The sequence below is a fragment of the Oncorhynchus clarkii genome, chromosome 3 (genome assembly GCF_045791955.1).
Source record: "Oncorhynchus clarkii lewisi isolate Uvic-CL-2024 chromosome 3, UVic_Ocla_1.0, whole genome shotgun sequence".
NCBI classification, from domain to species: domain Eukaryota; kingdom Metazoa; phylum Chordata; class Actinopteri; order Salmoniformes; family Salmonidae; genus Oncorhynchus; species Oncorhynchus clarkii.
In genome coordinates, this window is record NC_092149.1 from 7,269,470 (window position 1) to 7,341,558 (window position 72,089).

General features: G+C 42.6%; 1 protein-coding gene across 2 annotated transcripts; it reads left to right on the plus strand.

The window, feature by feature from the left end:
* Positions 1-5,142: 5,142 nt before the first annotated feature.
* LOC139387196 (aryl hydrocarbon receptor-like) lies at positions 5,143-42,658 on the plus strand. Of its 2 annotated transcripts, XM_071133267.1 has the most exons (12): positions 5,143-5,645; positions 6,061-6,245; positions 13,078-13,169; positions 18,086-18,175; positions 26,173-26,287; positions 29,793-29,920; positions 30,934-31,136; positions 31,998-32,107; positions 37,634-37,775; positions 37,983-38,453; positions 38,579-39,674; positions 40,164-42,658. In XM_071133267.1, the coding sequence occupies exons 1-12, from the start codon at positions 5,608-5,610 to the stop codon at positions 40,338-40,340; spliced, it is 2,847 nt and encodes a 948-aa protein (XP_070989368.1). In that variant the 5' UTR covers positions 5,143-5,607; the 3' UTR covers positions 40,341-42,658. The 2 variants fall into 2 exon arrangements, with proteins under 2 accessions (XP_070989368.1, XP_070989377.1); XM_071133276.1 differs by lacking the exons at positions 5,143-5,645; positions 6,061-6,245; positions 13,078-13,169; positions 18,086-18,175 and adding an exon at positions 22,268-22,326.
* Positions 42,659-72,089: the final 29,431 nt, after the last annotated feature.

A 72,089-nucleotide genomic window follows, 5' to 3' on the forward strand; every position in this document is an offset into this window, starting at 1 on the left:
GCCCCCAAAAGTTTGAGAAACCCTGGTGTAAAGTACTGTAAAGTGGTCCCCCCTTCTCTCCTACTCAGCTCAACTTGTTTGGAAGTGCAAGGTACAGTATGTCAGTGAAAGGTACAGTATGTCAGTGAAAGGTACAGTATGTCAGTGCAAGGTACAGTATGTCAGTGCAAGGTACAGTATGTAAGTGAAGGGTACAGTATGTCAGTGCAAGGTACAGTATGTCAGTGAAAGGTACAGTATGTCAGTGAAAGGTACAGTATGTCAGTGCAAGGTACAGTATGTAAGTGAAGGGTACAGTATGTCAGTGCAAGGTACAGTATGTCAGTGAAAGGTACAGTATGTCAGTGAAAGGTACAGTATGTCAGTGAAAGGTACAGTATGTCAGTGAAAGGTACAGTATGTCAGTGAAAGCCATACTGAAAATGTAAGAATTTTCTTTCACCTAAATGTAGCTTTTTAATCACCTGAAAAACACGTTGTCACTGTTTGAAAGGCAGAAGTAATAAACAGTGAGTGTCTCATATCCAGTGTTCAATTATTTACATTTAGATATCCAGCCCCATCCATGCTAATTATCTACACCACACAAAAATAGAAATGCAACATGCAAACAATTTCAAACATTTTACTGAATTACAGTTCATAGAACTGTTTTTACCAACACCCACAATAACATCTGCTAAACACGTGTTTCTGACCAATACAATTTGAATTGATTATAATGAAATCTGCCAATTGAAATACATTTATTAGGCCATAATCTATGGATTTCACATAACTGGAAATAGAGGTATGCATCTGTTGGTCACAGATACCAGATAAAAAGGTAGGGGTGTGGATCAGAGAACCAGTCAGTATCTGATGCGACCACCATTTGCCTCATGCAGCGCGACACAACTCCTTTGCATAGAGTTAATCAAGCTGTTGATAGTGGCCTGTGGAATGTTGTCCCACTCCTCTTCAATGGCTGTGCGAAGTTGTTGGATATATGAGGTGATGGCGGCGGAAGAATGGCACGACAATGGGCCTCAGGATCTTGTCACGGTATCTCTGTGCATTCAAATTTTCATAGATAAAATACAATTGTGTTTATTGTCCATAGCTTATGCCTGTCCATACCAGGCAACATGTCTGAGTGTCCTCGGTAAATGTGGTTTGATAATGTTTGCTCTAAAAGTGTCCTCAGGGATGTTGTTTGTTAATGTTTACTCTGAGAGTGTCCTCAGTGATGGTTTGTTAATGTTTACTCTGAGAGTGTCCTCAGTGATGTTGTTTAATAATGTTTACTCTGAGAGTGTCCTCAGTGATGCTGTTTGTTAATGTTTGCTCTGAGAGTGTCCTCAGTGATGGTGTTTGTTATTGTTTACTCTGAGAGTGTCCTCAGTGATGGTTTGTTCATGTTTACTCTGAGAGTGTCCTCAGTGATGGTGTTTGTTAATGTTTACTCTGAGAGTGTCCTCAGTGATGGTTTGTTAATGTTTGCTCTGAGAGTGTCCTCAGTGATGGTGTTTGTTAATGTTTACTCTGAGAGTGTCCTCAGTGATGGTTTGTTAATGTTTGCTCTGAGAGTGTCCTCAGTGATGGTTTGTTAATGTTTGCTCTGAGAGTGTCCTCAGTGATGGTGTTTGTTAATGTTTACTCTGAGAGTGTCCTCAGTGATGGTTTGTTCATGTTTACTCTGAGAGTGTCCTCAGTGATGGTGTTTGTTAATGTTTACTCTGAGAGTGTCCTCAGTGATGGTTTGTTAATGTTTGCTCTGAGAGTGTCCTCAGTGATGGTGTTTGTTAATGTTTACTCTGAGAGTGTCCTCAGTGATGGTTTGTTAATGTTTGCTCTGAGAGTGTCCTCAGTGATGGTTTGTTAATGTTTGCTCTGAGAGTGTCCTCAGTGATGGTTTGTTAATGTTTGCTCTGAGAGTGTCCTCAGTGATGGTTTGTTAATGTTTGCTCTGAGAGTGTCCTCAGTGATGGTTTGTTAATGTTTGCTCTGAGAGTGTCCTCAGTGATGGTGTTTGTTAATGTTTACTCTGAGAGTGTCCTCAGTGATGGTTTGTTAATGTTTGCTCTGAGAGTGTCCTCAGTGATGGTTTGTTAATGTTTGCTCTGAGAGTGTCCTCAGTGATGGTTTGTTAATGTTTGCTCTGAGAGTGTCCTCAGTGATGGTTTGTTAATGTTTGCTCTGAGAGTGTCCTCAGTGATGGTTTGTTAATGTTTGCTCTGAGAGTGTCCTCAGTGATGGTTTGTTAATGTTTGCTCTGAGAGTGTCCTCAGTGATGGTGTTTGTTAATGTTTACTCTAAGAGTGTCCTCAGTGATGGTTTGTTAATGTTTGCTCTGAGAGTGTCCTCAGTGATGGTGTTTGTTAATGTTTACTCTGAGAGTGTCCTCAGTGATGGTTTGTTCATGTTTACTCTGAGAGTGTCCTCAGTGATGGCGTTTGTTAATGTTTACTCTGAGAGTGTCCTCAGTGATGGTTTGTTCATGTTTACTCTGAGAGTGTCCTCAGTGATGGTTTGTTCATGTTTGCTCTGAGAGTGTCCTCAGTGATGTTGTTTAATAATGTTTACTCTGAGAGCACATATCCCATCAGTCATCATGCACCTCTTGCTTCAAGACATTGAATTACATTTTCATTCAGAGAAAGAGAGGGAGAGAGAAGAGAGAGGGAGAGAGACAGAGAGAGAGAAAGAGACACTAACACACCATAGAATCTCACATACACTCACACACACAGAGCGAGAGAAAGAGAGAGAGAGAGAGAGAAAGAAAGAACGAGAGCTTTCTCTCATACATGATGCTATTTCCTTGTTTTTATCAATAGTACATTTGCTGTAATTTCTTGTTCATTTCCCACGCTAGACTCAGGGGGAAACAGTAGATCTGTTTAAACACGCCCCCATCACCCATCAGTAACACAACTGTTCGCTTGCTCACTGTCACATCTAAGTGAACAATTGGCTGTCCCGTCCAACCCTGAGACTTATCCCAGCACAGCAGGGCTGCATAACAAGCTTATAGACAAGTTCCCTTCTCACTGATAACATAGCAAGTGTAGACCTACAATATGTTGAAATAAATATCATCTACCGTCTACCATCTAACATAATAAGCTCTGTTGTAGATGAAATAACCACTTTTATTAAGCTCCATCTCAAAGACAATATTGTTTGGTATGTCAGTGTCATACCCAACAACGGTCCAACATACACAACCGTAAACATATAGTAGTACTGTAATGCTTAGCTCGGGGTCAAGAAGGAAGTTGACTTACTTCAGAGAGAGGTCATGACATCAAAACTGATGTCAATGTCTCGTTTACTCTGTCAATTTAAAGCATGTCCACAGCTATTTGTATATTCAAGGATATAGCCCACATGTGTTTCTTTTTATGTGGCTTGACCCACTTGCTTTTAGCCTCCCAAATCCTATTGTAAACATAAGGGGATTTAGGTTTTAGCAATAGTGAGTGTAGCCCCCTAAAATCCCCTCAAAATCCCCATAAAACCCCCTCACTCACTCAATGAATACAAATACATTCACTGAATGATCTGCTGTATAGTCTTGATTCATTACATTTCTCCACTGGAAAGGAATGCCACTTGATTAAATATGTTTTGCATGTTGATCAATGTAATAGACAAGCAGAATATTTTTTGTTTGTAAATTTGTGCATTTAAAAACATTAGTAATTTTCAAAGGCCAAAATAATAGCCAATTCAAAACATGACTATAGGGACAGACAAGCCTAGGATGAGTACAGTACAGTGTCTTTGCCACAGGAGTAGATCATATAATGAATTCATTGCAGATACCATGAAACCCTATGTTTGTAAACGAATGGAGATTTGCCTAGTAGTAAACCTATTACATATCTAAATATTTTGATGTTTATTCGCTCTGACAAACACATTCAGTATGTCAACTGTCAGATTATCAAATTCCCCCAAAGCAGTCTAAAAGCCTGAAATAAACAGCATTTTACGGATTATCCTCCCAAGCTTTGACTCGGATATTCATGGGATCTGAATGTGGTGTACTGTATTTACCATGCTTTCCCAATATGGAATGGGGTGTCCACATACTGACATTGACATAGAATACTGAATACAAATTGACTTGGGGGTTGGGTCAATTCCTCCAAAAATGACTTCACAATTGTGTTAGGTAGTTGGATAAATGTATAATGTAGTTGGGTCAAAGTCATGGGATCTTGGTGCACACATACAATATTCTGTCGATTCTCGAATCTGTAGTCTGATCTAATCCTGTCAAATATGACATTTCAGCGCGTTGTGGAGTCCAACGTAGATTTCTCGGTGTCAGAAAGAGTTCATGGCTGTCCATCCTGTCAGGCTTGGATGCCATTTACATTCCAAATGTTGACATTTCGGGAGGCACACATCACTTTATGATGAATCTGAGATGGAAAAATCCCTCATCCCTTTGATTCAAAGCAAATGTAAAATGTAAACGGCATTCCAAGTAGAGTGTCAGATTAGGAGATAAAGAGCTTTGCCATCAGAGCCTGAAATAACAAGTCACTTGAATACAGTAATTCCCAAGTAATTTACCCTGAATTAGAGATCACCATCCTCCACCAAGACTGCTTCTGTATACACACTTCTTCCTAATAATGCTCTTCATTTAACTGGTGAGGTGTCCGTCTGCAGTACGTTCACAAACTAGGACCTATTTTGATTTGCTGACCCAAAAATACAGAAGGCTGTTTTAAAAATCTAAGAGTTGCTATAAGGATAAATACATTTACATAATTTAGCCGTAGCTCTTATGCAAAGAAATTTACAGTAGTGAGTGCATGGGACTCAAACCCACAACCCTGGTGTTGCAAACACCATGCTCTACCAATTGACCCACACGGGACCTCATACAATGCATTATATTAAATCTACTTGAATTATTCAACCCTGCCTCTCCCATGTGTTCTACAATTGCAGTAGCTACAGTAATGAACTTTCAATTGGTTTTTAAGACGTCCCATCCATCTCGTCTAGACCCAGACCTTTGAAGGGTGTAAACAACCCAATGGTAGTCACTTTGCGATTGGCTGGGATAAGCGTGTGCGTACCCGGTGGGTGGAGCTAAAGGGGGTGTGAAAGAAATGACCACAAATGTCCAATTTCTGCAGTTTGCGTGATATTTGTTGTAGCTATGAAATTCTCGCGTGGCTAATGTTCGGTGAATATATTCCGATTTGATTTATAGTCCATCCGCGTTTGGCAAGGAAGCTCGCACGGCACGATCCATTGACGGCTCAGTGTTGGCAATTTATCATCTTTCTCTTCTTTGAACTTTTCCACTTTCTCTAGCTAAATTAGGTTGTTAATATATATAGCAAACATCTCTTTCTTTTCGCGTAATAATGCAGGTATGCATTTAACTGGCTATATCGTTTTGTAGTATGCATGTAATGCATCTTACTGAGTAATCGACCATGTTTTGGTTTGATTGTCAGCTAGCTAACATGATACGTGTTATTTAGCTAGCCTAGCAGAAGCAGGGATTTGACTACCCTGTCCTGTCAGCTTGCTAGTTGTCTTTCTAGTGCGCTTGGCATTCCATAGTACACATTGGGAATAAATAGCACCAACATGTATGCAAGTCGCAAGAGGAAAAAGCCCCAGAGAAGGTACAGTCACGTTAGCTAACTGATCGCCGCTACAACAGCATAGCCAGCTAGTTAGGGGTTGTAGACAAAGTTATGTCACTACTAGTCTAGTGCATGTTAAGTATACCACATCAGTGTACAGAATTAGGATGCCTTGTGAGTGACAGTTCAATTGTAGTACTGTTATTATGTTCATGGAATAGGGTTGACTGACACTCCCTAGTCTGATTTGTATGAGGTCTGAATGAGGTACAGAAAGAAGCATGTTTCAACCTTGGACAATGATACTTCTTTATGATATTTCTTTCTGCGGACTCCATGAGTTGCATTCATTCACACTTTCGTAAACATACAGTATCTACCATTTAGGCTACATAACAAGACCGAGGAATATCATCATATGAGACATTGATGGCAGACATTCTCCTCCTCGTAGTGTGAAGCCACCTCCAGAAGGAGCTAAATCAAACCCTTCCAAGAGGCACCGGGAACGCCTGAATGGGGAGTTGGACAGGCTGGCCAGTCTGCTTCCTTACCCCCAGGATGTCATCTCCAAGCTGGACAAACTGACCATCCTCAGGCTTTGTGTCAGCTACCTGCGTGCCAAGAGCTTCTTCAATGGTAAGGCATGATCATAACACACCCTATTGTCCATATTTAGGGTTGGATTATGTAAAGATATTATCGCTATGGATCTGACTGTCTGATTTATTTTAATTTTTAAAACTTATTTAACTAGGCAAGTCAGTTAAGAACAAATTCTTATTTATGATGACGGCCTAGGAACAATGGGTTAACTGCCTTTTTCAGGGGCAGAACCACATATTTTTACCTTGTCAGCTCAGGGATTCGATCTAGCAGCTGGCCCAACGCTCTAACCACTAGGCTACCTGCTGCCCTGATCAACTATATCAGTCACTATCAACTACTGAGGTGTCTGGAAGGCAGTGGCTAGATCTCTCGCTCTCTCTCGCTTGTCGCTCTCTCTCTCAAGAAAGGGAGGACTCTCTGAAATAACAGGATGCCATCAGGGTGTGTGAAATCCTGTGGAAAGTAACATAGAAATGTGTAATCTTGTGATCTGTCTTAGCGGAAGTGCTGCAACAATAGATCGTTTTCTAGCATTAACCACATACATTATTAAAGGGTTCTGAGGGATCTGCCAAGGGAAACCTATGACCACATCCTCCCCCTTGCAAGACATTATGTTTGCATCTCAAATGGCACCCTATTCGGGTAAAAAGTAGTGAACTATATAGGGTAAAAGGTGCTGTTTGGGATGCAGACTAGGCTGTTTGGACTCTAAGAAAGTAGGGCTGTGACGATACCCGTATTGCAGTATTTTTTCCATGGCAAAAATGAAAACTCGAAGTAAACTCTTTGGTCCTTTTAAAACCTGCTGTATGTAAAGTATTGTGGCTATAGCTTGGAAAATAGATACATGTCACTCTGGATGACAACATAATGATGTTTGTTTCCAACATTAAGGCTTTGTTTTGTTTCCTTGCCATGATACTAACGAATATTGCGATACTGGTATCGTCCCGGTTCGAGTATCCATCCTCGGGACCCGCACTCGGCTGTTTGGACCCCCACTTGGCTGTTTGGACCCCCACTCAGCTGTTTGGACCCCCACTCGGCTGTTTGGACCTCCACTCGGCTGTTTGGACCTCCACTCGGCTGTTAAAAACAAACTGAAATATCACATTTACATAATTATTCAGACCTTTGTACTTTGTTGAAGCAACTTTGGCAGCCTCTAGTCTTCTTGACACTACAAGATTGGCACACCGATATTTGGGGAGTTTCACCCATTCTTCTCTATAGATTCTCTCAAGCTCTGTCAGGTTGGATGGGTAGCGTCGCTGCACAGCTATTTTCAAGTCTTTCCAGAGATGTTTGATCGTGTTCAAGTCCGGACTCTGGCTGTGCCACTCAAGGACATTCAGAGACGTGTCCCAAAGCCACTCCTGCGTTGTCTTGACTGTGTGCTTAGGGTCATTGTCCTGTTGGAAGGTACAGCTTCGCCCCAGTCTGTGGTCCTGAGTGCTCTGGAGCAGGTTTTCATCAAGGATCTCTCTATACTTTGCTCCGTTCATCTTTCCCTCGATCCTGACTAGTCTGCCACTGAAAAACATCCCCACAGCATGATGCTGCCACCACCATGTTTCACCGTAGGGATGGTGCCAGGTTTCCTCCAGACGTGACGCTTGGCATTCAGGCCAGAGATTTCAATCTTGGTTTCATCAGACCAGAGAATCTTGTTTCCCATGGTCTGAGAGTCTTTAGGTGCTGTATACGGGGTATTTGGAAATAGCCACGGGATTCTTTTTGTATATCGCCAATACAGATTAAACTATTTATTTGAAGTGTTTCAATACATTTTAATATTTGTAGCAAATGTTTTTTATTAAATGCCTGCAGTCAACGTGTGCAATACCTTAGGAGATGAAGCAGATTGTGTTCTTCATTTCACCTGTCACATTATTGTACATTATGACGCTTACCATAGTTCCCCAGAACAGTTGAGACTGTCACATTATGAAGCTCACCGTAGTTCCCCAGAACAGTTGAGCCTGTCACATTATGAAGCTCACCGTAGTTCCCCAGAACAGTTGAGCCTGTCACATTATGAAGCTCACCGTAGTTCCCCAGAACAGTTGAGACAGTCACATTATGAAGCTCACCGTAGTTCCCCAGAACAGTTGAGCCTGTCACATTATTGTACATTATGAAGCTCACTGTAGTTCCCCAGAACAGTTGAGTCAGTCACATTATGAAGCTCACCGTAGTTCCCCAGAACAGTTGAGCCTGTCACATTATGAAGCTCACCGTAGTTCCCCAGAACAGTGGAGCCTGTCACATTATGAAGCTCACCGTAGTTCCCCAGAACAGTTGAGACAGTCACATTATGAAGCTCACCGTAGTTCCCCAGAACAGTTGAGACAGTCACATTATTGTACATTATGAAGCTCACTGTAGTTCCCCAGAACAGTTGAGCCAGTCACATTATTGTACATTATGAAGCTCACCGTAGTTCCCCAGAACAGTTGAGACAGTCACATTATGAAGCTCACCGTAGTTCCCCAGAACAGTTGAGCCTGTCACATTATTGTACATTATGAAGCTCACCGTAGTTCCCCAGAACAGTTGAGACAGTCACATTATGAAGCTCACCGTAGTTCCCCAGAACAGTTGAGACAGTCACATTATGAAGCTCACCGTAGTTCCCCAGAACAGTTGAGCCAGTCACATTATGAAGCTCATCGTAGTTCCCCAGAACAGTTGAGACAGTCACATTATGAAGCTCACTGTAGTTCCCCAGAACAGTTGAGACAGTCACATTATGAAGCTCACCGTAGTTCCCCAGAACAGTTGAGACAGTCACATTATGAAGCTCACTGTAGTTCCCCAGAACAGTTGAGACAGTCACATTATGAAGCTTACCGTAGTTCCCCAGAACAGTTGAGACAGTCACATTATGAAGCTCACTGTAGTTCCCCAGAACAGTTGAGACAGTCACATTATGAAGCTTACCGTAGTTCCCCAGAACAGTTGAGACAGTCACGTGTTTGTTTGGAAATAGCACAACAGGAGAAAACGGGAGCAGGTGAGTCCAGCTGTGTGTTGACATGAACCTGTTTTATATTGAAAGTCAATAGTGATCAGGGACGTACAAGCTTTCCTTCACAGGAAAAACATTAGTGCAACACATTCATTTTCATCAGATGGCAGCAGAAATGCAACCAAGTACATGAGCTTACAATGAAAAAGCAAGGTGTTTTTTGCGAAAACTATGCATAGCCTATGCATATTTCTAATATTTCACATAAAGCAAGCTAAATTTCCTCATGTTTGGCATTTTAAAAGTGGAAAAAAAGTAGCTACACATCAGTCAGAGTGTCTGCTGATAGAATGATGGAGAACAGTAGCTACACATCAGTCAGAGTGCTGTCTGCTGATAGAATGATGGAGAACAGTAGCTACACATCAGTCAGAGTGCTGTCTGCTGATAGAATGATGGAGAACAGTAGCTACACATCAGTCAGAGTGCTGTCTGCTGATAGAATGATGGAGAACAGTAGCTACACATCAGTCAGAGTGCTGTCTGCTGATAGAATGATGGAGAACAGTAGCTACACATCAGTCAGAGTGCTGTCTGCTGATAGAATGATGGAGAACAGTAGCTACACATCAGTCAGAGTGCTGTCTGCTGATATAATTTTTACCTTTATTTAACTAGGCAAGTCAGTTAAGAACAAATTCTTATTTTCAATGACGGCCTCAGTCAGAGTGCTGTCTGCAGTCAGAGTGCTGTCTGCTGATAGAATGATGGAGAACAGTAGCTACACATCAGTCAGAGTGCTGTCTGCTGATAGAATTTTTACCTTTATTTAACTAGGCAAGTCAGTTAAGAACAAATTCTTATTTTCAATGACAGCCAGTGGGTTAACTGTGGTTAACAGTGGGTTAACTGCCTGTTCAGGGGAAGAACGACAGATTTGTACCTTGTCAGCTCGGGGGTTTGAACTTGCAACCTTCCGGTTACTAGTCCAACGCTCTTAACCACTAGGCTACCCTGCCGCCCCAGAATGATGGAGAACAGTAGCTACACATCAGTCAGAGCGCTGTCTGCTGATAGAATGATGGAGAACAGTAGCTACACATCAGTCAGAGCGCTGTCTGCTGATAGAATGCCCATTCCTGAATTCTCATCTGAGTGGAGAAGTGCAACTGAAGCACGAAATGAGTCTAATGCAGAGCAGAAATTACAATAAGATCCATTTTACGTCTGCATTTACAGAACGCGGGAAGATCTTTCTAAAGAGTTTTCAAAATTCTGTGTAAACGTGACCCCGAAGTTTAACTTGCTACTTAATCGAAGTGGCTGAATTAATAAGGTGAATTTTTCATCATATTGTTTTAGCTTTCTGCCATGTTTGAGAAGTCAAAGTCTGTGTCTGCTCAAACGGTCAGAAACAGACTCCATGAGGGTGGTATGAGGGCCCAACGTCCACAGGTGGGGGTTGTGCTTACAGCCCAACACCGTGCAGGACGTTTTCATTTGCCAGAGAACACCAAGATTGGCAAATTCGCCACTGGCGCCCTGTGCCCTTCAAAGATGAAAGCAGGTTCACACTGAGCAGATGTGACAGTCTGGAGACGCCGTGGAGAACGTTCTGCTGCCTGCAACATCCTCCAGCATGACCGGTTTGGCGGTGGGTCAGTCATGGTGTGGGGTGGCATTTCTGTGGGGGGCCGCACAGCCCTCCATGTGCTCGCCAGAGGTAGCCTGACTGCCGTTAGGTACCGAGATGAGATCCTCAGATCCCCCTTGTGAGACCATATGCTGGTGCGGTTGGCCCTGGGTTCCTCCTAATACAAGACAATGCTAGACCTCATGTGGCTGGAGTGTGTCAGCAGTTCCTGCAAGAGGAAGGCATTGATGCTATGGACTGGCCCACCCGTTCCCCAGACCTGAATCCAATTGAGCACATCTGGGACATCATGTCTCGCTCCATCCACCAACGCCACGTTGCACCACAGACTGTCCAGGAGTTGGCGGATGCTTTAGTCCAGGTCTGGGAGGAGATCCCTCAGGAGACCATCCGCCACCTCATCAGGAGCATGCCCAGGCGTTGTAGGGAGGTCATACAGGCACGTGGAGGCCACACACACTACTGAGTCTCATTTTGACTTGTTTTAAGGACATTACATCAAAGTTGGACCAGCCTGTAGTGTGGTTTTCCACTTTAATTTTGAGTGTGACTCCAAATCCAGACCTCCATGGGTTGATAAATCTCATTTCCATTGATCATTTTTGTGTGATTTTGTTGTCAGCACATTCAACTTTGTAAAGAAAAAAGTATTTAAGAATATTTCATTCATTTAGATCTAGGATGTGTTATTTAAGTGTTCCCTTTATTTTTTTGAGCAGTGTATAAGTATAATACAAGAAGGCACAATTTATGGGGGGGGGGGGGGGGGTGTAAGTGTTTTAAATTGTGCATTCAATCCAACATTTGCAGGACCACAAAAAAAGCAAGGAAGCTGAAAAATGTAGACTGATCTTAATGTTTTGCTTAGATCTTGTAGGCTGTCTGAGATGTAACATTTAGCCTTCATTTTTACAAGATCTTCCCTTGGGGAGCCCTTTATATTTAGAGTGACTCAACAATTCAATTAGCTCGACTTGCATGAGGAAAAAGCCAGCAGAATAAAATGTTCTACTCTTATTTTAGTTTCCTCCGAGACCTGCTAGCAGCCAGGATTCCTGGCCTTTGTGTTGCTGCCTGCTGCTGTGGTGCTTTGTGTAATCGGCAGAGTTCCTAGACTCCCAAGGGGAGGGGAGAGGGGGGTGTTTGCTTGAGTAATCTATATTAGAACAGACTTGTTCAACTCTTGACTCCACAGACTCCTGAGGAGGGTTATAAAACAGTGGTCTCCTGCATCCCAAATGGCACTCTATTCCCTGTTCAGTGCACTACGTTTGCCAAGGGCATGGGCTCTGGTCAAAAGTATTTCACTATAGGGAATAGGATGCCATTTGGGGTGCAGAGTGTTTGATAGTCTGTAGTATGAGCCAACAACTAAACTTATACTTGTTTAGATGAGTGAGAAGTGTTGACTCGGCTCTGAGAAGGGGATGGGTGTAGGTTGATGTGAACCAGAGGTGGAGGGGGATTATTTTGGCCATCGTATGAGAACACAGTCAAGATTGTGGACAGGTCGTCATTGTAAATAAGAAAACATTCTTAAATGACTTACCTGTATGAATAAAAGGGGGAAAATAATTGTGGTTGCAGACTTCCTGAGTTATTCTACTGCGGGGATGGGACTGCCTGAGATAGGACGTCATTCTACTGCGGGGATGGGCAAGTCCCCGGGGGCCTGATTGGTGTCACACGTTTACTCCAGCCTTAGCTAACACACCTGACTCCAATAATCAACTAATCATGATCATCAGTTTAAAATGTAATTAGTTTAATCAGCTGTGTTTGCTAGACGGGGAGAAAGTGTGACACCATTCTGGCCCCTGAGGACTTTGAGTTCCCTATCCACGTTCTACTGGCACAACTCTCCTACTGTAGCTAGGCTATAGGGCCCGACCAGCACAGTTAGGGTCTGTTCTCCTAATCACACTGAAACATAAGGCATCACACTGCACCATCTATCTGAAGATGATTTGTCGTTGCCTAGCCTATATGGCTACCACAGTACACACAAATAGAATAACATTTTTGGTTGATTTAAAATGCCCATCAAATTCTCTTCCACAGGAACAACTAGTACCATTAGCGGTGTGCACATTAGGTCTATCTCACATTATTGTGAATGGGTCTCTGTCTGTAGTGATGCGCTGTAACTGGTTCCTCTGCATTCCTTCAGTGTGTGATGGAAATCCTCTATGGGACAACAACCTTAATCTTGATTTTATTGTATTGTGTTGCAGTGACCCTACAATCCACAGCCTCCCAGCGCCCAGAGAGTAATGTTCTGAAGAAGAAAGAACTTCACGTTCCAGAGGGAGAGCTCTTACTACAGGTTAGTGGGGTCTATTCAGTAGCCACCCTGTCTGTTACTACAGGTTAGTGGGGGTCTATTCAGTAGCCACCCTGTCTGTTACTACAGGTTAGTGGGGGTCTATTCAGTAGCCACCCTGTCTGTTACTACAGGTTAGTGGGGGTCTATTCAGTAGCCACCCTGTCTGTTACTACAGGTTAGTGGGGTCTATTCAGTAGCCACCCTGTCTGTTACTACAGGTTAGTGGGGTCTATTCAGTAGCCACCCTGTCTGTTACTACAGGTTAGTGGGGTCTATTCAGTAGCCACCCTGTCTGTTACTACAGGTTAGTGGGGTCTATTCAGTAGCCACCCTGTCTGTTACTACAGGTTAGTGGGGGTCTATTCAGTAGCCACCCTGGCTGTTACTACAGGTTAGTGGGGTCTATTCAGTAGCCTCCCTGTCTGTTACTACAGGTTAGTGGGGGTCTATTCAGTAGCCACCCTGTCTGTTACTACAGGTTAGTGGGGGTCTATTCAGTAGCCACCCTGTCTGTTACTACAGGTTAGTGGGGGTCTATTCAGTAGCCACCCTGTCTGTTACTACAGGTTAGTGGGGGTCTATTCAGTAGCCACCCTGTCTGTTACTACAGGTTAGTGGGGTCTATTCAGTAGCCACCCTGTCTGTTACTACAGGTTAGTGGGGTCTATTCAGTAGCCACCCTGTCTGTTACTACAGGTTAGTGGGGGTCTATTCAGTAGCCACCCTGTCTGTTACTACAGGTTAGTGGGGTCTATTCAGTAGCCACCCTGTCTGTTACTACAGGTTAGTGGGGTCTATTCAGTAGCCACCCTGTCTGTTACTACAGGTTAGTTGGGGTCTATTCAGTAGCCACCCTGTCTGTTACTACAGGTTAGTGGGGGTCTATTCAGTAGCTACCCTGTCTGTTACTACAGGTTAGTGGGGGTCTATTCAGTAGCTACCCTGTCTGTTACTACAGGTTAGTGGGGTCTATTCAGTAGCCACCCTGTCTGTTACTACAGGTTAGTGGGGTCTATTCAGTAGCCACCCTGTCTGTTACTACAGGTTAGTGGGGGTCTATTCAGTAGCCACCCTGTCTGTTACTACAGGTTAGTGGGGGTCTATTCAGTAGCCACCCTGTCTGTTACTACAGGTTAGTGGGGGTCTATTCAGTAGCCACCCTGTCTGTTACTACAGGTTAGTGGGGGTCTATTCAGTAGCCACCCTGTCTGTTACTACAGGTTAGTGGGGGTCTATTCAGTAGCCACCCTGTCTGTTACTACAGGTTAGTGGGGGTCTATTCAGTAGCCACCCTGTATGTTACTACAGGTTCGTGGGGTCTATTCAGTAGCCACCCTGTCTGTTACTACAGGTTAGTGGGGTCTATTCAGTAGCCACCCTGTCTGTTACTACAGGTTAGTGGGGGTCTATTCAGTAGCCACCCTGTCTGTTACTACAGGTTAGTGGGGGTCTATTCAGTAGCCACCCTGTCTGTTACTACAGGTTAGTGGGGGTCTATTCAGTAGCCACCCTGTCTGTTACTACAGGTTAGTGGGGGTCTATTCAGTAGCCACCCTGTCTGTTACTACAGGTTAGTGGGGGTCTATTCAGTAGCCACCCTGTATGTTACTACAGGTTAGTGGGGTCTATTCAGTAGCCACCCTGTCTGTTACTACAGGTTAGTGGGGTCTATTCAGTAGCCACCCTGTCTGTTACTACAGGTTAGTGGGGTCTATTCAGTAGCCACCCTGTCTGTTACTACAGGTTAGTGGGGGTCTATTCAGTAGCCACCCTGTCTGTTACTACAGGTTAGTGGGGGTCTATTCAGTAGCCACCCTGTCTGTTACTACAGGTTAGTGGGGGTCTATTCAGTAGCCACCCTGTCTGTTACTACAGGTTAGTGGGGGTCTATTCAGTAGCCACCCTGTCTGTTACTACAGGTTAGTGGGGGTCTATTCAGTAGCCACCCTGTCTGTTACTACAGGTTAGTGGGGGTCTATTCAGTAGCCACCCTGTATGTTACTACAGGTTCGTGGGGTCTATTCAGTAGCCACCCTGTCTGTTACTACAGGTTAGTGGGGTCTATTCAGTAGCCACCCTGTCTGTTACTACAGGTTAGTGGGGGTCTATTCAGTAGCCACCCTGTCTGTTACTACAGGTTAGTGGGGGTCTATTCAGTAGCCACCCTGTCTGTTACTACAGGTTAGTGGGGGTCTATTCAGTAGCCACCCTGTCTGTTACTACAGGTTAGTGGGGGTCTATTCAGTAGCCACCCTGTCTGTTACTACAGGTTAGTGGGGGTCTATTCAGTAGCCACCCTGTATGTTACTACAGGTTAGTGGGGTCTATTCAGTAGCCACCCTGTCTGTTACTACAGGTTAGTGGGGTCTATTCAGTAGCCACCCTGTCTGTTACTACAGGTTAGTGGGGTCTATTCAGTAGCCACCCTGTCTGTTACTACAGGTTAGTGGGGGTCTATTCAGTAGCCACCCTGTCTGTTACTACAGGTTAGTGGGGGTCTATTCAGTAGCCACCCTGTCTGTTACTACAGGTTAGTGGGGGTCTATTCAGTAGCCACCCTGTCTGTTACTACTGGTTAGTGGGGGTCTATTCAGTAGCCACCCTGTCTGTTACTACTGGTTAGTGGGGGTCTATTCAGTAGCCACCCTGTCTGTTACTACAGGTTAGTGGGGGTCTATTCAGTAGCCACCCTGTCTGTTACTACAGGTTAGTGGGGTCTATTCAGTAGCCACCCTGTCTGTTACTACAGGTTAGTGGGGTCTATTCAGTAGCCACCCTGTCTGTTACTACAGGTTAGTGGGGGTCTATTCAGTAGCCACCCTGTCTGTTACTACAGGTTAGTGGGGGTCTATTCAGTAGCCACCCTGTCTGTTACTACAGGTTAGTGGGGGTCTATTCAGTAGCCACCCTGTCTGTTACTACAGGTTAGTGGGGGTCTATTCAGTAGCCACCCTGTCTGTTACTACAGGTTAGTGGGGGTCTATTCAATAGCCACCCTGTCTGTTACTACAGGTTAGTGGGGGTCTATTCAGTAGCCACCCTGTCTGTTACTACAGGTTAGTGGGGGTCTATTCAGTAGCCACCCTGTCTGTTACTACAGGTTAGTGGGGGTCTATTCAGTAGCCACCCTGTCTGTTACTACAGGTTAGTGGGGGTCTATTCAGTAGCCACCCTGTCTGTTACTACAGGTTAGTTGGGGTCTATTCAGTAGCCACCCTGTCTGTTACTACAGGTTAGTGGGGGTCTATTCAGTAGCCACCCTGTCTGTTACCATAGCACTCCAGGGCCTGTATTCATGATAAGGTAAGTACTTTATTAATCCCACACAGGGTACATTTGATTGCACCAGCCAATACATACCCTAATAAAACACAACAAAGGACAAACCGATATTAAAAGCAGCTCATATTTTTGTCGTCTCAGAGTAGGAGTGCTGATCTAGGATCAGTTTGTCCTTTTTTTTTTTAGATCTTAATGAGTAAGCTTACATTAACAGTACGGACCTGATCTTTTACATTGGAAAGTTATTGGTTTAAGTTGAGATGAACTGCAGTTGAACCACACCATGCAGGGTCATGTGGCATGTTAGCTTTTCCTGTCCAAATAATTCCAGAGTTAATCATATACTGTTGCGTGTCTGATCCTTGAACTGTCTGATCTTTGAACTGACTCTACATGGAATAGGGTAGATACAAACACAATGTCTGCTTCCCAAATGGAACCCTATTCCCTGTATAGTGCACTACTTTTGACCAAATGCACCCTATTCCTTAAAAAAACATTTTTTTAAATGTTGATTTTATTTTTTCAAACAATACAAAACATACCCATACAAACGACAACATCACACAAACATTGACTATAACACACCTGCCGAGACAGACCCACACACCCCCATCTCCAGCGCCCACATCACTCTCCGCCACGTGGCCTCAAACTGCACCATTTTGTTTCTCTGAGTCGCCCACACACTTTCAACATTTAGATAATAAAGAATTTGACCTTTCCATTGTGTTAACAACAGAGGATTGGTTGATTTTCCTGCTTTTAAGCATGTTTTTTACATTTACCTTGTTATTCTTCTGACAGACAACATTCTAACTCCGCCCATAACTTTTTGTCTTTAGAACATTCCCAGAAAGCAGGGATTATTGAGTCATACTTTTTGACCAAATGTATTGTAATACATAGGGAATAGGATGCCATTTGGGACACAGACAAAACTCTATAGGCCTTTCAGTTCCTTTGACATTTGACATTTTGCTGTTTTCTCTTTATAGCTGTAGGCCTACTTCATATGACCACATGTAGTCTAGATGTGTGTAAACATGTATATTAAACACATATAAAGGCAACAATTTCAAAGATTTTACTGAGTTACAGTTCATATAAGGAAATCGGTCAACTGAAATAAATTCATTAGGCCCTAATCTGTGGATTTCACATGACTGGACAGGGGTGGAGCTGTGGGTGGGCCTGGGATCATCCAAGTGGGTGGGACTTACTGCCAAATTCTCTAAAACTACGTTGCAGGCAGCTTATGGTAGAGAAATGAACATTCAATGATCTGGCAACAGCTCAAGTGGACATTCCTGCAGTCAGCATGCCAATTACACGCTCCCTCAACTTGATACATCTGTGGCATTGTGTTGTGTGACAAAACTGCACCTTTTTAAAGTGGACTTTTATTGTCCCCAGCAGAAGGTGCACCTGTGTAATGATGCTGTTTAATCTGCTTCTTGATATGCCACACTTGTCAGGTGGATGGATTATCCTGGCACAGGAGAAATGCTCACTAACAGGGATGATTTTATTTCAGCTCATGAAACATAGGATCATCACTTTACATGTTGTGTTTATATTTTTGTTCAGTGTATAACGATATACTAATCCGTTCTATTCCACTCTCCTCTCAGGTGTTGAATGGCTTTGTTCTGGTCGTCACGGCTGGTGGCACAATCTTCTATGCATCCTCCACCATCCAGGACTACCTGGGCTTTCACCAGGTAAAAGCTCTTTAACCTCTCTACAACTGGGCTTTCACCAGGTAAAGGCTCTTTTAACCTCTCTACAACTGGGCTTTCACCAGGTAAAGGCTCTTTTAACCTCTCTACAACTGGGCTTTCACCAGGTCAAGGCTCTTTTAACCTCTCTACAACTGGGCTTTCACCAAGTAAAGGGCCTCTTTTTAGCTTTCTATAAATGTAGTCTGGTTGACACCAGCTCTGAGTCTTCCTGAGACTGGAATGGCTGCTTTGATGTGTCGGCACGAAGCATCAATAGTGAAGGGTTGGATATCCCCATATATATATAATTTTTTTTTTTACAATAGACTGCCCTTCAGCTTCCAGCCAGCCCTTCCGGGATAAGCAAAAACACACTGTAGCTAGCACAAACCTTCGGAGTTTGGACATTGTTTGCCGCTAACATGATGAATAGGGTGCATAAAACATCACACACATTTTCCAAACGTTATAAAAACCCTTCTACACTAAAATGAGTGACAACTTGTTCAACGTTACGATCTTGTGGCTAGCAAGCAGCAACTAACGTTAGCTAGCGTTAGCTAGCATTGTTCAGCCCATAGAAACCCAGACAGCTAATAACTTTAGCTTGCTGGCTATCAAATCAATCTGCCAGCTAATCAAATGTATGTTTTATTTCAAATTTAACTAATTCGCTAATTATAGGCTGAACATTTCCTTAACCCACTAAAGTTATTAATTTTCCTTCTTGGATGTCTTCGATTTACATAGTAGGGCAATGTGAATCTTACATGCATTCTAGCTAGCTAACTACTACTGTACTACCCATGTTCAGTTCTGGCAAGTTTCCTCCCTGCCTCCTAATTTTGCATGAACATGAACTACCCTAAACATTAATAGATTACCAAGATCAGACTACAGCAAGTATGACCAGGAAAACCAAAAGAGAGATTAATCCTCTTTCATCAAGTCAGCCTAGAATGTCTAATGAAACAATTACTACTGTAAAGATAAAACAGAGAGCATGTACAACATTTACTACTGTAAAAATGAATGCATGTGCAACATTTACTACTGTAAAAACGATTGCATGTACAACATTTACTACTGTAAAAATAAACCAGAGTGCATGTACACTTCCCTTTATTTGACAGGATGATATAATGCATGAAGCAAACATGGAATGAATTTGAAATGTGAAGGTGTAAACTCAGGGAAAATGTAGAGTGAAGGTGTATTTCATTCCTCTCTGTACTCTGGTGCAGTGGAACAATTCTTGTTCAGGCTGATTTTGAGGGAAACATAGAGACCAACTGCAATTGGACCATAGAACAAATATGTCTCAGCTTGCTTTATGCAGAGTGCTTCATCTAGTATGCACCTGTAATTAAAAAGTTATTCACACATTATATGTCATCACTTTGTTGATAATTTGTCAACACTTTCAGTCAATAATTTGGAATGAAAAGGTCTAGGTAGCCTAGCCAGCCAGTGCCTTTGTGGCACACCTCATATGTCAGTGTTAGTTCTGACTGTGATAAAAAAGTAGGCTATAGATTCTTAATTCTCATCCTCATTCAAAATAATAGTTATTGAAGCACATTTGATTACTATGCTAGTAGTTCTTGCATTAAACAATGTTATGTATGGAGTTTCCATAGTTTAATCCAGTAAAAGTACTTTCTGGAATGCCTCTGTCGTGGAAGTTCTACACAGGGTCACCCAAAGTCCATCTTAAATTAATCATTCTTTATTATCCGCACTGGAGAGGTTCCAACCAACTCAATGCATCAAGTACACATGTCGATCAGGAGCTCTTCCGGGACAGTCCCGTTAGCTCTCTTATATACTGCAGACAAGTTATATTTGCATGATTTAGCTTATTCATCATTTCATAATTAATTAATCATTAACGTTTGCTTCATTCATGTGACCGAACAATACCTCATGATGCTTCTTCTCTCTAGGCTGAGACTTTGAAACTGAGATATTGGGGCGAACTGCCAAATTGCACATTTGTAGATCCTGATATTGAGGATTTGTTCAATCATTCACTAGCATGAACACAGAAATGGGTTATTAGAAAAGCACAAACATAAATTGCTCCATCACATTCCCTCTTACCAGTCAATCTGTGATGATTATCATTATATTTTAAGGTAAGCATTAGATTATAGCTTCTCTCAAAAGGTACTATACTTCTGTTAAAGGGAAATCTACACATAAAACCAGACACTTCATCATTTAAAACCCTTCATTCTGGGTTATACAATCTAATTAGTATGGTAATACTATCATCATAATAGAGGTTATACTGCTATTAACAGGAGTGAATTTATATAAAATACACACACATGCACAGCAAGTTAAATAACACAATTAGGCACAACTTCCCAACAGGGATTCCAACCAAGTTGGAGGCGTCCACTCTGTGGGGAATTATTCTTAGCAACAGTGGCAATGTATTTGGTGAGATCAGTCATATTCGAAGAGTGATCTGGGACAAAAGTACAACTTTCATCACCAATGATTACACATGTGCCCCCTTTACCTGCCAAAAGATAGTCAAAAGCCTCTCTGTTTGGCAGAGCCAATTTACACAATTCTTTTAGCAACTATGTTTCTAGAGATCTCCAGAATTTGGTCTAGAGCACATCCATATTGAATTTCACAGGGAAGAGAGTTGTTATAACAGTTTCACACCAATCTTGATTATGAACGAGATTAGGGCAGGATTAGCCCCAAGCTACAATCTAGTGGCTCATCACATTTTCTGGGCATAGCTTTGTCTCTAGAAGCCTTTCCAAATCATAATTAGAACTATTGATAAATTATCCAGCACACATTTATAATGACAGTCCCCGCTTAGTGCTTCACGTTGGTTCTCTCACTAAAATTTGAAGACCCTCAATTCAGCACACACCTATACAGGTAGAATTTACATTGACACAGTATATTCATCTTATATTTCTAGCATGAACTTTTTTCATCACAGCCTTCATTTGTGGTAATGACAGATTATCTCAATGCATTTCTAGTCTAAAGTACTATACATTTGCCGTGTGCAGACCTCCACAATCAACCTGATACCCCAAATAAACAATTTAGGACAACCCTAAATTAATTACGGGCACGGTTGACTCCACCCCCTCCTCCTCGGGACTCATTCTTGTGGCGTTTCCATTTGTCCTCCCAATGGCACATGTTCCAAATGGATGGCCCTTGATAATGTCCCCATTTCTCTCACCTGAGCCGCCACTGTTCTTTCCAGTCCATTATGTCTTGTCCATTATCCTACCAGTACTCCAGCAGCATGAGAGAAGTTTGGACGGGATCTCTCCATGCTCACTCCACATGGACACATGTTGCACTCCTGAGAAAATTGCATGAGAGAAAAGGCAGTTGATAGTTTCGACTGGATGCTGTGTACAGGTTGCTGGCTCGGACTCAGGTTTCAGGTGGTGAAGGACCATAGTGAACGCCATTGTTGCCATTACTTCAGCCGGTTAGTGGGGGTGAGATTCACTTTGTTTTCGGCCTAATTATACCTTCTATGCATCTAGATACCATCTGTGGTCACCTTCACCATAACCTCGAGAGAGGACCGACCAGAACAACAGTTTAGTTTAGGGCATATCTGATTCCGGAAATCCAGACAAATTATTCACTGTATGACAAATTATTACTACTACCAATATTCTTATTTATTTTATTATTTATTTAACCAGGTAGGCCAGTTGAGAACAAGTTCTCATTTACAACTGTGACCTGTCCAAGATAAAGCAAAGCAGTGCGACAAAAACAACACAGTTACACATGGGATAAACAAACGTACAGTCAATAACACAATAGCAAAATCTGTATACAGTGTGTGCAGATGAAGTAGGCAGGTAAGGCAATAAATAAGCCAATAGTGGCGAAGTAATTACAATTTAGCATATTTACACTGGAGTGATATGTGCAGATGAGGATGTGCAAGTAGAAATACAAATGTCTAAGACAAATGTCAGAGAATAACAACACACAGTTGTTATTCTTATTCTAACCCCCCCCCCCCCCCCCCCCCCCCCCTCCCCAAATTAGCTTATCATCTTGGCGATCTCACCGCAGAGTCAGCGATCAGAGTGCTAATCCTTAGGGAGAAATCCTGACCATCTAGCAGGCCCAATCTGGTGAGAGAAACACAACAACAGAAATACACTTCTTCATATAAAACTAGAGGTGGGGAAAACTTTAATCCATTTGTAGTGACTGTCAACCATTACCAACATTCTTTCTTTTTTTCATTTTACAGGCAGTCATGTGAATAAAATCAATTTGCATATTTACCAAAGGGCCCCAGGGGACTGGTAATTCCCCCTTTGGACACATGACTCACATCATGATTCATGCATCAACAAAAAAATGACAACACTGCCTGTTAAATACAAATAAAATGATAATTACAACCCTTGATAACTCTACAAGGAAATAATTGTATCCCATAAGGTAATGGTCAAATAGACTAGAGACAGGTGTCCCTCATTCAGGGGCAGCTCTCTCTCTCTCTCCTTCTCGTGTTCCGAATCACACACAGGAATGTTGATCAATTATAAACCTCTTCCTAATTCTCTAGTGTTTAAAAAGCCCATTTTTTAAAATCTCAACCAATGTCTCTAGTCTTTCTAATGAGGGTGATCGGGCCTCACCAGAAAGTCAGAACAGAGGTCAATCAACCCCATTAAGTGAGTGTTTCTTTCCCTGTACCTCAGACATTACTTCAAGATATTTCAATAATTTCAAACATTTTGTGTATCAGGTTTACAATGGGATTTACATTTCTTTATCAAGAGAATGTACATGTGTACAACCAAAACTGTGACGATAGATACTTCATTTGTGTTTCCTTTTAAGGTGCATCCTTTCTAACCTGTGAAAAACCCACGAAAACCTAAAATAAAAAGACCCCACACAATAAATCAGTAACACCACTAACAAATATTCAATAACAGATAAAAACAAACAATGGCCAGGCCTTAATTAATTTGGGTCTCCTTAACAGCCGAATTCAGGTACCTTTTATAGCAACTCCCAAGGTGCCTGCCTCAGAATGCATTTCAAAGGAAAAGATACATAATCATTGGTGAACATGTAAACAAAACAAAAACTTGTCCTGGAACAAAGAAAATAAACATGTACTTAGTTTTCACTGTTAGATTTGAATCGGTCCTAAAAATTCTACATCGTTAATCGAGTTTACTGCATCTTAGGCAGGAAGTCTTGATAAAAGTGTGCGTTTACAGAATTATACTTCAGACACATCAGATGATACAGTGTCCCGTAAAGCTGAATAGGCACCTAAAGTAAAGAATCCTAGAGCCCCTCCCATCTCTTGTCATCTTGTTCTTTTTAACCTGTTGCATTGACATACAGTTCTGTCCTGACTGTCCCTGGGACATCAACTAGTCAAAATATGAAACCTGTTGTTTAACAAATCTGATAGGACCTTCAAAGAGTTGGTGCTGGCTTATCAGATCAATGTTTGTTATGAAAAACATTTACTTGAATCTACTTCAATTCTGGACACAGTTCCACACAATGGAAACATATTATTGTTTTAGATGACATTACCTTAAATCATTTGTGCTACCCACACTATACAATTGAGTAACAATAATTTAACTTGTCAAAAATGTGTTTTATTCATACCGCTGTCCCAAATGTCCCCACGGTGTCCCTTACAGCCTGTTTGAGTTCAGTTAATACTGGCTGCTATCTATTGTTCCACAGGAAACGTATCTCTAACCCAAACACCAGATGGTGGCCTCTAATTTAATATCAGTCCCAATGCACAATCCATCTGTTCGTCATGTGACCTTATATTGAAACATTTACTCTTCAAATTACTACGATATTGCATTATTAGAGTGCTATCTGAAAGCCACATATTACCATTCACTTTCTTATTTTCACTAACCTCCATATCTGTTTCCCTCAACTAGGACTTCACACTTATTAAATGTCTTATTTTAAGATGAACTTGTAATACGCTGTAGAAGGCGTGGTCTATCCATAATAAGTCTCTACCTAGCAAGTTAAACTCAAGTAACCAATTATACTTTTATACATTTGTTACGTTATCAAATCTAGTAACCCATTATACTATTAATTTCTCTATTTTGTACACCACTTACATACGTCTACGTTTGGGTGTGCAAGTTGTATATAATTATTATTTTTCTCCATTGTTACTATCAAATCTCTAGTAACCCAGTATACTTTTCTTCGCCAATTTCTCCTTTAGACTAGTGTTCTATTCATACATGGGTTTAGATATTTACACTAGTTCTATTTAACAGCATATTCGGGAATAGTACTTTCCCCTTTCATGTCTCTCACATACACAGATTCCCTATATAACGTTACAGATCCTAAATGCCTACAGACATCCATACCACTCATGTGCATCAATGACTCTAAATGCCTACAATAATACCTTGTGCTATTATCAGTGGTTCTCAGACCATGTAGACTATCGTTACACACGAGTAGTGGCTGCAGACACATTTAGACACTTCATAGTTATTATGCATATGTAACTTCAACGGTTTCAGTGGTTCTCTGACCACGTAGACACCTCCTTTTTATAAATGCCTACAGACAATTGTCACCGAGGCCTCTCTGGCCTCACTCTATCCTTCTTCTAAGACCAGCTTGTCGATACTTCCTATACATGTATAATAACCGTAGTTAACGTTATAGATCGAAAACTCAGCTCACAGAACAGGTTGGGGTATCCATTCAGACACGTACTCAGTAATCTCCCATATTACCTCTTTCACACCGGAGCCAGTCCCCTGGCAGCTCTCATTCACTCAGCACTTAATAGTAATAATATCTCTTATTATTCTCAATTTCAAACTCTTATCCAAATTTCATTCAGCTTAATATCCAAATTTATATTTTCTTATTGTCCAAATTTCAATCACCTAAACATCGATATTTCAATGAGCTTAACACATCCTTTCCACATTTCCACAACTCTCACATCCATATTCACTTAGTACTATTTCCAAACACACTCGGTAATCTCTAAGACTAGCTCTATCTTTCTTCAGTCATGTGAATCACTGCCACGGTTCCTCTATAGTCTCTACAGTCCCCATAGTCTCTACAGCATCTATAGTCCCTGAGCATCACAGTCCCCATAGTCTCTACAGCATCTGTAGTCCCTGAGCATCACAGTCCCTATAGCATCCATAGTATCTAAAAACCCTCAGCATCCATACTATCAATAGTTTATAAGGTCATAAATGCTATGGTCTCTATAGGCTCGTCTTTCTGCATACATATAGAATAACACACACACTTCCACACATTCACTCAGTACATATTATTCACATTTCAATCAGCTTACTAGCCAAATGTAAATCCTGTTGTTATCCCAATTTCAAATAGCTTAATACTATCCACATTCACTACAATCACACACCTCACATCCACATTCACTTCGTGCTATTAATTAACTAGTGTTACCCTCCATTTTTAGTATTACATTGGTATTGAATACTGCATTGTTGGGGTTAAAGGCATTTCACTGTACTTGTGCATGTGCCTTTAGAACTTGAAACATTAGTCTATTTTCTAGGGTTAAAACATCTGACTAATGCGTAAGCACTGCTTATTTACTAGTGTCCATATCACTATTTGTGTTACCGAACGGTTTGCGTGTGAATTTCACCAGTCACACCGGACAAAGCTGATTGCTCTGGTATTTCCTCAACATGAACGAAAGCCAGGACCTAAACAGATACCAAGTCTAATAAGTCAATTTGGGTATCGGAACTAAACCCAGGTTGAATCTAAGGCCCAGTACAGAGCACATTTGTAGAGTACAAGTCAGGACTAAGATCCATCAGAATAAGTGATGGGAAGAGGAAGGATGTGTTGTCTAGCAACAATAATGTCCATGTTTGCATTGTTTTCTTGTAGTTTACTAGATTTGTATTTTGATGATGGTGGATGTTTTTGCTTCTCAGTCAGACGTCGTCCATCAGAGTGTTTATGACGTCATTCATATGGAGGACCGAGCAGAGTTACAGAGACAGCTCCACTGGGCCCTGAACACCCCTGACACCGGACAGCTGGTCTCAGGTAACCTCCAACCCCACCCTCATCCCTGACACTGGACAGCTGGTCTCAGGTAAACTCCAACCCCACTCTCACCCCTGACACCGGACAGCTGGTCTCAGGTAACCTCCAACCCCACTCTCACCACTGACACCGGACAGCTGGTCTCAGGTAACCTCCAACCCCACTCTCACCCCTGACACTGGACAGCTGGTCTCAGGTAACCTCCAACCCCACTCTCACCCCTGACACTGGACAGCTGTTCTCAGGTAACCTCCAATCCCACTCTCACCCCTGACACTGGACAGCTGGTCTCAGGTAACCTCCAATCCCACTCTCACCCCTGACACTGGACAGCTGGTCTCAGGTAACCTCCAACCCCACCCTCATCCCTGACACTGGACAGCTGGTCTCAGGTAACCTCCAACCCCCCTCTCATCCCTGACACTGGACAGCTGGTCTCAGGTAATCTCCAACCCCATCCTCACCCCTGACACTGGACAGTGGTCTCAGGTAACCTCCAACCCCATCCTCACCCCTGACACTGGACAGGGGTCTCAGGTAACCTCCAACCCCATCCTCACCCCTGACACTGGACAGGAGTCTCAGGTAACCTCCAACCCCACCCTCACACTGGACAGCTGGTCTCAGGTAACCTCCAACCCCATCCTCATCCCTGACACTGGACAGTGGTCTCAGGTAACCTCCAACCCCACCCTCACACTGGACAGCTGGTCTCAGGTAACCTCCAACCCCATCCTCATCCCTGACACTGGACAGTGGTCTCAGGTAACCTCCAACCCCACCCTCACACTGGGCAGCTGGTCTCAGGTAACCTCCAACCCCCCTCTCATCCCTGACACTGGACAGTGGTCTCAGGTAACCTCCAACCCCACCCTCATCCCTGACACTGGACAGCTGGTCTCAGGTAACCTCCAATCCCACTCTCACCCCTGACACTGGACAGCTGGTCTCAGGTAACCTCCAACCCCACCCTCATCCCTGACACTGGACAGCTGGTCTCAGGTAACCCCACCCTCATCCCTGACACTGGACAGCTGGTCTCAGGTAACCTCCAACCCCACCCTCATCCCTGACACTGGACAGCTGGTCTCAGGTAACCTCCAACCCCACTCTCACCCCTGACACCGGACAGCTGATCTCAGGTAACCTCCAACCCCACTCTCACCCCTGACACCGGACAGCTGGTCTCAGGTAACCTCCAACCCCACTCTCACCCCTGACACCGGACAGCTGATCTCAGGTAACCTCCAACCCCACTCTCACCCCTGACACTGGACAGCTGGTCTCAGGTAACCTCCAACCCCCCTCTCATCCCTGACACTGGACAGCTGGTCTCAGGTAACCTCCAACCCCCCTCTCATCCCTGACACTGGACAGCTGGTCTCAGGTAATCTCCAACCCCATCCTCACCCCTGACACTGGACAGTGGTCTCAGGTAACCTCCAACCCCATCCTCACCCCTGACACTGGACAGGGGTCTCAGGTAACCTCCAACCCCACCCTCACACTGGACAGCTGGTCTCAGGTAACCTCCAACCCCATCCTCATCCCTGACACTGGACAGTGGTCTCAGGTAACCTCCAACCCCACCCTCACACTGGACAGCTGGTCTCAGGTAACCTCCAACCCCCCTCTCATCCCTGACACTGGACAGTGGTCTCAGGTAACCTCCAACCCCACCCTCATCCCTGACACTGGACAGCTGGTCTCAGCTATCCTCCAACCCCACCCTCATCCCTGACACTGGACAGCTGGTCTCAGGTAACCTCCAACCCCACCCTCATCCCTGACACTGGACAGCTGGTCTCCGGTAACCTTCAACCCCACCTTCACACTGGACAGCTGGTCTCAGGTAACCTCCAATCCCACCCTCACACTGGACAGCTGGTCTCAGGTAACCTCCAACCCCACCTTCACACTGGACAGCTGGTCTCAGGTAATCTCCAACCCCACCCTCACACTGGACAGCTGGTCTCAGGTAACCTCCAACCCCACCCTCACACTGGACAGCTGGTCTCAGGTAACCTCCAATCCCACCCTCACACTGGACAGCTGGTCTCAGGTAAAGCTGCATTTTTCACCTGCGCTGGAATGAGTTTTTCACCACACAGACAGCACGTCTGTTTTTTTATAGGCTATCACTCTCCAATCCACACTGTCTAATCTATCTTGCCCCAGATCTTATATTAATTGAGCTCCCCCTGCGTTGGCAGGTTCCTTCAATATATATATTAGTCCTAGGGTGTCTGCTACCTAATGTTCTAATATGACATGAAGTCCAGCAGCTCCATGTATGCTGGTGAAGCACAGGGAAACATGGTATCTACTAGGAAGTGAAGAGAGCCACAAAAGGAAATAACCTCCTTGAATGTACAGTGTCTCTGCTGTGTCAGCCAGGAATGTAGGCCTAGATGTTCTAGTCCATCCAACCGGTCTATTGCAGTCGACTGGTCGATCTCCAAGGCTTTCCAAGTAGATCGCCAAACATTTCTGTATAAAGCCCAACAATAAAGCCTTGCATTCCTATTTTTGTATTACTTTTACAATGTTTGTTTTAGGTGCACTTGATTCAGCTGTCCTGCACGCCGGGTAGTTGAAGTGTTCCCATTTTGTCCCATTTCATGTGTCTGACAGTACAAACTCCACCTACCTGGCAGGTCCGGATAGCAAATCAAGTGCATCTATAGGCCTACCGCTGGCCAATCAGATATCTCAGATCACTGTGTCACAGCTTCCACGAGCCCACAGTGAAGTTGATCGTCGACTACTGTGAGATTTCAAAACTACTGCGAGAAACAAACTCATGACTAGAGAGACTGTCAACAAATACAGTGAAGAGATGCTGTTTTTATGAGAGTTCATGTTTAAGATTTTATTCAGCACCGTCAACACTTTTATAAAGCCATAAAACACCCTCTACCTATCCACTCGGTTGTGTCTTTCTAAAATCGAGGAGTATTTCACATTCTCTGGTCATACGAGTAACAACGTTGTTTCCATGGGGAGAACCATATTTTTTTGTACGGGTCCTTTGCCCTACTCGTGTTACACTGATCATAGAGGACTGGTGGTTTACTATCTTTGATATTATCCAGTCTGTCACTGTATTCTCTCTCCATATCGTAGTGTGGAGCAGTGTTTCACCTTGCATCCTGAGAGGCGGTTTAGCACCTTGGACCAGAAGTGGCACCTGGCTGGGGTGAGCCTGACCTAGGCCCAGCCCTGGATAAGAAACTCTTACCTAGCATTATGTCTTTCCTCAGTAGGAAATGGCTAATGACATGTGGCATAACATTCTGGTTTGTAGTGTGGGGACGAGACTGTTAACAGTCCCCTCCGGGTGAGGTTTGCAGCTCGGGGTGAGGGCTGCTGCGAAGAGTTAGTCTACTATATGAAGATACTATTTTCTCTAGACATCCTGTAATTCACTATTATAGATATAGTATGCTGTATTTGTAATTTTATGACCCCCCCCCCCCCCCCCACACCTCTCTGGCCTTTGAAGATTCAGCCTCGCCACAGGCTGTCACAGTCTACAAGCCAGAGACACTCCCACCAGAGAATTCCACCTTCCTGGAACGCAACTTTGTCTGCAGGTTAAGATGTCTCCTGGACAACTCCACTGGCTTCCTAGTAAGTTCGTGGAGGAAATCTCTGCCATTTCTGGAAATTTAGGGAATTTTAGGGAAGGATTTTTCAACCCTAATCATTTAATTAAAATAATTATTTTAAAAGATTACTTGTGAACAGTGTACTACAGCGCAATGGAAATCAACTCTCATCTCCCTCTGATACTCTTGAGATTGTAATTGCATTATGACAGCCACTGAAGTCACTTTCTTTGAGGATGAGTGGTGTGTCAGGAAGGGGTTAAATATGTTTTGTCCTGAAGTGGGGGAATCAGTGTGAGGCTTCTCCAATTTCCCTTTGAGTTCAGGAAAGGGTGGGGCCAAAGACTGCTTATCCAGACCAGGAAGTTTTCCTACAGATAGCGTTTGCAGTCAAGCTTTGAGAACACAAAAATATTCTCTACTTTTTTGGATTGTTTTTGCATTTCTCTACAGTTTTGTGAATGTCAAGTTATAATCACTGAATAATTAGATTTAGCTGGAATTGGAAATTGTTTTCTTATTACATAAACTCAGTATTGTAGCTTAAATCCAGCACCACCTCAACATCAATATATGTGAAAACGGCGTGTTTCTATGTTCTGTAGTAAAAAAGTCAGGAAGATGTGTTTACAATGACAACCAATTCATAGACAATTAGGAGGCAATTAGTAGGTAATGCCTGCTCATAATTGGTTAAAATCACATGATGTGCACCGATGATGTCATTGGAAACACTTATCTTCCTCCATATTTTTTTACTACAGTACATAGAAAGATGCCATTTTCACATATGTTGATGATGAATAGGAAGTTGAACATTTGTGAAATTTCCCTTTTAAGGTGCTACCAGTTGCATGGAGAAAAGTGTACTCAATAAAAAGAGCTCCAGCTCATTGATAATCTTGACGCTCCTTCCAACAGTTTAATGGGATCTTATTTAACCAATGTTCCTGTCTGAATCGACCGTCATCAGGATGGAATAGGGGGCCATTTGGGACACAGCCCTATGTTTAATGGCTATTCTGCGTTCTCCAGGCCCTGAACATCCAGGGGCGTCTAAAGTTCCTCCATGGCCAGAGTGAGAGGACAAAGGAGGGCAAGGCCATCCCGCCTCAGCTGGCTCTGTTCGCCCTGGCCACTCCCTTGCAGCCCCCCACCATCCTGGAGATCCGCACCAAGAACTTCATCTTCAAGACCAAGCACAAGCTGGACTTCACCCCCATTGCCTGCGACGCCAAGTGAGTGACGATAACAGTAGTGGGCCTGTCTAGTGGGCCTGTCTAGTGGGCCTGTCTAGGTGGGCCTGTCTAGGTGGGCCTGTCTAGGTGGGGCTGTCTAGTGGGCCTGTCTAGTGGGCCTGTCTAGTGGGCCTGTCTAGGTGGGGCTGTCTAGTGGGCCTGTCTAGTGGGCCTGTCTAGGGGGGCTTACTGCTGCTAAGCACCAACAATACACAGGGAACATGACCACTTCACTACAATATTTTACATTGAATTCAAAGCTTGCCGTCTGAATGGTAAATCATTTTATTGTTCACCTGCCCGGGTACTGGAGTTGTGAACGAGCTATTGAGCTAAATCTAGTACAATGCATCACGTGTCTTGTGAGATGTATGTTTTAATTGTATGTGGTCCCTGTCAAATAAACCTAATAATTCAAATCATTTATACATTTTAAGAGGAACCATCAGCGCAATCTCATCATATTTGAGATTATAAACTGGGTGGTTCGAGCCCTGAATGCTGATTGGTTGAAAGCCGTGGTATATCAGTATACCGTATACCACGGGTGTGACAAAACATATATTTTTAATGCTCTAATTACATTGGTAACCACTTTATAATAGCAATAAGGCACATTGGGGTTTTGTGGTATATGGCCAATATACCATGGCTACGGGTTGTATCCAGGCACTCCGCTTTGCGTCGTGCTTAAGAACAGCCCTTAGACGTGGTATATTGGCCACATACCACACCCTCTTGTGCCTTAATGATTAATTATGCTTTTAGATCACAAGTGTGATCTATTCAGAAGTAGGGAGGAGACATGTTTTGATCATGTTTTCATTGTGCTTCCTGTGTTTTTCCTGTCCTCCTGTACAGAGGGACGATGGTGCTGGGTTACACTGAGGCTGAGCTGTGCAACCATGGCTCAGGATACCAGTTCATCCATGCTGCTGACATGCTGCACTGTGCTGAGAACCACATGAGGAGTAAGACTGCTCTCCTGCTGCACACAGTCCTATCATGTAGTGTAGTTCATGGAGACTGACAGACCGAGATCAAAAACGTGAGGGTCACATTTCAAACGCACAGTGTACTACACGTTGAGTTGTTCATTCTACACGTTGAGTTGCACATTCTACATGTTGAGTTGCACATTCTACACGTTGAGTTGCACATTCTACACGTTGAGTTGCACATTCTACACGTTGAGTATTCTACACGTTGAGTTGTTCATTCTACACGTTGAGTTGTTCATTCTACACGTTGAGTTGTTCATTCTACACGTTGAGTTGTTCATTCTACACGTTGAGTTGTTCATTCTACACGTTGAGTAGTTCATACTGCATGTTGAGTTGTTCATTCTACACGTTGAGTAGTTCATACTGCATGTTGAGTTGTTCATTCTACACGTTGAGTAGTTCATACTGCATGTTGAGTTGTTCATTCTACACGTTGAGTTGCACATTCTACACGTTGAGTTGCACATTCTACATGTTGAGTAGTTCATTCTACACGTTGAGTAGTTCATACTGCATGTTGAGTAGTTCATTCTACATGTTGAGTTGCACATTCTACATGTTGAGTTGCACATTCTACATGTTGAGTTGCACATTCTACATGTTGAGTTGCACATTCTACATGTTGAGTTGCACATTCTACATGTTGAGTAGTTCATTCTACATGTTGAGTAGTTCATTCTACATGTTGAGTTGCACATTCTACATGTTGAGTTGCACATTCTACATGTTGAGTTGCACATTCTACATGTTGAGTTGCACATTCTACACGTTGAGTAGTTCATTCTACATGTTGAGTTGCACATTCTACATCTTGAGTTGCACATTCTACATGTTGAGTAGTTCATTCTACATGTTGAGTAGTTCATTCTACATGTTGAGTAGTTCATTCTACATGTTGAGTAGTTCATTCTACATGTTGAGTAGTTCATTCTACATGTTGAGTAGTTCATTCTACATGTTGAGTAGTTCATTCTACATGTTGAGTAGTTCATTCTACATGTTGAGTTGCACATTCTACATGTTGAGTTGCACATTCTACATGTTGAGTAGTTCATTCTACATGTTGAGTAGTTCATTCTACATGTTGAGTAGTTCATTCTACATGTTGAGTAGTTCATTCTACATGTTGAGTTGCACATTCTACATGTTGAGTTGCACATTCTACATGTTGAGTTGCACATTCTACATGTTGAGTAGTTCATTCTGCATGTTGAGTTGCACATTCTACATGTTGAGTAGTTCATTCTACATGTTGAGTAGTTCATTCTACATGTTGAGTTGCACATTCTACATGTTGAGTTGCACATTCTACATGTTGAGTTGCACATTCTACATGTTGAGTTGCACATTCTACATGTTGAGTTGCACATTCTACATGTTGAGTTGCACATTCTACATGTTGAGTTGCACATTCTACATGTTGAGTTGCACATTCTACATGTTGAGTAGCTCATTCTACACGTTGAGTAGCACATTCTACATGTTGAGTAGTTCATTCTACATGTTGAGTTGCACATTCTACACGTTGAGTAGTTCATTCTACATGTTGAGTAGTTCATTCTACATGTTGAGTTGCACATTCTACATGTTGAGTTGCACATTCTACATGTTGAGTTGCACATTCTACATGTTGAGTTGCACATTCTACATGTTGAGTTGCACATTCTACATGTTGAGTTGCACATTCTACATGTTGAGTTGCACATTCTACATGTTGAGTTGCACATTCTACATGTTGAGTTGCACATTCTACATGTTGAGTAGTTCATTCTACATGTTGAGTTGCACATTCTACATGTTGAGTTGCACATTCTACATGTTGAGTTGCTCATTCTACATGTTGAGTTGCACATTCTACATGTTGAGTTGCACATTCTACATGTTGAGTTGCACATTCTACATGTTGAGTTGCACATTCTACATGTTGAGTAGTTCATTCTACATGTTGAGTAGTTCATTCTACATGTTGAGTAGTTCATTCTACATGTTGAGTAGTTCATTCTACATGTTGAGTAGTTCATTCTACATGTTGAGTTGCACATTCTACATGTTGAGTTGCACATTCTACATGTTGAGTTGCACATTCTACATGTTGAGTTGCACATTCTACATGTTGAGTAGTTCATTCTACATGTTGAGTAGTTCATTCTACATGTTGAGTAGTTCATTCTACATGTTGAGTTGCACATTCTACATGTTGAGTTGCACATTCTACATGTTGAGTTGCACATTCTACATGTTGAGTAGTTCATTCTGCATGTTGAGTTGCACATTCTACATGTTGAGTAGTTCATTCTACATGTTGAGTTGCACATTCTACATGTTGAGTTGCACATTCTACATGTTGAGTTGCACATTCTACATGTTGAGTTGCACATTCTACATGTTGAGTTGCACATTCTACATGTTGAGTTGCACATTCTACATGTTGAGTTGCACATTCTACAGCCAGTGTCCCTGAGGGGACTTTCTGAACAGATTCATTCCTGCAACTTCTAAAAAATGAATGGTGTCTTAAGATATGATAAAACAAGACATGACCACACTTTATTAATCCCTGAAGGCAATTTTGATTGAAATTTGATTTAGACTTTTAGTGACACGCAGAGGTGTGAACATTTAAACATTCAAACTTGGGATCCTTAATGTTATGAAAAATATATATATTTTTTTTTTGCTAAAATCAGTGCAGTTAAAATGTTATTTTCAGTTTTATAGCCTAACTAAACGGTATGCTATAAATGCCTGTGGAAAGTTGGGTCATTTTAAATAAAACCTTAGGCTACTTTGGTGAATTTGCGAAACATGCAAGACAAGACATCATTTTTGCCTGCCCCCTCCCCTTCTAGCTGGCTCGCCTGCTCTTTATTAATGATGCGAGTGTGTGTTCAGTCTTCGGTCTGTTGTGTGTAATATATCCTAGCCTATTCATTGGTGATAGGTACGGCTGGGTGATATGGCCAAAATATCATATCAGGCAAAATTATATTGACAATAATTTATGTTTTTGAATAATAAATGTTCACAATTTTCTTTGAGAAGTGTAACCCTAGGGTGGCAACACAAGTGATTTCAATGGGTCTCCATTCTGATTGCTGTATACTGTTCAATTCAACTTCAACCAAAAAAATGATTGAACTGTTGGAATCATGAAAATAGAAGGATTATTCTAATTCTATAGTTGGAATATAATAGTGGGCCATTTGAATTCAGTGTTTGACATGACTACGAATGAAAATGCCAGGGAAGAGTTATTGTGACAGGGTAGGAACTGTTGATAAGTGTTTCCTAGGAGACCCTATAATCTTTGGCTACATTGAAAGTTCTCTCTTAGCTACTTCATGTAGCTAACATATTCTTGCTTCGCGTATTCCTCTGATTTAGACAGCATGTTGATTTAGGTCTACACCATCACTGGTATTATCAGGCTGTATAGCTAACTACGTTTGCTCTGACTCAGTACATTTATTAGCTAGCTAGCTAGCTAGCGATTAGCATTAGCGGCTAACAGGATTTAGGCCCAACTTGCTAAGAAAAGACAACTAGCTGTTTTCAGATGTAAGAAACACAAATCAATAGTGTAATTGTAGAACGCTAGTAAAATTATATTAAGAAGCAAGGTGAAAACAGCATCATTTTCATCAACATTGTTGCATGTGCTGCATTGCCCATGCAATGCATGGTGCAGGCCTAGGTCTGTCTGGAAAGCAGCATGGAAAGAGTGGATAGAGATGACTCAAGTAGCGAAGTAAACTATAAAAATGGACGTTACACAAGGTGTACCACATTTAACAAACCAAACATTCAAATACCGTTATAGAAGGTAAAGTAAAAACCCAAACCGGTCCCTGCATCAATGCCCGTGTATCGTCAAATACGGTATAGCGCCCAGCCCTAGTGATAGGCCCTGCTTTGCTGAAGTTACGAAACATTGCAAGCCAAGAAATGGCAAGATACAAGCATTCCATTAACGTAAACTCACCCCATTCTGTACAAATGTGCGCAACCGCAACATTCAAACGAGGCTACAAAGAAAACTAATGGGACTGTAGTGACTGTGTTGACGTCAAAATCAGGGATGTGAACTAAGTTTCTATTCAAGCGTTGATCGACATGGTAATGGCTCTATACTATTGGAGAAAAGTTGAAAAAACAGACCCTCCGTTACATCTAGACGTGTCATGTCATAACGTACAGCACTCTTAAAGCTACTATTTCGGTCTTATAGTCTCTCTCCACCAGGTGTAGCACTTCTATCATCCTTTAAAAACAAGAAATGGACAGTGACGGAGGTACCTAGTCATTTTTTGAGTCTTCACTGCAAGCGATCACATCTCTCAAAAAACTGTTTACTTCTGAACATCACTTTAGCACTGCCCTAAAAACTTGATTCAAATTCGACACAAACCTTCAAATAGGTATGTAATGACACATTATATAAACTCTTTATAGTGTTTTTTTTTTTTTTTTTTTTTTACATTTTAGAGGCGATAAGGTGATAAGTTGATGAAGTGAAAAAAAGCTTCCTTCCTTCCTTCCTTCTCACTATCACGCATTAGTTTCGCTTCCCCACCCTCTATTTTTTAAAAGACCCAACGGGGCTCATTGCCTGCTTGAATTATGCAGAAACGGGCAATGTTTAGGTCATGTAATTGATTCTGTTGGAAAGGGAGAAATTGTGCTTTACAATGGTATTGACATTACAGTTGATCTGGAAGTATTACGTTTTTGGGGCGCTAAAATAAGGGCAATTGTACGGACCAAGGCGATGTACGAGTTTACGTTACGAGATACAGCTTTTGATTACAGATAGATAGGCCTAGTGCGTGTTTCTGACTGTTTGGATGGTGGCCGACCTGCCTATAATGTGCGCCTCCTCTCTCCCTGCCCTCGCTAGCTCTCTATGAAAGATGCCAGTGTTTGTGTTCTCAGAAGTTTGGCAACTAATAATTCTCCTCCGTTCCAAAAATACTGAATCTTAGGGGTCGATTCTTAGTGCAATCTAATCTTAACACTCAGAAACAGGAGTCGGCAGCGGGAGTCGTTGTGCAAGGAGTCGAGGAATCTATTATTTTGTAGTCGACTCTCCACCACTACGTCATTGTCGTTAACTTTTGAAAAATGGCTGAGAAAGGCAAGCGACAGCAGCGAAGTCCAGTTAAATGAGAAGTAAATGGCAACTTTGGAATTGAGGTACAGGAATTGTAGTACCGGTGCAATGCTTCAGCATCTGAAAGGGATGCACCGTGAGACCCAAACCGTTGCTGGCAGCTGCATTGTCAATTCACATGAAACGTTATGAATTTTCTGTATATTTGTTACAGAAACAGCAAGGAGAAAATTCTGTTTAAATGTCAGCTTTTTTTTTTCACTGTATGCCACATCCCTAGTGACTTTTGGTGATGTTTTTAGTTTATTAGTTAAACTGCATGAATGTGTCCTATACACATTTCTGCTGTGTAACTTGGTCAATGTGTGTGTTTCCATGCCCAGTGATAAAGACCGGAGAGAGTGGGATGACAGTATTCAGGCTGCTGACCAAGCTGACAGGCTGGGTGTGGGTGCAGGGTAACGCCAGACTGGTCTACAAGAACGGACGGCCTCAGTGTATCATCACATCCCAAAGAGTCCTCACGTACGTCTCGGCACGCACACACACAACCTCATTGTTTAATGTAATTCCATTGGGGCGGCAAGTAGCCTAGTGGTTAAGAGCGTTGGGCCAGTAACCAAAAGGTTGCTGGTTGGAATCCTTAAGTGCAAAGCACTTAACCCTAATTTCTCCTGAAAGTCACTCTGGATAAGAGCGTCTGCTAAATGACTAAAATGTACTTGTTTTTAGTGATGAAGAGGGAGAGGACAACCTAAGGAAGCGGAGCCTCCAGCTGCCTTTCAGTTACACCACTGGGGAGGCTCTTCTCTACAACACCAGCTTCCCCAAGACTCTGCTAACAGGGGACTCCTTAGCAGGCGACACCACCAGCCCTGCAGGAAATATCACCAACAACAACCAGGATGGAACCCTGGACCCTGACTCACTGCTGGGCTCTCTGCTGAAACAGGACAAGTCCATCTACTGCTGCTCCCCTCACACTCAGAATGAGCTCCAACTCCCTCTCCAACTCCAGGAGGAGGTGGCAGGGGTTCCACAGGAGGAGGTGGCAGGGGTTCCACAGGGGGATTGTGGGGGCATCTTCTCCAGCAGCTGGCAGGAGGGCAGCATCCTCTCTCTGTCGGAGAGTGTCCTCTTCAAGCAGGAGCCGTTGGGGGTTGGTGGTGGCGGGGGGATCGACGGCTTCTCATCGGAGGACAGGTAACTGATCACTTAATATTTATCTTATGTGTATCTGTGTGGTTGCTACTGTTTTTAATAATGTAACCTTGACTGCACTACACATTTCCCAATTGTGACTATGAAGATATTGATTTGATTGACAGAGACAGGGATTTGTGGAGCTTCATGATGAACCTGGGCATCAGTAGGGAGGATCTGGAGCTGTTCCAGCAGGATGAGATGTTCCTTGATGTGGATCTGGACACTGGCCGAGACGACCTCCTTCCTGACCTGACAGACGAGATTCTCTCCTACGTACAGGAGTCTCTGAGGAAGAGGTCGGACTGGGGTCAGACTGTATTCTCTTGCAGGGGGGCTAAGTTAGGGGAACAGGACTATAGCTGCCCTACCACGCTGTTACACCAACCATCTATGGAACAATCACAAACCCCACATCTACATTCTACTACAGTTCCGTTACACCAACCATCAACCTCACGACCACATTCTTCTACAGTGCCTCAGTGTCAGTCACAGATACAGCCACCACAGCTGCCTGTAGTCCATCCCCTATCAGTTCACCACTATCGGCCTCCTCCCCACTACCCACAGCAGCCAATACCGCAGCAGTGTTTACACACACAGCCCCACCCACAGGCAACACAGCAGCAGCAACAGAGCCATCTAAATGGACAGGTATTGCCAAACCAACAGCAGCAGCAGCTGTGTAACAGACTGAAGCACATGCAGGTGACTGGGACGGGTTCAATAACACAAAGACAGAAAGACATCACCAAGCAGCAGCAGATTCCTCCATTGTTCAATGTGGAGCAGCCAGGGGGGCTCCAGACTCACCACGGCCACCCCCAGCATGGGCACCTCTGCCTGGGGGAAGCTTCCCTGGGCCTCCCCTACAGGAACCAGCTGAACACTTTGTCTGTTAGCCGCTCTTCAGTGCTCTCCTCCTATGTACCCACCACGGGCCTCCAGAGCCAGGGGGTGGACGGAGACCTCATGCCCCAGAATTTTGAGGAGTTGCTTGGCAGCCTGGAGTCCAGTGGTCCCCGAGGGACAGAGGATGGTAGGGGAGCGCTCCAGTGGAGTGTGGTGGAGGCCCTGGGTGTGTTCCAGCAGCAGAGGCACCTCCCTGACGGCCTGGCTCAGTCTCAGGCCACCAGCCAGGGCTGCGCTCAGCATGCCTATCCCCTGGCTATGGGGCTCAGCCAGGTCAATAGAGCAGAGTGGCCATTCACCACACAGGTAAGAAAGGTGACACTAACCTGGGTAGTGTTCATTAGGCGTCAAACAGGTAAAGGGGGTCCTACCTGAACTTGTCTAATAAAAATGCTAATAAATACAAAATTGTGCCCCAAGGAACAAGATCAAATGTATTTATAAAGTCCTTTTTTACATCAGCAGATGTCACAAAGTGCTTATTCAGAAACTCAGCCTTAAACCACAGACAGCAAGCAATGCAGATGTAGCAGCACCGGGACTAGGGCCCTGAACTAATTATGTAAAATGTTAGACCTATGCGCTTTACTTCCTCTAGCTATATGCTCATCATATGAACGTTGAATACCAATGCCACATACTTACTCACGCATCAGATTTACCAAGGGAATGAGACTTTAGAAACAGAAGGTCATTATCATTTGATCATTGAAAGCCAGTGGGTATTTACACATCAAGGCAATTTAGACCAGAAAAGGGAGGCTTAGCTAAGTCGGCCATTTTCCTCTGTTCCAGTTCCAGAACGGGAGCCTGAAGGAGGCTGGTCCGGCCCCTGGCCCTGTACCCAACCCTGGGTCCTCCAGGGGGGCTGACCATGGACATGCAGCAGCGGGGCAGCCAATTCACCAGCCTCCTCCTCCCTCTGCTGAGAGCAGGCCCTACCCTGACCTCCCTCTGAGTGGATTTATGTGAGACTGAAGGCCCTCCTCCCTGGAGGCTCCAGAGCCAGACATTCCAAGGCCAGCCAGCTGCCCCCGGTCCCCCGGAGGGAGCAGAGCCCTGACTGACGACAGCACCACACAACAGAAGCTAGAGGGATAAGGATCCTCCTGTCTGGCACCCAGCTGCACATGGCTCCCCTGCGACCACTAAGACTGTTTCCGAAATGGGCCCTTGTCAAAAGTAGTGCACTATATAGGGGATAGGGTACAATTTGGGCTGCTGTCTAAAACAGGAACCAGGGCATGTCTGGGAGTATGGAGGACTTGGACTGGAGGGGTCCCGTGTGGATCATTTTGTTAGAGCTTGGCACTTGCAACGCCGGGGTTGTGGGTTCGATTCCCATGGGGGACCAGTATGAAAATGTATGCACTCACAACTATAAGTCACTCTGGATCAGAGCATTTGCTAAAATAATCAAATGTAAAAGTGAGATTTACATCCAGAGAGACTGTCTGAACGTCAGACAGCAGGCAGAGGGACAGTCCGAGACAGAGAGATTGTGACAGACAGACGGAGGGAGACCAGAGGAAGTGGATAATCAATCAAATTTATTTATAAAGCCCTTCTTACATCAGCTGATGTCACAAAGTGCTGTACAGAAACCCAGCCTAAAACCCCAAACAGCAAGCAATGCAGGTGTAGAAGCACGGTGGCTAGGAAAAACTCCCTAGAAAGGCCAGAACCTAGGAAGAAACCTAGAGAGGAACCAGGCTATGAGGGGTGGCCAGTCCTCTTCTGGCTGTGCCGGGTGGAGATTATAACAGAACATGGGCAAGATGTTCAAATGTTCATAGATGACCAGCAGGGTCAGATAATAATGATCACAGTGGTTGTAGAGGGTGAAACAGGTCAGCACCTCAGGAGTAAATGTCAGTTGGCTTTTCATAGCCGATCATTTCAGAGTATCTCTACCGCTCCTGCTGACTCTAGAGAGTTGAAAACAGCAGGTCTGGGACAGGTAGTACGTCCGGTGAACAGGTCAGGGTTCCATATCCGCAGGCAGAACAGTTGAAACTGGAGCAGCAGCACGACCAGGTGGACTGGGGACAGCAAGGAGTCATCGGGCCAGGTAGTGCATAGAAATGTAATGGACTAATGACATGTTTGAATGTGGACTTGCTTTAAAAAGAAAACTCTTGTCAGCCATTTTGTTTGTCCAGAAAAACATCCTGTTGGTTGCAGTCATGGTTTACTGGTCAGTGTGTCAGCATGCCAGGTCATGAACCTGATGTAATACTGAACAAGCAGTTCTTCCATTGGTCAATGAGTAAGATGAGATGATGCAGAACTCAAATGTTACCAATCCGAAGAGCCCATATTCATAAAGTATCACTGAGTAGGACTGCTGAACTAGGATCAGTGTTTTCTTTTAGATCATAATGAATATGATTATATGGAGAAGGGTTGTGGATCTGATCCTAGATCAGCACTCCTACCTTGAGACACTTTATGAATACGGAGCCTTGCTTTTAAGTATATATAAGCCATTGATTGCTTAGAAATAATCACTTGCATTTAAAAGTGCAGTTGAATGAAACAAACCATAAGCTATTTGAGCTATCCATGAGATGGAGTATCTGTCTACGCTGTGCTTCATATTTTTGTACAGAATGCATTGACAATCCTACTAAATCATGATGTAATATTATGGGCAATTTGATCGCTTTATGGATCCTGTCTATCTGTTCTTCAGCCCACTCACTTGCATTGCAAGACAGGCAAAGTAATAATGATTTATAGATGAGTTAGTAGTCCAAGACCCAATGACATTTTCTACATCTCAAATAGCACTCTATGCCCTATGTCGTGCACTACTTTTGACCAGGACCCATAGGGCTCTTGTCAAAGTAGTGAGCTATATTGTGAATAGGGTGCCATCTGGGTCTTTGCCATCGAGTTCAAGTGGCAGATCAATGTGTTTGATCTACATATCTAACTTGAAGAAAATGTATGCACTTATTTATGGCAAAATAACCTATTCTTAGTGAAAGTAGAAGACTGTTGTATGTAGCACTATAAATAATGTACCTTGTTTAACTGAGCCAATCATGTTCATGTTGCTATGCAGAATAGTGCAGTGGAACATTAGACCCCTTGTTGTTTGGAGGTCTGTCACTTCATTGACATAAGTCAGTGAAAGTCAGGGTTTATTTAATTTATTTTGTCAAAAGACAAATCAAACTTTGAATATGTTCAAATTCAATCAACGAAAATGTTCAGTTTTGCATTTGTTTGTATTTTGTATGAAATTGTGTACAATTTGTGTAATGAGCAATCATGACACTGCAGGAAGAGAACGTTTACCGTTATTCTGTTCTTTCACACGCTGATGTTGATCAAGTACTGTTGAAGGGTTTTATTTACACTAGCCCTTGACCAAGTACTGTTGAAGGGTTTTATTTATACTTAGCCCTTGACCAAGTACAGTTGAAGGGTTTTATTTACACTGCTGTACAGAGTAGGTTTTCTGTCATAAATAAGTTGGTTAAACGATGTCACAGGTAGGCTTGTAAAGCTACCGGTAATTTACCAAAGTTACTGGAATCTTCTATAATTTTGGTAATTAGCATAGACTGCAATAAATTCCGTTAAGTTCAGTCATTTATACTTTTTTTATTATACTTTTTTTTGTTGTACTTTAGATCCCTTTTTCTCCACAATTTTTGTGAGATCCAATTTGTAGTTAGTCTTGTCCCATCGCTGCAACTCCCATACGGACTCAGGAGAGGCGATGGTCGAGAGCCCTCCGAAACACGACCCTGCCAAGCCACACTTCTTCTTGACACACTGCTCACTTACCCCGGGGGCCAGACGCACCAATGTTTCTGGAGGAAAATGTGGTGACCGTGTCAGCGTGCATGCGCCCGGCCCGCCACAAGAGTCGTTAGAGCGCGATGTGACGAGGACATCCCGGGACAATGCTTGGCCAATTGTGCGTTGCCTCATGGGTCTCCTGGTCATGGCCGTCTGCGACACAGATGGGGATCAAACCCAGATCTGTAGTGACGCGTATTTAGAGAAATTAGCCTAACTAAGGAAAAAAGCATCTAATCAACAATGGCATTATTATCATTTGACTCTCCAACTCTTTCAACTATTGCCTTTTATCACAGCTGCCACTAGTTTTATGGCAAAACGTTGATAACAAATACATATTGACATAGTAGCAAAATATATAAAGGATATTTTATGCTGAAACCCTCATATTTAACACTGATGGTATTTGCTAAGTTTGGTTGATATTTAGGAAAATGTTTTACAGTGTTATCTTTAATTATTTCATACTTTACATGTGATAAGGCCACACAGTGGGCCAGAGATGATTAGACACCTGTAATAATCTGAAGAACCAAACATGGCCACTAGATGTGCTAAATGACAAAAAATTCTTGAAAGTTACAAAACTTTTTAGAGTGCCGCTAGGTAAAACCCCAACACCCTGGACAGACAGGAACACAGTAGAGCTGATGCAGCTTTATAACACCCTGAAGAAGGATGAAATGCACCATTCAATAATAAACATCTTCAATTCAACTTCCACTGTCCTAGAGTGACTCACATCTAGCTTGCTTCAAATCCTCAATGAACCTTAATTAGACTGCAAGCCAAGGCGCTTCTTTCTTTGCACTGTAGCTTTGACAGTCAGAGCAGTACCCATGGACTGCTGCACTGCAGAGCATGTTGAGTCCTATCCTCCTTCAAGCCCATTCATCCTCAGCTTTATAAATATTCTCTACAACTCTGGTCAAAAGTAGTGCACGATTAAGGGAATTGGGTGCCGTTCGGTATTAGACTGTGAGGGATGAGGCCAGCAACATGACATGTAGTCAGTATCAGACTTAGGGATGAGGCCAGCAACATGACATGTAGTCAGTATCAGACTGAGAGATGAGGCCAGCAACATGACATGTAGTCAGTATCAGACTGAGGGATGAGGCCAGCAACATGACATGTAGTCAGTATCAGACTGAGGGATGAGGCCAGCAACATGACATGTAGTCAGTATCAGAATGAGGGATGAGGCCAGAAACATGACATGTAGTCAGTATTAGACTGAGAGATGAGGCCAGACAGAAGTCAGTCTGAAGGAGGAGGATTGATTCTGACAGAGGTCTAAAGTCATGGTATGCATTCCAAATGGCACCCTATGGGCCCTAGTCAAAAGTAGTGCACAAAAAAGGGAATAGTGTGCCATTTGGAAACCAGTCCATAATGATGGAAAAGTGTGTCTTAACCCTTATAACACAGCTACAATATCACCGTCGTTCACCACTATGATGGTAACTAACCTATATAGATCACCAATATGATGGTAACTAACCTATGTAGATCACCACTATGATGGTAACTAACCTATATAGATCACCACTATGATGGTAACTAACCTATATACAGTGGATTACCACTATGATGGTAACTAACCTATATACAGTAGATCACCACTAACCCATATACAGTAGATCATCACTATGATGGTAACTAACCTATATAGATCACCACTATGATGGTAACTAACCTATATAGATCACCACTATGATGGTAACTAACCTATATAGATCACCACTATGATGGTAACTAACCTATATAGATAACCACTATGATGGTAACTAACCTATATAGACCACCACTATGATGGTAACTAACCTATATAGATCACCACTATGATGGTAACTAACCTTTATAGATCACCACTATGATGGTAACTAACCTATATAGACCACAACGATGATGGTAACTAACCTATATAGATCACCACTATGATGGTAACTAACCTATATAGATCACCACTATGATGGTAACTAACCTATATAGACCACCACTGTGATGGTAACTAACCTATATAGATTACCACTATGATGGTAACTAACCTATATAGACCACCACTATGATGGTAACTAACCTATATAGATCACCACTATGATGGTAACTAACCTATATAGACCACCACTATTATGGTAACTAACCTATATAGATCACCACTATGATGGTAACTAACCTATATACAGTAGATCACCACTAACCCATATACAGTAGATCACCACTAACCCATATACAGTAGATCACCACTATGATGGTAACTAACCTATATAGATCACCACTATGATGGTAACTAACCTATATAGATAACCACTATGATGGTAACTAACCTATATAGACCACCACTATGATGGTAACTAACCTATATAGATCACCACTATGATGGTAACTAACCTTTATAGATCACCACTATGATGGTAACTAACCTATATAGACCACAACGATGATGGTAACTAACCTATATAGATCACCACTATGATGGTAACTAACCTATATAGATCACCACTATGATGGTAACTAACCTATATAGACCACCACTGTGATGGTAACTAACCTATATAGATTACCACTATGATGGTAACTAACCTATATACAGTAGATCACCACTAACCCATATACAGTAGATCACCACTAACCCATATACAGTAGATCACCACTATGATGGTAACTAACCTATATAGATCACCACTATGATGGTAACTAACCTATATAGATCACCACTATGATGGTAACTAACCTATATAGATCACCACTATGATGGTAACTAACCTATATACAGTAGATTACCACTATGATGGTAACTAACCTATATAGATCACCACTATGATGGTAACTAACCTATATACAGTAGATTACCACTATGATGGTAACTAACCTATATAGATCACCACTATGATGGTAACTAACCTATATAGATCACCACTATGATGGTAACTAACCTATATAGATCACCACTATGATGGTAACTAACCTATTTTGATCACCACTATGATGGTAACTAACCTATATAGATCACCACTATGATGGTAACTAACCTATATAGATCACCACTATGATGGTAACTAACCTATATAGATCACCACTATGATGGTAACTAACCTATATACAGTAGATTACCACTATGATGGTAACTAACCTATATAGATCACCACTATGATGGTAACTAACCTATATAGATCACCACTATGATGGTAACTAACCTATATAGATCACCACTATGATGGTAACTAACCTATTTTGATCACCACTATGATGGTAACTAACCTATATAGATCACCACTGTGATGGTAACTAACCTATTTTGATCACCACTATGATGGTAACTAACCTATATAGATCACCACTATGATGGTAACTAACCTATATAGATCACCACTATGATGGTAACTAACCTATATAGATCACCACTATGATGGTAACTAACCTATATAGATCACCACTATGATGGTAACTAACTTATATAGACCACAACGATGATGGTAACTAACCTATATACAGTAGATTACCACTATGATGGTAACTAACCTATATAGATCACCACTATGATGGTAACTAACCTATATACAGTAGATTACCACTATGATGGTAACTAACCTATATAGACCACAACGATGATGGTAACTAACCTATATACAGTAGATTACCACTATGATGGTAACTAACCTATATATATCACCACTATGATGGTAACTAACCTATATAGACCACAACGATGATGGTAACTAACCTATATAGATCACCACTATGATGTTAACTAACCTATATAGATCACCACTATGATGGTAACTAACCTATATAGATCACCACTATGATGGTAACTAACCTATATAGATCACCACTATGATGGTAACTAACCTATATAGATCACCACTATGATGGTAACTAACCTATATAGATCACCACTATGATGGTAACTAACCTATATAGATCACCACTATGATGGTAACTAACCTATATAGACAACCTCTATGATGGTAACTAACCTATATAGATCACCACTATGATGGTAACTAACCTATATAGACAACCTCTATGATGGTAACTAACCTATATAGATCACCACTACTGTGCTTCTCACGGAATGTTTACATCTTGGCTCCTGGAATCTCATGATAATACTTAACATAAGTCAACCAGGGATGTCCCAGTTCTAAGGGTGTTTTTACACTAATACAATATGTGAAGTAGGTAGGCAGAAAGGATTGTTGTTCCATAACTTTCTATCGACTGGTAGTAACAACCTGTTAACCCCAATGGTTATGTGTTATGTCATGTTGAAACACACATGAGGCCTGTTGTCTATGGGAGAATAAAATGTGACATATTTTATTTGTGGCTAAACTGACATGTCTAATTCGGTTGATTGTTGAGGAATGTGAATCGTCTAGTTTGGTGGCATTCGGTTCTCACAGCTTTTTTCTGTGAAAATCTGTAGATACAGAAAAGTATTGGTTTTTGTAGACCAACATTGTACATATTTTATTTTAGACTAGCTGAGTGTATTTTTCTCATTTTAGACAGATATAATAGGTCTTAGTATTGTCTTGTAATTTCCTGGGTTGATCTCTCTGAAATGTGGTATAACACCGCCCCCTGCTGTCTACTCTCCCTGAAACCACGACAGCACCAGAGCCATGAGAGAATGTGCAATATTTAGTTCTAAATTACACATCAGGTTGACAGAGTGAGGCATCTCTTTCCAGACAGGGGAACAACTGCAGATTTCTTTCCCCCCAAAATATTCTAAAATGCCAAGCTATCAATGACAGGGATTTTGGCCATGCTAGGAATGTGACATGTTCATTGGAATCATTGGAGTCAGGATGGATTTGGTTTGTGGGAACTGGTCTATTGTGCTCCACACACTGCCCGTCTTGTGTCCAAGCCTCTGGCGCTGTGCCACACTGGTGCCCCGCTAGTCCTGTCTGGCTCTAAGCCACGCTGGCATTCCATTCCCGGCCAGTCCTGTCGGAGCTATTTCCACTGTCCATCCAGAGGAGATTATTGTCCTGCATCATCAGCTGCTGTGGCTAACATTCCATGTTAGGAGACTTTCACACTGATCTGTTAACTTAAATATGACCTTTTCACTCTCTCAAGAGTGCTAATGAATCCTTGACAGAAAAATGATTGATACAAAAATGTCCCATATTCCTTAACATTGAAGCAATATTAGAATAGTTGAAGTAACTCATGATAGCATGAATGGTATTATAATTCAGTTACCACGCTCAACTGTAACTCACAAAGTATCAACCAGCCATTACAAAAAAAGTGGTATTGGAGGGCCCTTTTCCTCTGGTCTAAAAAAATATCCCAATTTCCCAGGGCAGTGATTGGGGACATTGCCCTGTGTAGGGTGCTGTCTTTTGGATGGGACGTTAAACTTGTGTCCTGACTCTGTGGTCACTAAAGATCCCATGGTACTTATTGTTAGAGTAGGGGTGTTAACCCTGGTGTCCTGGCTAAATTCCCAATCTGGCCCACAATCCATCACGGTCACCTAATCATCTCTGGCTTCCAATTGGCTCATTCATCCCCCTTACCTCTCCCCTGTAACTATTCCTCAGGTCGTTGCTGTAAGTGAGAATGTGTTTTCAGTCAACTGACCTGGTAAAATAAGAGTTAAATAACCGCACAGCAAATACAGACATATTGTGAACCAAACAGCCATTCTGTTGATGAAACTTTTTTATTTATTTAACCTTTACGACCCTGGGCCAATTGTGCGCCGCCCTTTGGGACTCCAAATCACGACCGATTATGATACATCCTGTATAGTTGTCCCATTGGGTGGCCATTACATCACAGATCAAGTCTAGCCTCTTCTTTCCACAGTTGAGCCATGAGCAGCCAGGTCAGGATGTGGTGTCAACTCTCATCTATCTGGGGAGACTGAAAACTGAACACACTCATTATCACTCTCTGGTGAATGTCCTACTGTTCTAGTAGTAGGCAGAGAGAGAGAATGAGAGAGAGAGAGAATGAGAGAGAAAGACAGAGCTCCTTGTGGGTTATGCTCACCAGTTATGCCTGGCAGTCTCACATTTCAAGGAAAGGAGAGAAAGAGAGGGGAGAGAGGAAAGGTGGTGGGTATGGCAGCCATGGTGTGCAGTTCCACCACTGAATTGATGGTTTTGGGTGGGTTGGTCCCTTTTAGCCAGAGGTAATCCTCCAGGATCTGTCCCTAAGCCCCCCTAAGGCCCTAGAAACCCCAGCTGGAATGCACTCTCACGGGGGACAGCTGGATGGGAGGGAGGGGAGAGCGGAGGGATGGGTGTTCCCACAAATTGAATTAAGAGAGGAGCAGAAAGGAGGGTGAGAGGGAGAAGGGGAGTAAACACAGGGAGATGGAGAAAACAGATGCCCTTCGCTCTCACATGCCTCACCCTGATCTTAACCCCCTTTCTCCTGAACAGCAGCCTAACCCCCTCCCCCTTCCACCCCATCCCTGGACTCTGTAATGTGTGTACACTGACCTGTAGCACCTGTGCTCTACCCTCTCTCCCCTGACTACTGAGGAAGCCCAGGCCAGCTTGTATATTCTGCTAATGCAGGGATCTATGGCACTAGGACCTGATGCGTGATGTTGATCTGATGATTGGGCTACTCAGTCCAGGTGTGGTTGTATCCTGTGTTGCAGTGGGCCACAGTGGCGTGTGTGTGTCTGTGTGTGTGTTAGTGATGTGCGGGTTGACTAATAACCTGCAGTTACCGAGGTTATATCCGCATGGTGGGCGGGTTTCGGGTGATCATGAGAGATTGTGTGGATGAAAGGCAGTTTGGTGGGGGGTGAATTGAATAAAGAGAAAACAATACCTTAAGAAATGCATGTATAATTTTTGTGAAATGTGTACCTCTAGGCTACATTGAGGTTTTTCTGTAATTATTTTATCACTGGCATTAGTGCATACACCTAATCTTTATGGCCCTTTTTGGGAAAGGGGTCGATACACAGAAGGAAAAAGGACAATGTCAGCGTTGAATTCAATAAGAGAAAAGCTGTAAAATGGAGAGTTGAAAGTAAAGACAATGAAGGGCCAGAAACGTCATGTTTAGGAAAGATTTGGTGAAGTGGTGAAAGAGGATGATAGCAGTGCCGGATGTGTTGTGTGTGATGATTGTGAGGTGCTATGAATTCAACAGTCACAAGACAGTGACTTAAATAGGCCTGTGGCACGTCAAGGGAACTGAATCCTACTGTTCAGATGGGTTAAATAGATACTGATATCTGGACACTGACTGTCGGTCTATAACCTCTCACATAGCCTTAATATTAACTCCTGTAGAATCAAGCATTTCTTACAGTTTAATGACAGGACTACACCGAATATAGGCTACATTTTTACTCAGGAACAGGAGTGGAGAAATGTAGATCTTGAGCCAATGTGAATGTGCAGATAGCGCCTCTATGAATGTGCAGATACCGCCTCTACAGACAGTATCTATATTTATCAGCGTCATAAAAGCCGATAGTATTTCAACCACATAAAATGTGCATCCAAGCCGAACTGAAATGTTATTAGAAATATGTTGGGTTGTTTTCACAGCTTTATATTTCCTTACAACCGGTCAAACTTTTCCCTTTATTTTTTGTTATTGGACTTTCTCCCCGGTCCCTAGACGTCTTTTCTCCATGAAAGAAGCAGAGATCACAGAGAAAACTTTACCAATGTCAACTAGATTGAATCATTCATTCTATCAATGTATGACATTGTTCTGGTGAGCAAGGTTAGTCTTCTAGGGCAACGTATAATGACAGAAGAGAGGCTGCATGTATCTAATTACAGACAAGTTGACTAACAAATAGCCTTCCAAAATGTTGAAAATTATAAGCAGAAACATATCTAAATCAAGCAATAAAAATCCTGCAAAAATCGTTCTGCCGTCTCTGACTACAGCGCATTTTCTTTATTAGCGGGTTAGGTCTGGCGCTGGATTTTCACTTCATCACATTATAGTCGGGCGGTCGCTAATAGTTATTAGCAACTGCAGATGGTTGCAGGTGAGAAAACTGCTGACCCGCGCAGTGCTAGTGTGTGTGTGAGTGTGTGTGAGTGTGAGAGATTCTGCATTTAAGCATTGGTCCTCTGTCTCAGGCTGTCAGAATGAGGAATAGCAAACAGCTGGCCAGTGGAGAGGAGAACCTCAGATGAAAGAGTTGTCACCCACCAGGTCACTCAGCTGTTACTGCTGCTGCTGAATGGTGAGGAGGAGGAGTAAGAGAGGAGAGGAGGAGAGGAGGAGGAGGAGAGGAAGAGAGGAGAGGAGAGGAGGAGGAGAGGAAGAGGAAGAGGAGAGGAGGGGAGTAGGAGGATGAGATGAGGAGGAGGGGAGCAAGAGGAGTAGGAGGAGGAAAGGAGGAGGAGGAGGGGAGTAGGGGGGAGAGCAGGAGGAGGGTAAGCAGGAGGGGAGAAGGGGGAGGAGAGGAGGAGGGGAGTAGGGGGAGGAGTGGAGTAGGGGGAGGAGATGAGGAGGAGGGGGAGGAGAGAGGAGGAGGGGAGTATGGGGAGGAGCGGAGGAGGAGGGGAGTAGGGGGAGGAGTGGAGCAGGAGGAGGAGAGGAGGGTAAGCAGGAGGAGGGGAGTAGGGGGAGGAGAAGGAGGAGGAGGGGAGTAGGGGGAGGAGAGGAGGAGTAGGGGAGGAGGAGGAGGAGTAGGGGGAGGAGTGGAGGAGGAGGAGTGGAGCAGGAGGAGCAAGAGGAGGGGGTAAGCAGGAGGAGGGGAGCAGGTGGAGGAGGAGTAGGAGGAGGGGAGCAGGAAGATGAGAGGAGGGTGAGGAGGGGAGCAGGCGGAGGAGGCGTAGGAGGAGGGGAGTAGGAGGAGGAGATGAGGAGGAGGGGAGCAGGAGGGGAGGAGGGTAAGCAGGAGGAGGGGAGCAGGCGGAGGAGGAGGAGGAGGAGGAGGAGGGGGAGGAGGAGGAGAGGAGGAGGAGGGGAGCAGGAGGAGGAGGGGTGCAGGAGGAAGAGGAGGGGAGCAGGAGGAGGAGGGAAGCAGGAGGAAGAGGGGAAGAACAAAAACAAAAACAAGAACAAGAACAAGAAGAACAGGAACTGCATCAGCTCACCAGTCATTTCCCATCGCTGCAGGGGTGTAATGGTTATGGGCCACAAGGCCTTTCTGCATAATCAAGACTGATAATGTCTTGCCATGGCTGCTACTGGTGCTTCAGGTGGTCACTGGAGACATGCTAGTGTGGTCTTGGAACGTCTTACATTCTCCTCTTTAGTTTTGGGTCTTCAGCCAGTCACTCAGCAGAGGGAATTGAATGGACAGCTCTGTAGTCACCATCCACCCTGGACATCCAAATCATTGGCCCCTACAGAACACTACTTTTATGTCAGAAAAACATTGTTTCAATATGCATTGTTGAAAAACAACTTTCACACTGACTGACTGAAAATGCATTTGTCCACCGGCAGTCCATGCCCAAAACAATGAACCAAAGAGAGACAGTGAAGAATGCCTTTGAAGTGACAAATAAAAATGTGAGGCCCTGGACAGCTGTGGATTTATGACGATGACAAATCTGCATATAATCTGCCCTAATCGTGCATGCCTTTGCTCCTGGTTAAGATAAAAGCATCTCTCTTCTCCCTACATTCCCAGCAATGACCGGTGATGTCACCAGAGGAGTGGGAAAGTGTCAGGTCTGAGGGCCCACAGCTTCTGGTTCACTGACTGGCTTTGAAGTGAGCAACCGGCTGCTGTGACACACCGTGACACATCGTGACATACCCCACCCCAACCCACCCTACCCCATACTTCGATGGGGAACAAGAGAAGACCCTGGTTGTGTACCAAATGGGCCCCTATTTCATATATAGGGCACTACTTTTGACCAGGGCCCACATACACTAATTTCACCCCTCAGGGCTCTGGTCAAAAGTAGTTGACTACATAGGGAATAGGGTGCCATTTGGGACGCAGACCCTCACCATTGATACCTGGCCCTAAACACATTAGGTAAGGGCAAACACATCCACATATGCTATTGCATGACTTCAAGATGTTTACTGGACAATATAAATGTATGACCTGTGATTTGAAGCACACACCTACCACTTCAGTTATATGTGTAGTACATCACTCATAAATATGTAGAGGTATCCCTAGTGCAGAATGGGCTACAGTAGAGTATCATAAATATGTAGGGGTATCCCTAGTGCAGAATGGGCAACCTCAGAGAATCATAAATATGTAGAGGTATCCCTAGTGCAGAATGGGCTACAGTAGAGAACCATAAATATGTAGAGGTATCCCTAGTACAGAATGGGCTACAGCAGAGAATCATAAATATCTAGAGGTATCCCTAGTGCAGAATGGGCTACAGTAGAGTATCATAAATATGTAGAGGTATCCCTAGTGCAGAATGGGCTACAGTAGAGAATCATAAATATGTAGGGGTATCCCTAGTGCAGAATGGGCTACAGTAGAGGATCATAAATATGTAGGGGTATCCCTAGTGCAGAATGGGCTACCTCAGAGAATCATAAATATGTAGGGGTATCCCTAGTGCAGAATGGGCTACAGTAGAGAATCATAAATATGTAGGGGTATCCCTAGTGCAGAATGGGCTACAGTAGAGAATCATAAATATGTAGGGGTATCCCTAGTGCAGAATGGGCTACAGTAGAGGATCAGAAATATGTAGGGGTATCCCTAGTGCAGAATGGGCTACCTCAGAGAATCATAAATATGTAGGGGTATCCCTAGTGCAGAATGGGCTACCTCAGAGAATCATAAATATGTAAGGGTATCCCTAGTGCAGAATGGGCTACAGTAGAGAATCATAAATATGTAGGGCTATCCCTAGTGCAGAATGGGCTACCTCAGAGAATCATAAATATGCAGGGGTATCCCTAGTGCAGAATGGGCTACCTCAGAGAATCATAAATATGCAGGGGTATCCCTAGCACAGAATGGGCTACAGTAGAGAATCATACATATGTAGGGGTATCCCTAGTACAGAATGGGCTACAGCAGAGAATCATAAATATGTAGGGGTATCCCTAGTGCAGAATGGGCTACAGTAGAGGATCATAAATATGTAGGGGTATCCCTAGTACAGAATGGGCTACAGCAGAGAATCATAAATATGTAGGGGTATCCCTAGTGCAGAATGGGCTACAGTAGAGGATCATAAATATGTAGGAGTATCCCTAGTGCAGAATGGGCTACAGTAGAGAATCATAAATATGTAGGGGTATCCCTAGTGCAGAATGGGCTACAGTAGAGAATCATAAATATGTAGGGGTATCCCTAGTGCAGAATGGGCTACAGTAGAGAATCAGAAATATGTAGGGGTATCCCTAGTACAGAATGGGCTACAGCAGAGAATCATAAATATGTAGAGGTATCCCTAGTGCAGAATGGGCTACAGTAGAGGATCATAAATATGTAGAGGTATCCCTAGTGCAGAATGGGCTACAGCAGAGAATCATAAATATGTAGGGGTATCCCTAGTGCAGAATGGGCTACCTCAGAGTATCATAAATATGTAGGGGTATCCCTAGTGCAGAATGGGCTACAGCAGAGAATCATAAATATGTAGGGGTATCCCTAGTGCAGAATGGGCTACCTCAGAGAATCAGAAATATGTAGGGGTATCCCTAGTGCAGAATGGGCTACAGTAGAGAATCATAAATATGTAGGGGTATCCCTAGTGCAGAATGGGCTACCTCAGAGAATCATAAATATGTAGAGGTATCCCTAGTGCAGAATGGGCTACAGTAGAGGATCATAAATATGTAGAGGTATCCCTAGTGCAGAATGGGCTACAGCAGAGAATCATAAATATGTAGGGGTATCCCTAGTGCAGAATGGGCTACCTCAGAGTATCATAAATATGTAGGGGTATCCCTAGTGCAGAATGGGCTACAGCAGAGAATCATAAATATGTAGGGGTATCCCTAGTGCAGAATGGGCTACCTCAGAGAATCAGAAATATGTAGGGGTATCCCTAGTGCAGAATGGGCTACAGTAGAGAATCATAAATATGTAGGGGTATCCCTAGTGCAGAATGGGCTACCTCAGAGAATCATAAATATGCAGGGGTATCCCTAGTGCAGAATGGGCTACCTCAGAGAATCATAAATATGTAGAGGTATCCCTAGTGCAGAATGGGCTACAGTAGAGAATCATAAATATGTAGGGGTATCCCTAGTACAGAATGGGCTACAGCAGAGAATCATAAATATGTAGGGGTATCCCTAGTGCAGAATGGGCTACAGTAGAGAATCATAAATATGTAGGGGTATCCCTAGTGCAGAATGGGCTACAGTAGAGAATCAGAAATATGTAGGGGTATCCCTAGTGCAGAATGGGCTACAGTAGAGAATCATACATATGCAGGGGTATCCCTAGTACAGAATGGGCTACAGCAGAGAATCATAAATATGTAGGGGTATCCCTAGTGCAGAATGGGCTACAGTAGAGAATCATAAATATGTAGGGGTATCCCTAGTACAGAATGGGCTACAGTAGAGGATCATAAATATGTAGGGGTATCCCTAGTGCAGAATGGGCTACAGTAGAGAATCATAAATATGTAGGGGTATCCCTAGTACAGAATGGGCTACAGTAGAGGATCATAAATATGTAGGGGTATCCCTAGTACAGAATGGGCTACAGTAGAGGATCATAAATATGTAGGGGTATCCCTAGTGCAGAATGGGCTACAGTAGAGAATCATAAATATGTAGGGGTATCCCTAGTGCAGAATGGGTGACAGCAGAGAATCAGAAATATGTAGGGGTATCCCTAGTGCAGAATGGGCTACCTCAGAGAATCAGAAATATGTAGGGGTATCCCTAGTGCAGAATGGGCTACAGCAGACAATCATAAATATGTAGGGGTATCCCTAGTGCAGAATGGGCTACAGCAGAGAATCATAAATATGTAGGGGTATCCCTAGTACAGAATGGGCTACCTCAGAGAATCATAAATATGTAGGGGTATCCCTAGTGCAGAATGGGCTACCTCAGAGAATCATAAATATGTAGAGGTATCCCTAGTGCAGAATGGGCTACAGTAGAGAATCATAAATATGTAGGGGTATCCCTAGTACAGAATGGGCTACAGCAGAGAATCATAAATATGTAGGGGTATCCCTAGTGCAGAATGGGCTACAGTAGAGAATCATAAATATGTAGGGGTATCCCTAGTGCAGAATGGGCTACAGTAGAGAATCAGAAATATGTAGGGGTATCCCTAGTGCAGAATGGGCTACAGTAGAGAATCATACATATGCAGGGGTATCCCTAGTACAGAATGGGCTACAGCAGAGAATCATAAATATGTAGGGGTATCCCTAGTGCAGAATGGGCTACAGTAGAGAATCATAAATATGTAGGGGTATCCCTAGTACAGAATGGGCTACAGTAGAGGATCATAAATATGTAGGGGTATCCCTAGTGCAGAATGGGCTACAGTAGAGAATCATAAATATGTAGGGGTATCCCTAGTACAGAATGGGCTACAGTAGAGGATCATAAATATGTAGGGGTATCCCTAGTACAGAATGGGCTACAGTAGAGGATCATAAATATGTAGGGGTATCCCTAGTGCAGAATGGGCTACAGTAGAGAATCATAAATATGTAGGGGTATCCCTAGTGCAGAATGGGTGACAGCAGAGAATCAGAAATATGTAGGGGTATCCCTAGTGCAGAATGGGCTACCTCAGAGAATCAGAAATATGTAGGGGTATCCCTAGTGCAGAATGGGCTACAGCAGACAATCATAAATATGTAGGGGTATCCCTAATGCAGAATGGGCTACAGCAGAGAATCATAAATATGTAGGGGTATCCCTAGTGCAGAATGGGCTACCTCAGAGAATCAGAAATATGTAGGGGTATCCCTAGTGCAGAATGGGCTACAGTAGAGAATCATAAATATGTAGGGGTATCCCTAGTGCAGAATGGGCTACCTCAGAGAATCATAAATATGCAGGGGTATCCCTAGTGCAGAATGGGCTACCTCAGAGAATCATAAATATGTAGAGGTATCCCTAGTACAGAATGGGCTACAGAAGGGAATCATAAATATGTAGGGGTATCCCTAGTGCAGAATGGGCTACAGTAGAGAATCATAAATATGTAGGGGTATCCCTAGTGCAGAATGGGCTACAGTAGAGGATCATAAATATGTAGGGGTATCCCTAGTGCAGAATGGGCTACCTCAGAGAATCATAAATATGTAGGGGTATCCCTAGTGCAGAATGGGCTACCTCAGAGAATCATAAATATGTAGGGGTATCCCTAGTGCAGAATGGGCTACCTCAGAGTATCATAAATATGTAGGGGTATCCCTAGTGCAGAATGGGCGACAGCAGAGAATCATAAATATGTAGGGGTATCCCTAGTGCAGAATGGGCTACCTCAGAGTATCATAAATATGTAGGGGTATCCCTAGTGCAGAATGGGCTACAGTAGAGTATCATAAATATGTAGAGGTATCCCTAGTGCAGAATGGGCTACAGTAGAGAATCATAAATATGTAGGGGTATCCCTAGTACAGAATGGGCTACCTCAGAGAATCATAAATATGTAGGGGTATCCCTAGTGCAGAATGGGCTACAGTAGAGAATCATAAATATGTAGGGGTATCCCTAGTACAGAATGGGCTACAGCAGAGAATCATAAATATGTAGAGGTATCCCTAGTGCAGAATGGGCTACAGTAGAGAATCATAAATATGTAGGGGTATCCCTAGTACAGAATGGGCTACCTCAGAGAATCATAAATATGTAGGGGTATCCCTAGTGCAGAATGGGCTACAGTAGAGTATCATAAATATGTAGGGGTATCCCTAGTGCAGAATGGGCTACAGCAGAGAATCATAAATATGTAGGGGTATCCCTAGTGCAGAATGGGCTACCTCAGAGTATCATAAATATGTAGGGGTATCCCTAGTGCAGAATGGGCGACAGCAGAGAATCATAAATATGTAGGGGTATCCCTAGTGCAGAATGGGCTACCTCAGAGTATCATAAATATGTAGGGGTATCCCTAGTGCAGAATGGGCTACAGTAGAGTATCATAAATATGTAGAGGTATCCCTAGTGCAGAATGGGCTACAGTAGAGAATCATAAATATGTAGGGGTATCCCTAGTACAGAATGGGCTACCTCAGAGAATCATAAATATGTAGGGGTATCCCTAGTGCAGAATGGGCTACAGTAGAGAATCATAAATATGTAGGGGTATCCCTAGTACAGAATGGGCTACAGCAGAGAATCATAAATATGTAGAGGTATCCCTAGTGCAGAATGGGCTACAGTAGAGAATCATAAATATGTAGGGGTATCCCTAGTACAGAATGGGCTACCTCAGAGAATCATAAATATGTAGGGGTATCCCTAGTGCAGAATGGGCTACAGTAGAGTATCATAAATATGTAGGGGTATCCCTAGTGCAGAATGGGCTACAGCAGAGAATCATAAATATGTAGGGGTATCCCTAGCAGAGAATCATAAATATGTCACTAGTGCAGCTTAGGCTTAGCTGGTGGTGATAGATTATTGGTTGGTAGATAGCCACAACTGTTGGAAGTGGTACAGACGTGCTATAAGACAGTTGTTGGACCTCCATGCAACTTCAGACGTAGGCAGCAGGGGAAGCTGTTTCCTAGAAGGTGAAGAGTGAACACCAGTGTTTTATCTGCTCCTTCCTGCTGCACCCAGCTGCAGCTAGACAGACAGCAACACTGTTTATTTGTTCAAGTGCTTCTCTGTGTAACCCTTCCTTCCTCACATAACTCTGAGTGATTGTTTTATTGGCATGCATAAACGATATAGGTTGCATATTTTTGTGGTCAAAATTAGGCAAACAGTATTACTGAAATCTTCAGGTACACTTTAGGTACACTCCCATGACGATTCTGACAAATACCTCAACACATTGGTTGTGTACCAAATGACACCCCTATTCCATACAAAGTGCACTACTTTTGACCAGAGCTCTATGGGAAAAAGGGTGTCATTTAGGAGACAGGCAGTATTACTGAAATCCTCAGGTAAGTTTTTGTCCTGACACTCCCACGACAATTGATTCTGACAAATACCTCACATACTTTACACTACAGCCACAAATCATATAAATCCTCAGTAAATCAGAGTTCATCCCTCATCGTGGCTCCCCTCCTCTAACAGGGGAGCAACCTGGTCTCAGAGTACTTCGTATTATTCTGTACGTAAATCTGAGACACTTCATTTAGTATGCTATACTTTGTTTGGTATGGTAGCATAAGACAGAAAAAACAAAAGGATGGTGGTTGGATGGGCTTTTAACGTGAATGTCTAGCAACCGAAAGGTTGCAAGTTCAAGTCTCATCACAGACAACTTTAGCATTTTACCTAAGTAGCAACCTTTCAACTACTTCCTACGTTTGAGCTACTTTGCAACTACTTATAGACGTTCACGTTAAATTTCCACCCTCCTGTAACCATACTAAACATAACATATCATACTAAATGGAGTGTTTTTTTAATATATTTTTTATTTCACCTTTATTTAACCAGGTAGGCTAGTTGAGAACAAGTTCTCATTTACAATTACGACCTGGCCAAGATAAAGCAAGGCAGTGTGACACAAACAACAACACAGAGTTACACATGGAATAAACAAGCGTACAGTCAATAATAACACAATAGAAAAAAATAAAGTCTATATGCAATGTGTGCAAATGGCGTGAGGAGGTAAGGCAATAAATAGGCCATAGAACAGCAAAGTAATTACAATTTAGCAAATTAACACTGGAGTGATAGATGTGCAGATGATGTGCAAGTAGAAATACTGGTGTGCAAAATTGCAGAAAAGTAAATAAAAACAATATGGGGATGAGGTAGGTAGATTGGATGGGCTATTTACAGATGGGCTATGTGTAGCAGCAGCGATCGGTTAGCTGCTCAGATAGCTGATGTTTAAAGATAGTGAGGGAGATATAAGTCTTCAACTTCAGTGATTTTTGCAATTCGTTCCAGTCATTGGCAGCAGAGAACTGGAACGAAAGGCGACCAAAGGAGGTGTTGGCTTTGGGGATGACCAGTGAGATATACCTGCTGGAGGGCGTGCTACGGGTGGGTGTTGTTATCGTAACCAGTGAGCTGAGATAAGGCGGAGCTTTACCTAGCATAGACTTATAGATGACCTAGAGCCAGTGGGTCTGGCCACGAATATGTAGCGAGGGCCAGTCGACGAGAGGCCACAGGTCGCAGTGGTGGTGGTATATGAGGCTTTGATGACAAAACGGATGGCACTGTGATAGACTGCATCCAGTTTGCTGAGGAGAGTGTTTGGTGCTATTTTGTAAATGGCATCGCTGAAGTCAAGGATCAGTAGGATAGTCAGTTTTATGAGGGTATGTTTGGCGGCGTGAGTGAAGGAGGCTTTGTTGCGAATTAGGAAGCCGATTCTAGATTTAATTTTGGATTGGAGATGTTTAATATGAGTCTGGAAGGAGAGTTTACAGTCTAGCCAGATACCTAAGCATTTGTAGTTGTCCACACATTGTCAGAACCATCCAGAGTAGTGATGCTAGTCGGGCAGCAGCGAAGGTACGGTGGGATTCGAAATGGCCAGTGATCTGTTTGTTAACTTGGCTTTCGAAGACTTTAGAAAGGCAGGGCAGGATGGATATAGGTCTATAACAATTTGGGTCTAGAGTGTCACCCCCTTTGAAGATGGGGATGACCGCGGCAGCTTTCCAATCTTTAGGGATCTCAGACAATACGAAAGAGATATTGAACAGACTGGTAATAGGGGTTTCAAAAATGGCGGCAGATAGTTTTAGAAAGAGAGGGTCCAGATTGTCTCGCACAGCTGATTTGTTCGGGTCCAGGTTTTGCAGCTCTTTCAGAAGAACTGCTATATGGATTTGGGTGAAGGAGAAGCTGGGGTGGCTTGGGCAAGTAGCTGCGGGGGGGTGTGGAGCTTTTGGCCGAGGTAGGGGTAGCCAGGAGGAAAGCATGGCCAGCCGTAGAAAAATGCTTATTGAAATTCTCGATTATCGTGGATTTATCGGTGGTAACATTGTTACCTAGCCTCAGTGCAGTGGGCAGCTGGGAGGAGGTGCTCTTATTCTCCATGGACTTTACAGTGTCCCAAAACTTTTTGCAGCAACAGGATGCAAACTTCTGTTTGAAAAAAGCTAGCCTTGGATTTTCATACAGAATAATACGAAGTGCTTGTGGAGCACGTTAGCTAACCCTTCCCCTAACCCTTACCTCAAACCTTTTAGCTAACCTTTCCCCTAACCCTAACCATAACATTAACCCTTTAACCTAACTCCTAAACTTTACCCTAACCCCAACCCCAATCGCTAGACTAGCTAATGTTAGCGAGCTCGGTAACGTTAGCCACCTAGCTAGAATTCGTAACATATCATGCATTTACAAATCTATAACACATTGTACATTTTGCAAATTCGTAACATATAATACTAATTGTAATTGGTACCATATGATACGAAATGAGTGATGGACAGCCACAAATGAATTCATACCATACGAAACGTAACATATCATCCTACAGAATAATACGATATGCTCTGAGACCAGGTTGCCACAAGACACCCAGGGGAGAAAGTTCTCTTCAGTGGCCCTGAGGACAACCACCCCCGCCACCCATACACATACACAGACCATAGCTTCCCGCCCACCACAGTGGACCCCAGACACCTCAGACAGCCCAAACCAACAGAACATAAGCAGCCTGCTCTGCAGCATACTAACTGCACTTTCTCACAAAGACAAACTTAAATATAAACCCTATCACTCATTAATACCATTCCTTTGTGACATGCAATCTATTGTAATAGCAGTACAAAGTAAAAACACAATCACAAGGTAGTCTAGTATTATTTAAATGTATGTAGGGTAATCAAGATATTCACTGGCACCTGTAACAAGGCGTGATTTTTAAGACTAGTTCTTCTTTATCCAGTGCAATCTTGTAGAGGTTGAAATATAACATCACTTTATATCCACATGTATTTATAAACACCGTTGCTATGTCTACAGTCCCTCAATACCACATAGGCTACAATTTTGATTGTACCGCTCCTGCTCTCTCCTCGTAGTTATTTTTAGCCCATTCGTCATACCGTTTTTAGACACTGAGCATTTCTATTCGCTTCGATTTTAAAACACGGCGCTCGCCTGACCCGAAGCCCTCTATCTGCCTTCGAGCAGGGTACTAAATTCACTTTCACCAAATTGATCCAACCGAGTTTCTTCTCAACTCAACGTGGTTTTGTTGTACAGAAGGTAAGATAGCTAGTGTCAAATCCTTGCAATGAGATACAATAGTGCACCAGGTCGGTACAGTAGCAAACATGATCATGTTTTTAGTAGAGAATCTACTAATTTGAATCTGAATGTATTACTGTTATTTAGCCTATTACTGTCAACTCTAGCTTGGTCTGAACTGAATTGTATTTTATCACAGTTCAAAAGTGACTTCCATGTTTTCATTCATAGCCCACCTGTATCTTGCCACTTGCCTTTTTATGTAAGAGGTTGTTTATTACATGATACAAAATGTTTTACTTAATAATAACCTAACTGAATTCATATTGCACATACTTCACATTAATCTGCATGAGCATAAACTACCCGATATTGTCCCCCTTATTGTTTTACGCCGGTAGACAGATAAAATGCCATGCGCATTGATTCTGTCTCCAAGCAGTACCACAGCCAGACTATAAATAGACCAATGCCCACATGTATGATCTCACCACCAGACGTGACTGAAGTAACAATGAGTTAGCTGCCTGCAACAGTATCATCTCTGCTATTATCTCCACAGATAGATAGACATGGTGTTAAGCAGCTGACTTAAAAAGTGGTTGTTTAAATGCATTTACATAAGGTTTATATGGCCAGCTATGTCAGTAGAGGCTGCTGAGGGGAGGAATGGCATTAAATACCTGGAAACTATGTGTTTGATGTATTTGATACCATTCCACTACCATTCTGCTCCAGTCATTACCACAAGCCTTTCCTCCCCAATTAAGGTGCCACCCACCTCATGTGGTGAGTGTGTGTGTGTGTGTACGTGTGTGTATGTGTATATGTGTGTGTGTGTGTGTGTGTGTACGTGTGTGTGTGTGTGTGTGTGTGTGTGTGTGTGTACGTGTGTGTGTGTGTGTGTGTGTGTGTGTACGTGTGTGTGTGTGTGTGTGTGTGTGTGTGTGTGTGTGTGTGTGTGTGTGTGTGTGTGTGTGTGTGTGTGTGTGTGTGTGTGTGTGTGTACGTGTGTGTGTGTGTGTGTGTGTGTGTGTGTGTCTGTGTTGTTTTACAATACACGCTATCAGTATATTTGTATTATCCCTTATCTAGATTGTTCACCTGTTGGTTACAGGGATGGTCCATTCTCATCAGCATCATAATATCTGTGGATCTCTTGTTCTACAGTCAGCTTCTCTAGTCAAACAGCCAAAGAGCAAAGACAGGACAACAGCACAGAAGAAAAAATCAGCACAGTTATAAACCCACCACGGTCATCCTGGCTGATCGCCTACGAGCATTACGTCTCACAGACAACCATACGACCAACAGATCCAGCTAGTGGTAAGTGACATCCCTCCCATTCCCCCTACACAATAAAACGTATCTTAAGATACAAAAACAGGATGTCAACATTGATTCCTTGCAATTTTAAAATATTTTTTCAGATTTGACTCTAAATCCAAGAGTGGACAGCTCAATGAAATATCAATCAGCATTGGCTGTAGGGATGTTGTGATATTGGTGAAAGGGCATATTTGACTGTCTTGTTGACCCCAGTGTTTGAGTTGCCAAGTTTCCTATGGTAACTTATTGCAGACATGCTGCTAGATGGCTTTGATTCCACTTTTGAGTACATTTCAGGTTTTATGAAGCTATTGTATCTGCCAATGTTCTGTCTCGAGGTGTCAGATGTTGACAAAAGCCAACTGTTATTTCGGCGTGGTAATGAGAACACACAGGAAGTGGGGGCTTGCCAGTATTCACTTGACATTTTCAACTGTGACAAGAACAAAATGCTCATGTGTTTTGATACGAAAGCCCTTCTCAGACCACGTGCAAACAACCCTTCAGTCTTTTCTCCACCTCAGAATGATGATATTTTTACATCAGACTTTTTCTTGGCAGTGCGAGGGCTCACAGATGTCCACTCTGTGCTGTTCAGATGGCTTGAGGGGGCAGGTACCATCTGAGCTGTGTCATGGATGGACCGAGTCATTTTAACAGCTCCATGCACTTACAGTAGGTTTGACACAGTGCATCCTGATTGGCACCCTTTTCCCTATATAGTGCACTGCATTTGACAGAGCTGGTCACTATATAAGGAATAGGACGCCATTTGGGATGCTGCCTCAGTTTCATGGTACCAAAATGTTGCTTAGATGAAAAAATTTATTGGGATTAAATACAGAGGGACGAAACACGTTGATTTGACAGGTATTGTTAGTCACTTGTAGATTATGATAATGTACGTCCGTAGAGGTGTGGCCATATTACTAAGCACATTGGCAAGTCAGATCCAATGAGGCACAGCACAGTACGTGCTGCTAGTCAACACACACTGACAACACATTCATGTCTAGTTGGATATTTAACTTGTCGGTCCAATTCTGCGATAACACTGTGAATGCAAAGTGAATGTAATGTAATGTGTTTACTGAGTTTGATGATAATTGTTTATTGTTTTGACACATTGTACACAGGAAAGAATAATGCCTGTGAATGTGTTCATTCAACCAGTTAGAACAGCACTTGTTGAACATGGGCCCTAGTAAAAAAAAGTAGTGCACTGTCGAGTGCATAGAGTGCCATTTAGGACGTAGATATTGTTTGAAATGGGACTTGTTACAGTAAAGAGAAGTGTGCATTGCCTTGTAGTTTAGAGGGAATTGAAACTAAAGGCCTGTTGTTGAATGACTTGGTCATCATAGTTTCTGTTCCACAAACACTCCTTTGATATAGTAGATGTCTCCATAGCAGGTTTGATTTGATGCCTTGTTATACAGTGTGTCTGGCTGTGTTTTCCCTCACATCTTACTGAAACCTGACCTGTAATGTAGTGAGGGACATGTAAGGGAACTGAAAGAAGAAATGCTGAACATTTTGTTCTTTTTGTTATTCTCCTATTGATATGAAATGGCCTTTGGGAGCCCCCTTGTTGGCCTTTTCACCAGACTAACGACAGTTTTAAAGTGATGTGAGAGTGTAGGGTTTGGGAGTACTGAGGTTCACAACAGTGATGTGTCCAAAATGGCACCCTATTCCCCCCAGGGCTCTTGTCAAAAGTAGTTGCCCTATATAGGGAATAGGGTACCATTTGGGATGGAGGAAGAGGAAGTATGTATGATGACACTGGTCAGAGGAATGATATACAGCACAGTAGTCAACAGTCATGTGCTTTATAACATGACTGTGTAAAAAATAACATTACTTATCGAAAAATTTGAAAATTGGGAGCAAAAAAAAACCAGATCATATTTTGCTATGTAATTATTGCCCGTATGCGAACCGAAACGAGAAGCTCTGACGTTAGTCATATTTCACACATTGAATTTCACACATTGAAAATGTGTGCCGTCAATTTAACCAGCATTTTCACCAACAGTAATCAGTTTTAACTTGACAAATTGAAATGCATTATAGAATCAGTTTCAACAACATAAAGCAGTTAACCTTATTACTGTAAGTTTCATACGTACAGTAGATATATAGGCAGTAACAATATAAATAATGCCATTTTTGACATCAGACAGTTACTATACATCAGACAGTTACTATACATCAGACAGTTACTATACATCAGACAGTTACTATACATTAGACAGTTACTATACATCAGACAGTTACTATACATCCGACAGTTACTATACATCAGACAGTTACTATACATTAGACAGTTACTATACATCAGACAGTTACTATACATCCGACAGTTACTATACATCAGACAGTTACTATACATCAGACAGTTACTATACATCATACAGTTACTATACATCATACAGTTACTATACATCAGACAGTTACTATACATCAGACAGTTACTATACATTAGACAGTTACTATACATCATACAGTTACTATACATCATACAGTTACTATACATCAGACAGTTACTATACATCAGACAGTTACTGTACATCAGACAGTACAGTTACTATACATCAGACAGTTACTATACATCAGACAGTACAGTTACTATACATCAGACAGTTACTATACATCATACAGTTACTATACATCAGACAGTTACTATACATCAGACAGTTACTATACATTAGACAGTTACTATACATCATACAGTTACTATACATCATACAGTTACTATACATCAGACAGTTACTATACATCAGACAGTTACTGTACATCAGACAGTACAGTTACTACACATCAGACAGTTACTATACATCATACAGTTACTATACATCAGACAGTTAATGTACATCATACAGTTACTATACATCAGACAGTTACTATACATCAGACAGTTACTATACATCAGACAGTTAATGTACATCATACAGTTACTATACATCAGCCAGTACAGTTACTATACATCAGACAGTACAGTTACTGTACATCAGACAGTTACTATACATCAGACAGTACAGTTACTATACATCAGACAGTTACTATACATCAGACAGTACAGTTACTATACATCAGACAGTTACTATACATCAGACAGTACAGTTGCTATACACCAGACAGTTACTATACATCATACAGTTACTATTCATCAGACAGTTAATATACATCAGACAGTTACTATACATCAGACAGTTACTGTACATCAGACAGTTACTATACATCAGACAGTTACTGTACATCAGACAGTACAGTTACTATACATCAGACAGTTACTATACATCAGACAGTTACTATACATCAGACAGTTACTATACATCAGACAGTTACTATACATCAGACAGTTTATTTACATCAGACAGTTACTATACATCATACAGTTACTATACATCAGCCAGTACAGTTACTATACATCAGACAGTTACTATACATCAGACAGTACAGTTACTATACATCAGACAGTACAGTTACTATACATCAGACAGTTACTATACATCAGACAGTACAGTTGCTATACACCGGACAGTTACTATACATCAGACAGTTACTATACATCAGACAGTACAGTTACTATACACCAGACAGTTACTATACATCAGACAGTTACTATACATCAGACAGTTACTATACATCATACAGTTACTATACATCAGACAGTACAGTTGCTATACATCATACAGTACAGTTACTATACATCAGGCAGTTAATGTACATCATACAGTTACTATACATCAGACAGTTACTATACATCAGACAGTACAGTTACTATACATCATACAGTTACTATACATCATACACTTACTATACATCAGACAGTTACTATACATCATACAGTTACTATACATCAGACAGTTAATATAACTCAGACAGTTAATATACATCATACAGTTACAATACATCATACAGTTACTATATATCAGACAGTTAATATACATCATACAGTTACTATACATCAGACAGTTACTATAAATCAGACAGTACAGTTACTATACATCAGACAGTACAGTTACTGTACATCAGACAGTTACTATACATCATACTGTTACTATACATCATACAGTTACTATATATCAGACAGTACAGTTGCTATACATCAGACAGTACAGTTACTATACATCATACAGTTACTATACATCAGACAGTTAATATGTACCAGACAGTTACTGTACATCATACAGTTACTGTACATCAGACAGTTACTATACATCAGACAGTACAGTTGCTATACATCAGACAGTACAGTTACTATACATCAGACAGTACAGTTACTGTACATCAGACAGTTACTATACATCAGACAGTTACTATACATCAGACAGTACAGTTGCTATACATCAGACAGTTACTATACATCAGACAGTACAGTTGCTATACATCAGACAGTACAGTTGCTATACATCAGACAGTACAGTTGCTCTACATCAGACAGTACAGTTACTATACATCATACAGTTACTATACATCAGACAGTTACTATACATCAGACAGTACAGTTGCTATACATCAGACAGTTACTATACATCAGACAGTTACTATACATCAGACAGTACAGTTACTATACATCAGACAGTTACTATACATCAGACAGTTACTATACATCAGACAGTACAGTTGCTATACATCAGGCAGTACAGTTGCTATACATCAGACAGTACAGTTACTATACATCAGACAGTATAGTTACTATACACCAGACAGTTACTATACATCAGACAGTTAATATACATCATACAGTTAGTATACATCAGACAGTACAGTTACTGTACATCAGACAGTTACTATACATCAGAGAGTTGCTATACATCAGACAGTTACTATACATTAGACAGTACAGTTACTATACACCAGACAGTACAGTTGCTATACATCAGACAGTACAGTTACTATACATCAGACAGTTACTATACATCAGACAGTTACTATACATTAGACAGTACAGTTACTATACACCAGACAGTACAGTTGCTATACATCAGACAGTACAGTTAATATACATCAGACAGTTAGTATACATCAGACAGTTACTATACACCAGACAGTTACTATACATCAGACAGTACAGTTACTATACATCAGAGAGTTACTATACATCAGACAGTACAGTTACTATACATCAGACAGTTACTATACATCAGACAGTTACTATACATCAGACAGTTACTATACACCAGACAGTTACTATACACCAGACAGTTACTATACACCAGACAGTTACTATACATCAGACAGTTACTATACATCAGACAGTACAGTTACTATACATCAGAGAGTTACTATACATCAGACAGTTAATATACATCAGACAGTTACTATACATCGGACAGTTACTATACATCATACAGTTAGTATACATCAGACAGTTAATATACATCATACAGTTAATATACATCATACAGTTAGTATACATCAGACAGTTAATATACATCAGACAGTTACTATACATCAGACAGTTACTATAAATCAGACAGTACAGTTACTATACATCAGACAGTACAGTTACTGTACATCAGACAGTTACTATACATCAGACAGTACAGTTACTATACATCAGACAGTACAATTGCTATACATCAGAGAGTAGGGAGACTCTATGTGTACGTTATGCTGTATATTGTAGTACATTGTTGTCATTTGGGAATAGAGAATTCTACAGAGGGCAATTGAAAGGCTTGTAGGCTGTGGTAGTTGTTCTGTTTAATTCCGAGATGAATCCTCAGCATGCCATTAGGTTACCAGGCAACAGTGTGCTCTTCTGTCAAATGCTTCTTGTATTTATTTATTTACCTACTTAGCATTTAGTTATGAGGGCAGGAAGTAAATGGTTTCATGCCTGTCTGGCAATAAACAAGAATATTAGCTATATGCCAACAAATCACTTGATAAACTGTGTCATGCGCTTATGATAAAATATAATGTAGTTTTCCATTCAAGCTATGTACTTTTCACAGTATCTCCTCAGAAATGATTGAGGCTGAAAACATCTCTCCATAACTTTTCATAAATGCATGTTTTATACAGCACATATTATTATTCACCTACTTTGCAGTACAATTTGATACAGGATACAGGACGCGTACTCAGAGCGCTGACTAGTTGGCAAGTGTCTTTTTCAATCTCTCCCTGACCCAGTCTGTAATACCTACATGTTTCAAGGAGACCACCATAGTCCCTGTACCCAAGAACGCCAAGGTAACCTGTCTAAATGACTATCGCCCTGTAGAAATCACATCTATAGCCATGAAATGCTTTGAAAGGCTGGTCATGGCTCAGATCAACACCCATCCCAGACACCCTGGACCCACTCCAATTCGCATACTGCCCCAACAGATTCATAGATGACGCAATCCTCCCCCCACACACACACAGACACTATTTTTCCTACCTAAATGTACATATTACAGATGTAGGATCTTCATTTATTTGATCACCTACTTTACCTGCAAAACAATGTGATACATGATAGTAATAGCTTTCCTATAATGAGTAAGTTATGTATACATTATGGTATATATGCTGTTTAGAGGGATTTGGGACTGTTGATATGTAGTGCTCGGCAGGGCCAGATTGTGACTGTTGATATGTAGTGCTCGGCAGAGCCAGATTGGGACTATTGATATGTTGTCCTGGCAGGGCCATATTGGAACTGTTGATATGTAGTTCTTGGCAGGGACAGATTGGGACTATTGATATGTTGTCCTTGGCAGGGCCAGATTGGGACTGTTGATATGTAGTTCTTGGCAGGGACAGATTGGGACTGTTGAAATGTAGTGCTCATCAGAGCCAGATTGGGACAGTTCATGTGTAGTGCTCGGCAGGGCCAGATTGGGACTGTTGATATGTAGTGCTCATCAGAGCCAGATTGGGACTATTGATATGTTGTCCTTGGCAGGGCCAGATTGGGACAGTTAATATGTACTGTATTGCCAGATTGGGAAGAAGTGGAGACAGACAGAGGCTCAGAGAAAGGAGGAAGGCTGAGAGGTGAGAGACAGGTTTATAGTGCATGGCCTCAGAGGTTTGTGGTTGCATCTCAAATGGCACCCTGTTCCCTATTTAGTGCACTACTTTTGACCATGGCTGAAATCAGTTCTGGTCAAAAGTAGTGCACTATATCAGAAATAGGGTGCCATTTGGGACGTATCCTCTTGGGGCTGTCTATATTTGGCTTTTATGCTCTTTATGTTCTGATTACATTTTGTCTGTCTGAGGGATATCAGCATCCCTCCTATCTTGCTACAGTATAATGTTAGCAGGGGATAACAGAGGAATGAACGGCTGTTTTCAGAGCATGAAAATGCAGCTGGGTCAAGTGGGCGATAGTCCTGAGTATATTCATCTACTGTATGTGTGTGTGTGGGCAAGTGTGTGTGTTTGTGTATGCATTATGTGTGTGTGTGAGGTTAAACAGAGGCATGTGGTGTGGAGCGCTGGAGTCTATCTCAGTGTGTTGTCATGATAGGAACACCAGAGACGTGGTGTGGAGCGCTGGAGTCTATCTCAGTGTGTTGTCATGATAGGAACACCAGAGATGTGGTGTGGAGTGCTGGAGTCTATCTCAGTGTGTTGTCATGATAGGAACACCAGAGACGTGGTGTGGAGCACTGGAGTCTATCTCAGTGTGTTGTCATGATAGGAACACCAGAGACGTGTGGTGTGGAGCGCTGGAGTCTATCTCAGTGTGTTGTCATGATAGGAACACCAGAGACATGGTGTGGAGCGCTGGAGTCTATCTCAGTGTGTTGTCATGATAGGAACACCAGAGACATGGTGTGGAGCGCTGGAGTCTATCTCAGTGTGTTGTCATGATAGGAACACCAGACACGTGGAGAGCTGGAGTCTATCTCAGTGTGTTGTCATGATAGGAACACCAGACACGTGGAGAGCTGGAGTCTATCTCAGTGTGTTGTCATGATAGGAACACCAGAGACATGGTGTGGAGCGCTGGAGTCTATCTCAGTGTGTTGTCATGATAGGAACACCAGAGATGTGGTGTGGAGCGCTGGAGTCTATCTCAGTGTGTTGTCATGATAGGAACACCAGAAACGTGGTGTGGAGCGCTGGAGTCTATCTCAGTGTGTTGTCATGATAGGAACACCAGAGACGTGGTGTGGAGCGCTGGAGTCTATCTCAGTGTGTTGTCATGATAGGAACACCAGAGATGTGCTGTGGAGCGCTGGAGTCTATCTCAGTGTGTTGTCATGATAGGAACACCAGAGACGTGGTGTGGAGCGCTGGAGTCTATCTCAGTGTGTTGTCATGATAGGAACACCAGAGACTTGGTGTGGAGCGCTGGAGTCTATCTCA

Excerpts from the sequence above, each read along its gene's own strand:
- LOC139387196 (XM_071133267.1), top strand. The coding sequence starts at position 5,608 with ATGTATGCAAGTCGCAAGAGGAAAAAGCCCCAGAGAAG. Across the intron at positions 5,646-6,060 it reads AGGAAAAAGCCCCAGAGAAG|TGTGAAGCCACCTCCAGAAG; the intron begins GTACAGTCACGT and ends TCCTCCTCGTAG. Across the intron at positions 26,288-29,792 it reads CACCGGACAGCTGGTCTCAG|ATTCAGCCTCGCCACAGGCT; the intron begins GTAACCTCCAAC and ends TGGCCTTTGAAG.